General features: G+C 33.8%; 1 non-coding gene across 1 annotated transcript; it reads right to left on the reverse strand.

Moving 5' to 3' along the window:
- Positions 1–55,407: 55,407 nt before the first annotated feature.
- On the reverse strand, positions 55,408–55,514 carry LOC139903598 (small nucleolar RNA R71). The gene has a single exon (XR_011778408.1). It is a non-coding gene; the product is annotated as a small nucleolar RNA R71 (small nucleolar RNA).
- Positions 55,515–72,089: the final 16,575 nt, after the last annotated feature.

The following is a 72,089-nucleotide window of genomic DNA, read 5'->3' on the forward strand; positions in this document are numbered from 1 at the left end:
AATTTAAAAATATGGGAATTTTCTGAACACTTTTTATCCGCCACTGTTTCACAACGGGATACGAAATAGGAGTCCGTAGAAACTGTCGGTATACAGGGACGAAATAAGAGGCTGCTTTACAGTTCACTATGCCTAATTGATTGAAATAGATAACTATATTCCTTACATGTGATTTATTAATATTATTATATTATTATTATTATCCGTAAATTTATGAAGTTAACATTGAGATTACTGTGCATTTTGAGTGATGAATACTATTTGATTTTCTTTCATAAAAGAAGTGGTTATGATTGTTTCCAGTTTAACACTTGTACATATTATATATATGCATGTATATATGTGGACAATTACTTCCACTCAAAAACAATTACACACCACACACATAACACATATACGTTTCATTATTTTTGCTATTCAATTCCCAATTATTTTGCTAAGATTCCATCACCAAGAACCCACGATAACTCACCATTGAACACCACCATACACACCATAACCTATTACTAAAAGCTGCTGATATATACTCTTGCTATTCGAATCACCTTCACTTTTGTGATTGTTAACTGAACACCATCACCAAACCAGAAACTGTCTGTTACTCGTTGTTGTTGATCAACCAGAGGTACAACCATGACCATCATTTTTTTTACTTGTCGATCCCACCTGCCCGTTTTCTATTCATCAACATCAGAATACACTTCGGCTTCCTGTTTATCGAAGAGTATTAACCCACGAAAGATAGCCGTTGTTTCGGTTCAATATACGTATGTAACTTTGAGTTCTGGGTTTGCTACTATCTGATCATTCTCTATTGAAACTAAAAACCCACTTCACTTTATTACTCAATTCATCCACCACTTGTCCACCGTACAACCACCACCACAGGCCATATGATTCTATTTATGTTTGAGTACAATCACCACTCGAAACCACCACCTAAAACCTACAAAATTCACTTGTTTCTGTCCAGGAATTCGACTGCAGGCTGCTGCCCAAGTCGTCTGTTTTCTATTTTAAAACCGAACCCATAAACCACCTTTTTAGTTCCTATTTCTGCTACTCCTGTTCGTTCCCTTATTTTTCTATTATATGGACTTATGCATATATGAGAACACCAACACAAACACACACATATTAGTTAAGTGATACTATCACTGTACTGGGTCGATTCAAACACCAAAGATATCCTCACCAAAAATGCAGCTGCTTTCGTGACCATCATTAAGAAACACCACAAACCATTTAAACCGTCACCCTCACCGACAGGTTATTACCATTGCTACAATTTTTTTTCTGTTCTTATACAGTCCGAAACCAACACCCATTTTCTTCTCTATTTCTTCTGCTAGTCGATATATTTGCTGCAAGAACTCCTGTTTATACTTTGGTTATATTTTTTTTTCTCGAACAAAAACTGCAAACTCAGGCTTTCTGCTACTCGTTGCGGTTGCTTCGTTACTTACTTCTATCTCTCATGTTTTGACAAAAGCACTACACCATCACCTTTGTTGTTTTAATGTACTCAAAACCCATTACGACATCACCATATTATTTTTTTTATTCTTTGACGAGAATGATGGAAGAAAAATAGAAACAATTATGATGATGGCATGCTCCTTTTAATTGTTTTGGCTGACTTTTTTTTTAAAGCAAAGCTCACCACTTGGTATTATATTAGGAATAAAAACTCTTTATAAAATTGTGTAACTAGCAAATTGGAAAATGCAATTTGGAAAGTAACGTTTATTTTTTTTTTTTAATTAGTATGATTAGGAGTAAACATGGTGACAAATGGTAGTGGATGCCAAGAATGAAAGGGAAAAAGGTGAAAGAGACATTATGAATCAATTACTTAATTTCTAGAACCGTCGCTTGATATTTTTTTTATTTCTTACGGATCACTAGATTTGTCCGAGAGCTTGTATTGGCCACTATGTTCGGTTTCTAATATTGGACCGAACCCAATTTTAATTCGGATCGATGATGATGGTTAAGATATTGGATGATAATGATGTCGTGATATTATGGTGGCATGACTATGATGTTATTGATATTAGGATAATGATAATGATATAGATGATGGTACGACGAAGAAAGACATAAATATTATGGGTTAATTATAATTAAAATGGGATATTACTGGGGGAAAAAAACGGAAATGGTCGAATTACTGAAAGTGTTAGCGGGTTAGCGGGACGTCGCGGGTTCAAACTCGGACTTGGGCATTTTTAAGGGCTACTCCTTTGAGGTAGTTACTTATCTATTCATTTAATTATTAATATTATTATCATTATTACAAAAAGTATCACTATTTTTAAATTTATCTTTTTATTAAGGTTATTATTATTTTTATCATTATTATTATTATAATTAATATTACTAACTATAACTTTAGTTTTTAAATATGTTATGTATATAAAATATAACTACATTTTTATGATTTTAAACTAAAAAGTTAGATATTATAAATTAGATACAAATATTAGATATATAGAAGTATATAACAAGTATACTACTTTTACTAACAAAATACTATTGTTCATTTACGTTTTAATATAACTCGAATTCATTAAAAATGTTATCATATTAAAAAATTATGAGTATTTAAAAATATTAATACTAAGTACTTATTTAAAATATTCTAATAAAGTATACAATATATTATCATGATAATTTAATAGAATATATATAAAATAAATATATTTACGTAATTATTAATATTAAATTTTATATCACGAGTATATTACTAATATCAAAACATATATTTATTTGAATATTATTATATGTGTTAATATACATAATTGATATAGGTTCGTGAATCCGAGGCCAACCCTACATTTGTTCAATATCGTCATATATATTTTTACTACAAAATACAGTATGGTGAGTTCATTTGATTCCCTTTTACTCTTTACATTTTTGAGACTGAGAATACATGCGCTACTTTTACAACTGCTTTATTAAATGTTTTTGAAATACATTTTTGAACTGTGAATACATGAAATGCTTTTATAAATGTTTGACGAGATAGACACAAGCAAAACATTCCTCGAATGAATTATGTGGACGTGATAATTGCCACCACTGAATTATGTGGACGTGATAATTGCCACAATTGATATGAATATTTTTCCCCTAATTATTATTGCCTGATAACCTAAGAATTAGGGAACATCACTAATTTTGAGAATTAGTGCATGCCTAATTGACGCGAATCCTAAAGGTAGCTACCGGGTTTAACACCCCCACCCAGAATGTTCACTAGACGGAAGGGCTAGTGGGCGTGGTGTTTAGTACTTCGAAGTTTATATGATTATTATACAGACGAGATGTTCTGTTTTGGGGATATTATTATGCGCATTATATGTTAAGGTCGATTACCAAGCCAAGCTATGAAAGCAATGAAAAGTGAATGTTATGTATCGAGTGAATGATTTTATACACAGGTTATGTGTATGTTATTTTTGTGCACAAGATATGTGTACGGTTACTAAGATTTATGAAAGATGATTTCGTACACGAGAAAGGTGTACTGTATTTAAAAGATATCGCATGTACATTACAGGTGGGTATAGGATTCGGGCCCATTTGTACCATGCAGCATTTAAATCTTGTGGTCTATCAAAATTACAGAATTTTATTGTTTTATGATAAACTTATGAACTCACCAACCTTTTGGTTGACACTTTAAAGCATGTTTATTCTCAGGTTTGAAAGAAATCTTCTGCTGTGCATTTGCTCATATTACATAGAGTCGTTCATGGCATATAGAGGTCAGAACCTCGCAATGGGACTAACTATTGAAGACTACGTCCAGATGGATTAGGACGGGTCACTACACCGTAGACCTCACACTTTATCGCGCTATGACCATTTCTTTTACACCTGTTGCAAAATGTCGTGCAAAACCCCTGATGATTTTCTTCACACCTATGACATGGCTGTTTTTGGTTTTTGTTACCGTTGTTGTTATTGAGGTTGTTGTTAGGATTGTTATTGTTGTTGAAACGGTTGTTGTAGTTGTTGTTGTTGTTGGGATTATTGTTGTAGTTATTTTTAGGATTGCGGTTATTGTTGCGATTGTTGTTGCGGTTGTTGGGATAGTTGTTGCGATTGTGGTTGTTGTGATGACCCGGGAATTTCTGACCAAATTTAAACTTTAATCTTTATATGTTTCCGACACGATAAGCAAAATCTGTAATATTGAGTCTCGAAAACTTTGGAACTATGTTCATATGTTTAATTACCCTTCGACTATTCCCGACAATTCACGAACAATTGTGTATACATAAAATGAAAATAGATATATATATAAATATTATTATCAACATTAATATAATTATATTTATTGTGACTTATTATTATTATTACTCTGATGATTATCGTTATTTGTAGTAGTATTATAAATGTTATTGATATGCTATTAATATTACCTATTAGTATTGTTGTATTACTAGATAGTGTCGATATTATTAATAACATGATCATTAAAATTTATTATTCTTAAGATAGTTATATTATTGTCTTTGTCTTTGTTACAAATTTTATTTATTCATTATTATTATAAGTATCACTATAAAAACTATAAATTATATTGTTATTACTAATATTGGCAATAATAAATTATGATTTTAGTTAATTATCATTAGTATTATTTGATATTATTATCATTAATTAATTGTATTATTATTATTACTAACTCACTAACAAAAATTTAATTATTTATAAATATGTATATATATATATATATATATATATATATATATATATATATATATATATATATATATATAATTAATTACTAATATTAATTAAGTTTAATTTAAAAGAATCAAATACAGGGATTGAGTTTGTTACATATCCCCATCTAAACTTTATTCGTTTTGTCTTTGTCTCCAAATGGCTAGTTGTCACCTACAGTAAATAGTACTAATCAATTGGAAAGTAGATATCTGTTTATTATTTTTCTTCCTGATCGTACCAATCAGGCCCCAATTTTGTTATGAGTCCAAATCAAGTTTTAATACAAACAATTAGGTTACTACATCAAATAATTGGTTTCTAACTATATATAATTATATCATTTCAATACAATTGGGATTAAAACTGAAAATTTAAAGAAATTAAACGTCGACCTCTATTCATAACATTTCCTGTCAAACCTCGACCACAAGCATCCACCAACATCGAGTTTTCAACATTACTTTCATTCAAGTTTTGAGATACCATCATTCACCATCTTTCTTATATTTTTCTTTCTTTCGTGAATTCATAGAACCATTATCCTAAATATCATCATCTCTCTCTAAATCTCACCATGAACAAAACCGCTACTTTTATTTGCCATCTTTACACCGTAAACCACCTACTTGTCTGCCAACCATGATCACCACTTTCCTTCTGACATCTATTTAATACCCAACGACAAACAATCACCATAACACCATCTGTTTTCTACTTTTATTTTGCTTTGGTGAATTCGAAGGCCATCACAACCAAACCCTATATCCTCCTGCTACCGATACAGCGACCACTACACTACCATCTATCAAAATCCATTTCATTTCTTGCTGCTACTTTTCTGTTTCTAGCTCACGTTTACATAAAAACCATTGCTGTATATTCCTGTTCAGGTTCGAAAGATTCATCAACTCTTTTATTCAGTCATCACTTAGAAAATATGTGATCTTCTTCTTCTTCGGTTATAAACCATAAAGATTGTTACCTAAATCACCACCGCCACTCTATTTTCTATTTCTATGAACGAGCAAAGTAATAAACTTTGATATTGAATGATAAAAGATGAAAATTTGTGGCTTCTTTATATTCCTAATTGGAAACCAAACCCCACAAGGACTTTAACTTTCTAGCTGTACATGCGTGATACCTCTCCTCTTTTCTTTAATTCAGCCGACACCAATCTAAACCCCACAATCCACTCAAATTGCTTTTAATTGATACAAGTGAAAGTATGAGGAGTAATGGGACTTTCTGTATTTATATTGATAATGGAAAAAAAAATGACATGGGGTGGGACAAACATGCAAGTGAAGGGTTCCTTTTCTTTTCCCATTTACGAAACCTGATTCCTTTTCTATCGAACCGAATGCCACTTTCTGATTGGGCCGTGTCTTTTTCTGTTGGGTCACGTTTCTACTAGTTGGGTTGAGATGTGATCCAGCCTCCGTTTTCTTTCTTGTTGGTTTGAACAAACGGCAATAAAGAATAAAGTGATGTCGATGATGATAATTATACGTGATGTATGATTAAGATGATGGTGACTACGAATGATAGATGATGAATGAGACGGTTGTAAGGAGTGATGATCGATGATTGTGAATTGATGATGATGATGATGAAAACCCGTTAAGATAATGATGATAATGTATAGTTAAGATGATGATGATTTTTTTTATCACGATGAGATTATGATTATGAAAATGGTTTAGACAACGGTTAGGATTGTGGTTTGATTATGATGCATATAAAAACGATAAACATGAAATAATGGGATAGAATGATGTCGAGGTTAATGATAGGAAGGAGATGATAAACAGTTTAATATAGTTTACATAATTTAGCGTACGAATCATTTCAGAAAAGTTCAAACAGCTTCAATGGTTTATATGAGTGTTCGTGAAGAGAAGGATCCTGAGTTCGAACCTAGTTTGCTGCAGATATTTTGTTTTTATTGCACAAGTTGGGCCAGACTAGTGGAAGGGATATATAAACTTCAATTCATGTTAAATCAGAATAATGGATTAGCTCAAATGGTTGGGTGTGTGTCAGGGAATTGAGAGGTCGCGGGTTCGAGCTCAGCTTTGGGCATTTTTTTTAGAAGGCTTATAAGGTAGTCTTTAATTGTTATATTTATTAATATGATTATTACGATTATTATTGTTATTATAAATTGTTATTTTTATTGTTATTTTTATTATTGTTATTATTATTAGTATTAGCATTAAGGTTTTAGTATTACTAATATGATTGAAAACTATCATTATTTTTAGTAACATTATTAGTAGGAAATTGATTAATAAGATTATTGCCATTATAAACCTTTGTATTAATATTAACATTTTTATATTATCATTAACATTAGTATTATTATTATAAGTAGCATTAATTATATTATCATTATTATTAAAATGATTATTATATTTAGAATTGTAATTATTAAAAATTCGTATTTTTACAACTATATTATGAGAATCATTTTAAGAAAACTATCATTTTTTTGTATCATTATCTTTACTTTAGTAATATTATAATTATTAATTTTACAAACAAAAGAGAATTATATATCAAAAGTATATTACATACTATATTTCTATATGAAATATTATTAACTATAACAATAACTAAATTACATATAGTGCATAATAATATTTTAATGTATTATAGGTAATAATGTAAACACAATATATAAATATAAATATTAATTTTAATATATTATATATACATAATAATAAGTTACCATTTAACAATATATTATAATAAGTATATATATACAACCTTGTTCGATTACAATTATATGTATTAATATATATACAAATGATATAGGTTCGTGAATCCGAGGCCAACCCTTCTTTTGTTCAATGACGTCAGATGTATTTTTACTACAAAATACAGTATAGTGAGTTTCATTAATCCCTTTTTAAATGCTTTTGCATTATATATTTTTGGGACTGAGAATACATGCGCTGTTTTTATAAATGCTTTACTAAATAGACACAAGTGATCGAAACTACATTCTATGGTTGGATTATTGTAGTGACCCGAACTTTTCCATGTTTATATATATTAATTGAGATTGATATTTACATGATTAAATGTTTCCAACATGTTAAGCAATCAAACTTGTTAAGACTTGATTAATTGAAATATGTTTCATATAGACAATTGACCACCCAAGTTGACCGGTGATTCATGAACGTTAAAACTTGTAAAAACTATACAATGACATATATATGGTTATATATATAGTTAACATGTTTTTATTATAAGTATGTATCTCATTAGGTATTTTAACAATGAGTTATATACATAAAAATGAGACTATTAATTTAAGAAACTCGAAAACGATATATATAACGATTATCGTTATAACGTCTTACTAGGTACATATGAATCATATTAAGATATTGATACACTTGGTTAATTATGTTAAATTATAAGTAAATATATTATTAAGTGTATTAACAATGAAATACATATGTAAAAATAAGACTACTAACTTAATGATTTCGAAACGAGACATATATGTAACGATTATCGTTGTAACGACATTTAACTGTATATACATCATACTAAGATATATTATATATCATAATATCATGATAATATAATAATTTAACATCTCATTTTTTATAATAAACAATGGGTTAACAACATTCAACAAGATCGTTAACCTAAAGGTTTCAAAACAACATTTACATGTAACGACTAACGATGACTTAACGACTCAGTTAAAATGTATATACATGTAGTGTTTTAATATGTATTCATACACTTTTGAAAGACTTCAAGACACTTATCAAAATACTTCTACTTAACAAAAATGCTTACAATTACATCCTCATTCAGTTTCATCAACAATTCTACTCGTATGCACCCGTATTCGTACTCGTACAATACACAGCTTTTAGATGTATGTACTATTGGTATATACACTCCAATGATCAGCTCTTATCAGCCCATGTGAGTCACCTAACACATGTGGGAACCATCATTTGGCAACTAGCATGAAATATCTCATAAAATTACAAAAATATGAGTAATCATTCATGACTTATTTACATGAAAACAAAATTACATATCCTTTATATCTAATCCATACACCAACGACCAAAAACACCTACAAACACTTTCATTCTTCAATTTTCTTCATCTAATTGATCTCTCTCAAGTTCTATCTTCAAGTTCTAAGTGTTCTTCATAAATTCCAAAAGTTCTAGTTTCATAAAATCAAGAATACTTTCAAGGTTGCTAGCTCACTTCCAATCTTGTAAGGTGATCATCCAACCTCAAGAAATCTTTGTTTCTTACAGTAGGTTATCATTCTAATACAAGGTAATAATCATATTCAAACTTTGGTTCAATTTCTATAACTATAACAATCTTATTTCAAGTGATGATCTTACTTGAACTTGTTTTCGTGTCATGATTTTGCTTCAAGAACTTTGAGCCATCCAAGGATCCATTGAAGCTAGATCCATTTTTCTCTTTTCCAGTAGGTTCATCCAAGGAACTTAAGGTAGTAATGATGTTCATAACATCATTTGATTCATACATATAAAGCTATCTTATTCGAAGGTTTAAACTTGTAATCACTAGAACATAGTTTAGTTAATTCTAAACTTGTTCGCAAACAAAAGTTAATCCTTCTAACTTGACTTTTAAAATCAACTAAACACATGTTCTATATCTATATGATATGCTAACTTAATGATTTAAAACCTGGAAACACGAAAAACACCGTAAAACCGGATTTACGCCGTCGTAGTAACACCGCGGGCTGTTTTGGGTTAGTTAATTAAAAACTATGATAAACTTTGATTTAAAAGTTGTTATTCTGAGAAAATGATTTTTATTATGAACATGAAACTATATCCAAAAATTATGGTTAAACTCAAAGTGGAAGTATGTTTTCTAAAATGGTCATCTGGACGTCGTTCTTTCGACTGAAATGATTACCTTTACAAAAACGACTTGTAACTTATTTTTCCGACTATAAACCTATACTTTTTCTGTTTAGATTCATAAAATAGAGTTCAATATGAAACCATAGCAATTTGATTCACTCAAAACGGATTTAAAATGAAGAAGTTATGGGTAAAACAAGATTGGATAATTTTTCTCATTTTAGCTACGTGAAAATTGGTAACAAATCTATTTCAACCATAACTTAATCAACTTGTATTATATATTATGTAATCTTGAGATACCATAGACACGTATACAATGTTTCGACCTATCATGTCGACACATCTATATATATTTCGGAACAACCATAGACACTCTATATGTGAATGTTGGAGTTAGCTATACAGGGTTGAGGTTGATTCCAAAATATATATAGTTTGAGTTGTGAGCAATACTGAGATACGTATACACTGGGTCGTGGATTGATTCAAGATAATATTTATCGATTTATTTCTGTACATCTAACTGTGGACAACTAGTTGTAGGTTACTAACGAGGACAGCTGACTTAATAAACTTAAAACATCAAAATATATTAAAAGTGTTGTAAATATATTTTGAACATACTTTGATATATATGTATATATTGTTATAGGTTCGTGAATCAACCAGTGGCCAAGTCTTACTTCCCGACGAAGTAAAAATCTGTGAAAGTGAGTTATAGTCCCACTTTTAAAATCTAATATTTTTGGGATGAGAATACATACAGGTTTTATAAATGATTTACAAAATAGACACAAGTACGTGAAACTACATTCTATGGTTGAATTATCGAAATCGAATATGCCCCTTTTTATTAAGTCTGGTAATCTAAGAATTAGGGAACAGACACCCTAATTGACGCGAATCCTAAAGATAGATCTATTGGGCCTAACAAACCCCATCCAAAGTATCGGATGCTTTAGTACTTCAAAATTTATATCATATCCGAAGGGTGTCCCGGAATGATGGGGATATTCTTATATATATATGCATCTTGTTAATGTCGGTTACCAGGTGTTCACCATATGAATGATTTTTATCTCTATGTATGGGATGTGTATTGAAATATGAAATCTTGTGGTCTATTGTTACGATTTGATATATATAGGTTAAACGTATAACTCACCAACATTTTTGTTGACGTTTAAAGCATGTTTATTCTCAGGTGAATACTAAGAGCTTCCGCTGTCGCATACTTAAATAAGGACGAGATTTGGAGTCCATGCTTGTATGATATTGTGTAAAAACTGCATTCAAGAAACTTATTTTGTTGTAACATATTTGTATTGTAAACCATTATGTAATGGTCGTGTGTAAGCAGGATATTTTAGATTATCATTATTTGATAATCTACGTAAAGCTTTTTAAACCTTTATTGATGAAATAAAGGTTATGGTTTGTTTTAAAAATGAATGCAGTCTTTGAAAAACGTCTCATATAGAGGTCAAAACCTCGCAACGAAATCAATTAATATGGAACGTTTTTAATCAATAAGAACGGGACATTTCAGTTGGTATCCGAGCGTTGGTCTTAGAGAACCAGAAAATTTGCATTAGTGTGTCTTATCGAGTTTGTTAGGATGCATTAGTGATTCTGGACTTCGACCGTGTTTTCTTTAAAAATGATTGCTTAACATTTTTGTTGGAAACTATATATTTTTAACATATGAATATTATGTGATATATTAATCTCTTAACGTGTTTGATATTATGTGATAGATGTCTACCTCTAGAACAAGTCCCATTGACTCACCTAATAATAATGAAGAGTCAAATGTAAATTGGAATTATTCGTGGACTGATTCACAAGTTCCCGAAGAGGAACCGGAAGAAGAGTCGGAACCGGAAGAAGAATCGGAACCGGACGAAGAATCGGAACCGGAAGAAGAATCGGAACCGGTGGGGGAAATAATAAAACGGTTAAGTAAAAGAGAATCCTCAACCAACCGACCAAGGGTAATTATGGTCAATGGTGTTTCCGCCAAGGAAGCAAAATATTGGGAGGATTACCAATTCTCCGATGAATCGGATTCCGACGAGAATTCCAATGATGTTATAGAAATTACCCCAACTGAATTTAAAAAGGCAAAAGAAAATAATAAGGGAAAGGGCATAAAAATAGAGAAATCTAATTCCAACCCCGATGAACTTTATATGTATCGTCAACCCCCGAAGTTCTTAAGTTGTAACAATGACCCGGGAACCTCTAAACCACCAGGTTTTTCTAAACCAATGTGGACAACGACGGCTCGTATTAGGGGAACATCATATATCCCTAGAAACTTGGCAAAACGAACCAAAACCGAAGAAGAAGAAACGACCGAGTCGAAATAAGATAGTTGTATTCGTGTGGTGTAATATATGTAATATAGTGTTCTTATGCTTTATGATATATGTAAAAATTGCTTGTATTAATAAGTATTTTTTTATGAATCTAACTCTTGTCTATTTTACAGTTTAAAAACACAAAATGGATAGACAACCCAATATTTTAAGAGACCTACCCGGAGACATGATTGATGAAATCTTGTCTAGAGTCGGCCAGAATTCCTCGGCACAACTATTTAAGGCGAGATCAGTTTGTAAGACATTCGAAGAACGTTCCAATAATGTCTTGGTTTATAAGAGACTTTTATTTGAAAGATGGGGGATATCACATTGGGAAACCCATAAGTTACGATGTGTTTACTTTGACGCATATATTGCGGGGAACCCAAATGCTATTTTACGCAACGGGTTAAGAAATTATTTTGACTCAATATATCCGAATATTGGACTTCGTGATTTAGAAAAAGCGGCTAACATGCAACATAAAGAAGCATGTTATGCTTACGGATTAGTAATGTTCGCTTCTCACCAAAGTGAAAACAAGAACATCGGGCTACAACTATTAAACAAAACGTTTCCACAAGTGACGGAGTCGGTAATTGGGGTAAGAAATGAGGTTTTTAGATTATTACGGGACTGTTGGACATTACGTAACCCTTGTCCCTTTGACGACGTTACAACACGCTGTCTTATCAACGGCCATAACGGTTATGTTGCACAAGACCAAGGATGGGAAGTAGTCCTAGTAAAACCAGAATGCATGACTTGTTTCTGGACGTATGAATTACGTGTCTTTATTGCCTTTGCTGAACGACTTGTGTACTAGCTAGAATTATCTTCACAACTATCTTGTATCAAAGTTATTGTGTGCTATATTTCATGCTTTATGTAAAATAAGCGGTATTGTAAGTTTGTAAAATATTGTATAAAAGTTTGAACGCGAAATATTATTATAATCAGTTTTTCATATAGAATTGTAGTAGTTGAATTGTATATTAGCTACTAAGTATGAACTTAACGGGTAGGTACTACCCGAATTTAAACTTATAAAACGCTAATATGAAGAAAAAGCTTTTATAAATGAGTTCATATTATGCTACGAAATACTATTAACTACTCTTAATATTCTGTATGATTAACTTGTTCCATTTGACTATTTTGAAGGAAATGGCACCGACTACTCGACACACAGTGAATATGAATGAAGAGGAATTCCGTACTTTTCTAGCTTCAAACATAGCCGCAGTACAGGCTGTGCTACATACCAACAATAACCTTGGATCTAGCAGTACAGGAAATCATGTAGGATGCACCTACAAAGAATTCACTGCCTGCAAACCTTTGGAATTTGATGGAACCGAAGGACCGATCGGATTGAAACGGTGGACCGAGAAGGTCGAATCGGTGTTTACCATAAGTAAGTGTACTGAAAAGGACAAAGTGAAGTACGCTACGCATACCTTCACAGGTTCTGCGTTAACATGGTGGAATACCTATCTAGAGCAAGTGGGACAAGATGATGCGTACGCACTACCGTGGTCAGCATTCAAGCACTTGATGAACGAGAAGTACCGTCCCAGAACCGAGGTCAATAAGCTGAAGACAGAACTAAGAGGGTTACGAACCCAAGGATTTGATATTACCACGTATGAAAGACGATTCACAGAATTGTGCCTATTGTGTCCGGGAGCGTTCGAAGATGAGGAAGAGAAGATCGACGCGTTTGTGAAAGGATTACCGGAAAGAATCCAAGAAGATATAAGTTCACACGAGCCCGCCTCCATACAACAGGCATGTAGAATGGCTTACAAACTAGTGAACCAGATTGAAGAAAGAATTAAAGAACAGACTGCTGAAGAGGCCAATGTGAAGCAAGTCAAAAGAAAGTGGGAGAAAAACGGTGATAAGAATCACCAATACAACAACAACAGCAATTACAACAATAATCGCAACAATTATCCCAACAATCGCAACATCAATCGCAACTACAACAAACGGCCCAACAACAACAACAACAACAACAACAACAACAACAGCAACTACAACAATCATCCCAACAACAATAATAACCGCAACAACAACAACAATCAGAAGCAGCTATGCCAAAGGTGTGAAAAGAATCACTCAGGGTTCTGCACCAAATTTTGCAACAAGTGTAAAAGAAATGGTCATAGCGCGGCGAAGTGTGAGGTCTACGGACCAGGGGTTAATAGAACGAAAGGAACAAATGGTGTCGGAACGAGTAATGGCGGAGCAAGTAGTGTCGGAGCAAGTTATGCCAATGTAGTTTGTTATAAATGTGGAAAACCGGGCCACATTATTAGAAATTGCCCGAACCAGGAGAACACGAATGGACAAGGCCGCGGAAGAGTTTTCAATATTAATGCGGCAGAGGCATAAGAAGACCCAGAGCTTGTTACGGGTACATTTCTTATTGACAATAAATCTGCTTACGTTTTATTTGATTCGGGTGCGGATAGAAGCTATATGAGTAGGGATTTTTGTGCTAAATTAAGTTGTCCATTGACGCCTTTGGATAGTAAATTTTTACTCGAATTAGCAAATGGTAAATTAATTTCAGCAGATAATATATGTCGGAATCGAGAAATTAAACTGGTTAGCGAAACATTTAAGATTGATTTGATACCAGTAGAGTTAGGGAGTTTTGATGTGATAATCGGTATGGACTGGTTGAAAGAAGTGAAAGCAGAGATCGTTTGTTATAAAAATGCAATTCGCATTATACGAGAAAAAGGAAAACCCTTAATGGTGTACGGAGAAAAGGGCAACACGAAGCTACATCTTATTAGTAATTTGAAGGCACAAAAACTAATAAGAAAAGGTTGCTATGCTGTTCTAGCACACGTCGAGAAAGTACAAACTGAAGAAAAGAGCATCAATGATGTTCCCATTGCAAAAGAATTTCCCGATGTATTTCCGAAAGAATTACCGGGATTACCCCCACATCGATCCGTTGAATTTCAAATAGATCTTGTACCAGGAGCTGCACCAATAGCTCGTGCTCCTTACAGACTCGCACCCAGCGAGATGAAAGAACTGCAAAGCCAATTACAAGAACTTTTAGAGCGTGGTTTCATTCGACCAAGCACATCACCGTGGGGAGCTCCTGTTTTGTTTGTCAAGAAGAAAGATGGTACATTCAGGTTGTGTATCGACTACCGAGAGTTGAACAAACTTACCATCAAGAACCGCTACCCACTACCGAGAATCGACGACTTATTTGATCAACTACAAGGCTCGTCTGTTTATTCAAAGATTGACTTACGTTCCGGGTATCATCAAATGCGGGTGAAAGAAGATGATATTCCAAAGACTGCTTTCAGAACACGTTACGGTCATTACGAGTTTATGGTCATGCCGTTTGGTTTAACTAATGCACCAGCTGTGTTCATGGACCTTATGAACCGAGTGTGTGGACCATACCTTGACAAGTTTGTCATTGTTTTCATTGATGACATACTTATTTACTCAAAGAATGACCAAGAACACGGTGAACATTTGAGAAAGGTGTTAGAAGTATTGAGGAAAGAAGAATTGTACGCTAAGTTTTCAAAGTGTGCATTTTGGTTGGAAGAAGTTCAATTCCTCGGTCACATAGTGAACAAAGAAGGTATTAAGGTGGATCCGGCAAAGATAGAAACTGTTGAAAAGTGGGAAACCCCGAAAACTCCGAAACACATACGCCAGTTTTTAGGACTAGCTGGTTACTACAGAAGGTTCATCCAAGACTTTTCCAGAATAGCAAAACCCTTGACTGCATTAACGCATAAAGGGAAGAAATTTGAATGGAATGATGAACAAGAGAAAGCGTTTCGGTTATTGAAGAAAAAGCTAACTACGGCACCTATATTGTCATTGCCTGAAGGGAATGATGATTTTGTGATTTATTGTGATGCATCAAAGCAAGGTCTCGGATGTGTATTAATGCAACGAACGAAGGTGATTGCTTATGCGTCTAGACAATTGAAGATTCACGAACAAAATTATACGACGCATGATTTGGAATTAGGCGCAGTTGTTTTTGCATTAAAGACTTGGAGGCACTACTTATATGGGGTTAAAAGTATTATATATACCGACCACAAAAGTCTTCAACACATATTTAATCAGAAACAACTGAATATGAGGCAGCGTAGGTGGATTGAATTATTGAATGATTACGACTTTGAGATTCGTTACCACCCGGGGAAGGCAAATGTGGTAGCCGATGCCTTGAGCAGGAAGGATAGAGAACCCATTCGAGTAAAATCTATGAATATAATGATTCATAATAACCTTACTACTCAAATAAAGGAGGCGCAACAAGGAGTTTTAAAAAAGGGAAATTTAAAGGATGAAATACCCAAAGGATCGGAGAAGCATCTTAATATTCGGGAAGACGGAACCCGGTATAGGGCTGAAAGGATTTGGGTACCAAAATTTGGAGATATGAGAGAAATGGTACTTAGAGAAGCTTATAAAACCAGATACTCAATACATCCTGGAACGGGGAAGATGTACAAGGATCTCAAGAAACATTTTTGGTGGCCGGGTATGAAAGCCGATGTTGCTAAATACGTAGGAGAATGTTTGACGTGTTCTAAGGTCAAAGCTGAGCACCAGAAACCATCAGGTCTACTTCAACAACCCGAAATCCCGGAATGGAAATGGGAAAACATTACCATGGATTTCATCACTAAATTGCCAAGGACTGCAAATGGTTTTGATAGTATTTGGGTAATAGTTGATCGTCTCACCAAATCAGCACACTTCCTACCAATAAGAGAAGATGACAAGATGGAGAAGTTAGCACGACTGTATTTGAAGGAAGTCATCTCCAGACATGGAATACCAATCTCTATTATCTCTGATAGGGATGGCAGATTTATTTCAAGATTCTGGCAGACATTACAGCAAGCATTAGGAACTCGTCTAGACATGAGTACTGCCTATCATCCACAAACTGATGGCAGAGCAAAAGGACGATACAAACGCTTGAAGACATGCTACGAGCATGTGTTATTGATTTCGGAAACAGTTGGGATCGACATCTACCGTTAGCAGAATTTTCCTACAACAACAGCTACCATTCAAGCATTGAGATGGCGCCGTTTGAAGCACTTTATGGTAGAAAGTGCAGGTCTCCGATTTGTTGGAGTGAGGTGGGGGATAGACAGATTACGGGTCCGGAGATTATACAAGAAACTACCGAGAAGATCATCCAAATTCAACAACGGTTGAAAACTGCCCAAAGTCGACAAAAGAGCTACGCTGACATTAAAAGAAAAGATATAGAATTTGAAATTGGAGAGATGGTCATGCTTAAAGTTGTACCTTGGAAAGGCGTTGTTCGATTTGGTAAACGAGGGAAATTAAATCCAAGGTATATTGGACCATTCAAGATTATTGATCCTGTCGGACCAGTAGCTTACCGACTTGAGTTACCTCAACAACTCACGGCTGTACATAACACTTTCCACGTCTCGAATTTGAAGAAATGTTTTGCTAAAGAAGATCTCACTATTCCGTTAGATGAAATCCAAATCAACGAAAAACTTCAATTCATCGAAGAACCCGTCGAAATAATGGATCGTGAGGTTAAAAGACTTAAGTAAAACAAGATACCAATTGTTAAGGTTCGATGGAATGCTCGTAGAGGACCCGAGTTCACCTGGGAGCGTGAAGATCAGATGAAGAAGAAATACCCGCATCTATTTCCAGAAGATTCGTCAACACCTTCAACAGCTTAAAATTTCGGGACGAAATTTATTTAACGGGTAGGTACTGTAGTGACCCGAAATTTTCCATGTTTATATATATTAATTGAGATTGATATTTACATGATTAAATGTTTCCAACATGTTAAGCAATCAAACTTGTTAAGACTTGATTAATTGAAATATGTTTCATATAGACAATTGACCACCCAAGTTGACCGGTGATTCATGAACGTTAAAACTTGTAAAAACTATACAATGACATATATATGGTTATATATATAGTTAACATGTTTTTATTATAAGTATGTATCTCATTAGGTATTTTAACAATGAGTTATATACATAAAAATGAGACTATTAATTTAAGAAACTCGAAAACGATATATATAAAGATTATCGTTATAACAACGTCTTACTAGGTACATATGAATCATATTAAGATATTGATACACTTGGTTAATTATGTTAAATTATAAGTAAATATATTATTAAGTGTATTAACAATGAAATACATATGTAAAAATAAGACTACTAACTTAATGATTTCGAAACGAGACATATATGTAACGATTATCGTTGTAACGACATTTAACTGTATATACATCATACTAAGATATATTATATATCATAATATCATGATAATATAATAATTTAACATCTCATTTTTTATAATAAACAATGGGTTAACAACATTCAACAAGATCGTTAACCTAAAGGTTTCAAAACAACATTTACATGTAACGACTAACGATGACTTAACGACTCAGTTAAAATGTATATACATGTAGTGTTTTAATATGTATTCATACACTTTTGAAAGACTTCAAGACACTTATCAAAATACTTCTACTTAACAAAAATGCTTACAATTACATCCTCGTTCAGTTTCATCAACAATTCTACTCGTATGCACCCGTATTCGTACTCGTACAATACACAGCTTTTAGATGTATGTACTATTGGTATATACACTCCAATGATCAGCTCTTAGCAGCCCATGTGAGTCACCTAACACATGTGGGAACCATCATTTGGCAACTAGCATGAAATATCTCATAAAATTACAAAAATATGAGTAATCATTCATGACTTATTTACATGAAAACAAAATTACATATCCTTTATATCTAATCCATACACCAACGACCAAAAACACCTACAAACACTTTCATTCTTCAATTTTCTTCATCTAATTGATCTCTCTCAAGTTCTATCTTCAAGTTCTAAGTGTTCTTCATAAATTCCAAAAGTTCTAGTTTCATAAAATCAAGAATACTTTCAAGGTTGCTAGCTCACGTCCAATCTTGTAAGGTGATCATTCAACCTCAAGAAATCTTTGTTTCTTACAGTAGGTTATCATTCTAATACAAGGTAATAATCATATTCAAACTTTGGTTCAATTTCTATAACTATAACAATCTTATTTCAAGTGATGATCTTACTTGAACTTGTTTTCTTGTCATGATTTTGCTTCAAGAACTTTGAGCCATCCAAGGATCCATTGAAGCTAGATCCATTTTTCTCTTTTCCAGTAGGTTCATCCAAGGAACTTAAGGTAGTAATGATGTTCATAACATCATTCGATTCATACATATAAAGCTATCTTATTCGAAGGTTTAAACTTGTAATCACTAGAACATAGTTTAGTTAATTCTAAACTTGTTCGCAAACAAAAGTTAATCCTTCTAACTTGACTTTTAAAATCAACTAAACACATGTTCTATATCTATATGATATGCTAACTTAATGATTTAAAACCTGGAAACACGAAAAACACCGTAAAACCGGATTTACGCCGCCGTAGTAACACCGCGGGCTGTTTTGGGTTAGTTAATTAAAAACTGTGATAAACTTTGATTTAAAAGTTGTTATTCTGAGAAAATGATTTTTATTATGAACATGAAACTATATCCAAAAATTATGGTTAAACTCAAAGTGGAAGTATGTTTTCTAAAATGGTCATCTAGACGTCGTTCTTTCGACTGAAATGACTACCTTTACAAAAACGACTTGTAACTTATTTTTCTGACTATAAACCTATACTTTTTCTGTTTAGATTCATAAAATAGAGTTCAATATGAAACCATAGCAATTTGATTCACTCAAAACGGATTTAAAATGAAGAAGTTATGGGTAAAACAAGATTGGATAATTTTTCTCATTTTAGCTACGTGAAAATTGGTAACAAATCTATTTCAACCATAACTTAATCAACTTGTATTATATATTATGTAATCTTGAGATACCATAGACACGTATACAATGTTTCGACCTATCATGTCGACACATCTATATATATTTCGGAACAACCATAGACACTCTATATGTGAATGTTGGAGTTAGCTATACAGGGTTGAGGTTGATTCCAAAATATATATAGTTTGAGTTGTGATCAATACTGAGATACGTATACACTGGGTCGTGGATTGATTCAAGATAATATTTATCGATTTATTTCTGTACATCTAACTGTGGACAACTAGTTGTAGGTTACTAACGAGGACAGCTGACTTAATAAACTTAAAACATCAAAATATATTAAAAGTGTTGTAAATATATTTTGAACATACTTTGATATATATGTATATATTTTTATAGGTTCGTGAATCAACCAGTGGCCAAGTCTTACTTCCCGACGAAGTAAAAATCTGTGAAAGTGAGTTATAGTCCCACTTTTAAAATCTAATATTTTTGGGATGAGAATACATGCAGGTTTTATAAATGATTTACAAAATAGACACAAGTACGTGAAACTACATTCTATGGTTGAATTATCGAAATCGAATATGCCCCTTTTTATTAAGTCTGGTAATCTAAGAATTAGGGAACAGACACCCTAATTGACGCGAATCCTAAAGATAGATCTATTGGGCCTAACAAACCCCATCCAAAGTATCGGATGCTTTAGTACTTCGAAATTTATATCATATCCGAAGGGCGTCCCGGAATGATGGGGATATTCTTATATATATATATGCATCTTGTTAATGTCGGTTACCAGGTGTTCACCATATGAATGATTTTTATCTCTATGTATGGGATGTGTATTGAAATATGAAATCTTGTGGTCTATTGTTACGATTTGATATATATAGGTTAAACCTATAACTCACCAACATTTTTGTTGACGTTTAAAGCATGATTATTCTCAGGTGAATACTAAGAGCTTCCGCTGTCGCATACTTAAATAAGGACGAGATTTGGAGTCCATGCTTGTATGATATTGTGTAAAAACTGCATTCAAGAAACTTATTTTGTTGTAACATATTTGTATTGTAAACCATTATGTAATGGTCGTGTGTAAACAGGATATTTTAGATTATCATTATTTGATAATCTACGTAAAGCTTTTTAAACCTTTATTGATGAAATAAAGGTTATGGTTTGTTTTAAAAATGAATGCAGTCTTTGAAAAACGTCTCATATAGAGGTCAAAACCTCGCAACGAAATCAATTAATATGGAACGTTTTTAATCAATAAGAACGGGACATTTCAATTATCTTATCGAATATGCCCTTTTTATATAGTCTGGTAATCTAAGAATTAGGGAACAGACACCCTAATTGACGCGAACTCTAAAGATAGATCTATCAGGCCCAACAAGCCCCATCCAAAGTACCGGATGCTTTAGTACTTCGAAATTTATATCATGTCCGAAGGAGGATCCCGGAATGATGGGGATATTCTTTTATGCATATTGTGAATGTCGGTTACCAGGTGTTCAATCCATATGAATGATATTTTTGTCTCTATGTATGGGACGTATGTTTATGAGAAATGGAAATATGAAATCTTGTGGTCTATTAAAATTATGAAATGATTATTTATGTTAAACTAATGAACTCACCAACCTTTTGGTTGACACTTTAAAGCATGTTCATTCTCAGGTATGAATGAAATCTTCCGCTGTGCATCTGCTCATCTTAGAGATATTATTTGGAGTCATTCATGACATATTTCAAAAGACGTTGCATTCGAGTAGTTGAGTTTATCAAGATTATTATTAAGTTAATTATAGTTAGATATATTATGAAATGGTATGCATGCCGTCAACTTTTGATGTAATGAAAGTTTGTCTTTTCAAAAACGAATGCAATGTTTGTAAAATGTATTATATAGAGGTCAAGTACCTCGCGATGTAGTCAACTGTTGTGAATCGTTTATAATCGATATGGACTTCGTCCGGATGGATTAGGATGGGTCCTTTCAGTTGGTATCAGAGCGGTGGTCTTAGCGAACCGGGTCTTGCATTAGTGTGTCTGACTGATAGTTGTTTAGATGCATTAGTGAGTCTGGACTTCGACCGTGTCTGCATGTCAAAAGTTTTGCTTATCATTTCTTGTCGTAAATTACCTGCGTATCATTCTTAGTCTAGACGTGGCTTACTGCCTCTATTGCATAGACAGTGTATGGAAAAAAATTCATATTTTAGCGTATCTGTTATTGTTACCTTTGCCTGACAGCTTCCGTCGATTCCTCCGTAACTTATGGGATTTTAGTATTATATATACATATGTAAATTATGTATTTCAGGGTACTAATCTACATCCTATAATCTATTTCTTATCGAAAATCCTTCATCTGGTTGTACGAGATGAATCCCTCAACCAGTTCGAGTCCTTCAAATTCTGATAGCTATTCCGATAGTTATTCCGACAGCTATTTCGACATAGATGTCCACCTAAGCTCCGAAAGTAGCATCACAGGCATGAATCAACCAATCAGCCATTATCAATTCATCTGATGGGTTCGTAGTTGACTTAATCAATGGAGATGCGCAGAAGGCAATCCCTTCCACCAACCGAATTCACCTCTTGACAATGAACCTGAAGCGTTTACCGGTGAACCGGTTCGAGACACCATTTTCAAGCTTATTTCCAGGGTAACTCGGCAAGATTATATTATATCCACAATTCTGAACCTTATTCATCCGCTCATTCCGACCGACAATCATCCTGGAGTAATAAGTCAACGAACTTCGCGCTTGAATAATCAATTCGGAGAATATGGTGCAAAATGTACCAGCTTCAGCAACATCACCGGTACCAACAGTACCATCAATAACAGCACCAGTACCATCAACAATCTATGCCTCAACATCTCATTCTGTACCTCAAGTATAATCGTTGTTCTACGTATCGTTCTACATCAATTATCTTCGTTCGACATGGCGATTATGTAATCACTAATGTTTTAGAGATTATATATATTCCTGTTCTAACGACAAATTAAATGAGATTAATATCGCATTAACTCATTAAATCCATGATTATATCTGAAGAAAATATATATGTATATATATTTTCATAAAGATTGTAATTAAAAATTCTTTCGTACAAACTGTTAACAGTGAAAATATTTTAACGGGTAGGTAATACCCGAGGAATATTTAGATTTCACATTAATAAGTTACACTGTACATTCTTCGAATCTGATTCAACCGTCATTTACTATCCTACTTACATTCACAGATAAACGAATCCGTTCACCACAGAATAACCATTTTCATTCAATTTCATATTTGGATTTTGACTTATCAGAATCAAACAAGTGGCATAATGAAGAAAACATTGGACAAAAATAAAATTTGTTAGAAACAAACAAATTAACTATGAGAAGTTTGGTTAAGAATCCGCGCTAACAAAGTCCTAGCTAACTGTTCCTAGCTAACTGTTAATTCCTTATTACATTTTATTTATCGCAATTTAATTATCGCAATATACATCCTTGCAATTTTATTTATCGTCATTTAATTTCTGTTATTTACTTTATGCACTTTATTTATCATTATTTAATTTCTGTTATTTATTTTACGCACTTTAAATATCGAGACACGTATACAAGGTTTTGACATGTCATATCGACGCATCTATATATATTATTTGGAATAACCACAGACACTCTATATGCAGTAATGATCGAGTTCTCTATACAGGGTTGAGGTTGATTCTACAATAATATATATAGTTTGAGTTGTGATCGAGTCTGAGACGTATACGGGTCACGACATGTATTAATTAATTCGAATATTATATATTAAACTATATATGAATTATTGGACTGTCAACTGTGGACTATCGACTGTGGACTAATAACATTGGGCAATTAAAATGAATTAAAATATTGATTATAACATATGAAACTAAACAATTCTTCAAGTTGCCACTTGATTTCGTCTTAAACATCATTTGTATCTTCACGATTACATTCTACGTTCAAACCTTTCATAATTCTTGAAAACACCTCAATCGAGAGGATGAATCAACCGCACTTCAGCTATGAAAGGAAAGATTAATGCATATTGTTATGCACCTGAAAACTCTCGAAAATTGAGTAAACGTTTAACGCGTAGCTGTGCTAATTCCTTTAGCATTATTATTATCAAAAATAACTTTGCAATCTTTTTCCAAATTAGTCAATTTTGTCACAGCTCCAACAAGTCAACTTTGACTTTTCGTTCGAAACAACCTTATTATAACCTTGATATATATATGTGCTCTTTTATTGTTACCGGGAAACTTTTCATATTTTACCATATTACCAGCAGACGTACCAGCAACCTCGTTGCTTCTTGGTTTAAATCTCTCTGATAAATCATTATATTTATTCATTGAAACCCTGTCATATACTCATCCACATCTTGTAACGAGAACTGCCATACCAATTACCGGGAATCAGCTATCAGTACTTTGAAAACTCACAGCATATCTACATCAACAGTTATATGTATCCATATAACAATTATCTCTTAGAATTATGATCTTTCATTCTAAAATTTTGAAAAGCACCCAGCCTACAAATCAATACATTGAACTTTAAAAAAGCTGAATGAACCAGCAGAAACTGTGGGCAACTGTAAACAACCTGAATCATCGGAAGTTTGATGATAAAGAATAGTATGTTGGAAAAGCTCAGAAAAGTTGGAACTGAAAAACTGATTGAGCAAACTATTGATGTCAAAGCGAGGTGTATATAAAATAGTTTATATTTTACTAGGAAATACTATTAAATACGATACAATTTTACACAAGATATTTATTTATTTATAGAATGGATATACTTAAACCTTGCTACAACACTTATAGGCAGTGTACCTAATCGTACAGTAGTGTAGTTTTTAGTAAGTCCGGTTCGTTCCACAAGGAAATCTTTAAACAAAGCTCAACGCTATATTAGTTTACTTTTATAAAAATACAAATATATATATAAGTAATATTATTATTATAAAGGAGGGTTTTTACCGTTTAATGACCGGTTTGTCGATTTTAAGATTTTAGTCACAGTTAAAACCTAATGTAAAATATAAAATAAATACAAGACTTAAATTAAAGCGTAAAGTAAATAACGATAATGAAATTGCAAATAATAAAAAAATGCGATAAAATAAACTTGCGATAATTAAAAAGTACGATAATTAAAAGTGCGATTAAATAACAATAAATAAAAATGCGATAATTAGAAGTGCAATTAAATATAAAATAAAGGAAATTAAATATGAAATAAAAGAATTATGCTTATTTAAACTTCCGTAATCATGATGTTTGACGTGTTGATTTTAGTTTTATGCCCATGGGTTAATTGTCCTTTGTCCTGGATTATTTAATATGTCCGTCTGGTTTTTGTCCATAACAGTCCATCAGTCATAAATATAAAGTGCGAGTGTCCTTGTCAAATTATTATTATTCCCGAAGTTAAATATTCCAACTAATTGGGGATTCGAATTGTAACAAGGTTTTAATACTTTGTTTAATGAATACACCAGGTTATCGACTGCGTGTAAACCAAGGTTTTACTACTTTGTTAACAATTACACCAATTACCCTTGAATGTAATTTCACCCCTGTTTTAATTATTCTAGTGGCTATTAATCCATTCCCGTGTCCGGTTAAATGAACGATTATTCGTACATATAAATACCCCGCCCATCGTGTCCGATCGAGTGTATATGGTAATTTATAGGGACGCCCAATTGTAAATCTTTATATTAACATTAACAAACTTTCATTTAGTTAAACAAATATAAAGCCCATTAATAGCCCATAGTCTAATTTCCACAAGTGTCGTTCTTTTGTCCAAACCCCAATTATGGTACAAAGCCCAATTACCCAATTTTAGTAATTAGCCCAACATCATGATTACTTCGTTTTAAATAAGCATAATAATAACTTAGCTACGAGACATTAATATAAAAAGGTTGAACATAACTTACAATGATTAAAAATAGCGTAGCGTTACACGGACAGAATTTCGACTTACACCCTTACAACATTCGCTAACATACCCTTATTATTAGAATTATAATTAAAATTAAAATATAAATTATAAATATAAATATAAATTTTACGTATGAAGAGGAAGAAAAAAGATGATTGAAATTTGATCAGAATTCGGTTTGCTTTATAGCCAGGGTTGAAAATTGGGGCTCCGCGACTCGCGGCAAAATGCCCTTCAAACTCCGCGAGTCGTGGAGATAGAAATTACAGCTCAGTCCTTGGAGTTTTCTCTGCCGACGGTTTTTAATATATATATATAATATATATATAATTAATATAATTAATTATATATTATATTATATTTATATATATAGTTAACTTATAATTTTTAGTCCGTTGCGTCGAGCGTTAAGAGTTGACTCTGGTCCCGGTTCCGGATTTTCGAACGTCCTTGCGTACAATTTTATATTTTGTACTTTGCGTTTTGAATCTTGTACTCTTGTAATTTCGAGACGTTTCTTATCAATAATTGGAACCTTTTTGATTGTCTTTTGTACTTTTGAGCTTTTTGGTCGTTTGCGTCTTCAATTCGTCGAATCTGTCTTTTGTCTTCACCTTTTATTATTTAAACGAATATCTCTTGTAAATAGAACAATTGCAACTAAAAGCTTGTCTTTCTTGAGGAATAATGCTATGAAATATATGTTCGTTTTTAGCATTATCAAATATTCCCACACTTGAGCGTTGCTTGTCCTCAAGCAATATTGTCTTGAAATACTAGAATCACTTCTTTATTCTTCACACTTTGTACATCAGTGATTTCTATACGGCGGTATAAACAATGGTAGTAACGATATGGTTTATAGTCCCACATGACTATAAAAATTTAGATCCATTAAGGAAATTGGATCTTTATGAAAACATTTGATCTTTTGAAAATTAAATCTAGTTTTTACCCTAGATAAGTTTTCCGGGATAACCCTTTACCGGTGTTTGCAAAATATTTTTGTGGGTTTGGTGGGTTTCAGATTTGAAAATTTTAGCTCAAAACTTGCGGTTTTGTGTCACCCACTTGCTAACCTTGTATTTGGAGAGCAACACGTCCAGTTTACTTGTCCCGTATATTACCTTTCGGTAAACTACCGTCCGGTTGAAAGGAAAGCGTTGAACAAGCAACTGTTAAGGCAATGTCCCGTGACATGCTTTTGATTATGGTCTATAACGTGTCGGACGCAATTACTATCCTTGGTAGGAGCAATAGTAAAGCTCACCCTTATAATTTGTTGGTTTGGCACAAAGTCCTGTCTTTGACCATGCTATGCAACCACCGTTCTTACGGTTGACACCCGATTTAGTTCAGGTGACCTAATGAATTCCAGGTGAATTCCTAGGATTTTACGTTCAATGGTAATGAACGCATTGAAAATAGGGTTTTCAGAAAACAAATCGGTTTGTAATTTTTATCAAAATATTTTCTCGTTTAAGCTCGAGTTTAGATATCATTGAATTCCATGAGTTTGAATTCTCAATCTTTAAGGTCAATCTCTAGGATTGAGTAATATCAGTCTTAAAAGCTGATTTTTAATCTTTAAGGAGATTATCCTTTCTGGGGATCTGATTCATTAGTCTTATCCAGCTAATTTGCATGGTGCCCCCCCATTGTACGAGATAAATCCTTCTCATGGTTAGGATAAATCTGACCACTTGGCGACCCTGTTTAATGCTGAGGTCCGTGGATTTCCTGCTGATTTTAGTGATGACTTTTCTAGATTTTTCGTCAACCTACAGCTGGTCTGGACGACAACTTCATGACCTAAATCAAGAAGCGCGTTTCTTTTTCGGAAGACTTTACTTCATTTTAATGATGGAATTGATTCATCGTGTAGATCCATCTCTTCTTTTCTTTCATCGGGTAAAACAGTTAATTTTAGTCCAAAGCAAAAGTATTTTCAATTATTTGTTACAGATATATGTGACATATGTTTAAAATAACTTGGTAAATTTTCCCACACTTGGCTTTTATTTTCCTTTTTATCGTCCTCTATTCCATTTTAAATGAATTTTAACATTGTAGTTTGTTTCTCAATTTATGTCCTTTCCGAGGTAACAATAATTTCGGTGTTAAAACCTAGTTTTATCGTTCATAAATATGTATAAACATGATTTGAATTCATTTAATTGAAAAATTTTACTAGAATTGGGTAGTCAGTATATAAGACTAGGGCTGTTCTTTATTATCAGAGAGCACTAGATTCTAATACAACTACTGCTTTACTAGTATTTTTAATGGTAACCAAGTGTTTAATATAAAAAATTTTAAAATCCGAAAGAATTTAACCCCTTCCCACACTTAAGATCTTGCAATGCCCTCATTTGCAAGAAATCAGTAACAATTTAAATTATTGAGGGTGATTTGTGTGAAAATGATTAAATTTTTACCAAAGTTTCCAAATATATTGGCGTTTGTTTGCTGAATGATAAATGGTGCACATCATTTGTTCATTCCGTCTTGTTGTTATTTCACATATATTTTGCATCTTGTCGTCAAAATTAGTTGCTTTTGCTGAACTTAATGCCAGTCTTTGAAAATGCGTTGTTTTACCCTGTTGTGTACATAAGATAAACTGCAAACATATATACATATTTTTGAAGTTTGGTTTATTACCCCACATTCAAAAATTATTAAAATCTAAGAATAAAAGTTAGATAATTATAAAAATGATTACAATATTAACAAAAATATTAAATGTATCAATAATTACAAATTACAAAATAATAAAAAAAAAATAAGTAAACTAAGGATGATATTGGTACCAATAGGGGTTCCAGGCATAACCATAAGTGCTATAGAATGCTTCGGCAGGGTCATACGTAGGATATGGTGGCTGCATCTCTATCGACCAAGGAGGGAAGACGGGTTTCGGTGTAGGAATATAGTTTCTACCTATATGTTGGCAATGCGCTATGATCTGGTTCTGATGAACTTGCCAATCTTCAAATGCTCTCTGTCTAGCATTTTCGTATTCCTGAGAAGCTATAAACCTATGCATTTCTTGCATCTCATTCCCCCCTCCTACATTACCTTGTTCCTGGTTTCTCTCCACCTGTAGATGTCTACCATGGTATCGTACTGCGGCGTTATTTCGCCGCTTCAAAACTTTCGCACCATGGTATACATTTAAACCTATAGTGTCGCGGGGTTCCGGCTCTTCTAGTAATAATCCCCCCCGACTTATATCCACACCGAGATATTCACCAATCAAAGTAATAAAAATACCACCTCCTATTATGCTATGTGGACGCATCCCCCGAACCATAGCTGATAAATAATAACCCACACAATATGGTATACTTACAGCGCTCTGTGGGTCTCGAATACACATATGGTAAAACAAATCTTGTTCATTTACCTTTTCATTGTTTTTACCCCTTTGTGTAATCGAATTAGCTAAAAACCTATGTATTACTCTTAATTCGGCTCTATCTATATCCAAATAAGAGTAGTTTCCCCCTTTGAAACGGTGATGGCTTGTCATTTGACTCCACACACCGTGTGTATCAAAATTCTCATCTATCTTTCTACCGTTTAGTATCAATCCTCTACAATCGGCAGACGCTAATTCCTCAGGCGTATATATACGTAAAGCCTGAGCCATGTCCAGTAAAGACATGTGGCGCATCGAACCGCCTAACAAAAATCTAATAAAAGAACGATCGGTTAAACTAGCTACCCGATCATTCAACTCTATACTACATAACAACTCTTCACACCATACTTTATATACAGGTCTGCGTATGGTGAATAAACATATCCAGTCATTAAAAGAAGAATTACCATACCTCTGTACAAGTAATTCCCTAATTGGCCCGGCCAATTCTACAGCTTCTAAGGGTCCCCATTCTATGACCCTCGGTACCTCAACAACCTTAGAGTGAAGAGTATGCAAACCCCGTTGATATTTTGGATAATCTATCCAAAGTCTGTCAAATCTCAGGTTCGGGTGCAACTGTTCCAAGTGCATATCTGAAAAGGTCATGACTGGATGAGGTACATCCTGCTTGTAGTAGTTATCTACCTCCTGTTGTTCCAAGTTCTCAGCAGGAGCATGGCGGGCTTGGGATGAAGATTCACCCCTTTCATTCTGCAAAACACATCAAACACAAATTTTGTGCATCCAAATATGCATTAGTGTCAGCAAAATCATCAATCAAAATAATTACAATGACATTATCAATTTATATCAAACTTAAGCTTATTTTCACATTTTTATCAAATCTACACTTTTTCAAATAAGCATATACGAAAATTTTCGCCAAGTTCATAAGCATTCAACTCAAATAACATGTCAAAATAATCATTACTAGCAAATAAACAAGTCTCAAATGGCATTATCTTTCAAAAATCAAGTTCATGAATTTTGGACTTGAAAAAGTCCACTTTAATTCTTAAAATCATGTTTAGGCTCAAAGTTTGGATCATTTAACTACCTAGACATGTTACACTACTCAATTTAGCAACAATTCATGACAAAAATCGGCCATAACCTGTTTATATCAAAAAGCCCCAAATTGCTCAAGAACACAAACCCTAGATTATTCAAAATTTGAAGTTTAAGGCTTCTAATCATGTTAAACAGTATCAATCTAGGTTATACAAGCATAATACATAAACAATTTAAGTCTAATTACACTAAAAAGCATCAAAATCAAATTGGGGAAAAAATAGCTCAAGAACACCTAATTTCGAATTAAATGGTGTTTAGGTGTAGAAATTTACCGTTTTTCTTGAGAAATTCTTAGATAGCATCCTTCTCAACATGATTTTAGCAAAAAATTTGGTGATTAACGGTTAAAAATTGAGATTTTGGGGGTGATTTTCGGGTTTTTCGGGGTTTTTTCGAGCTGTATTTTTGCAGTTTTGTGTGTGGGAGCTGATCAGTTTTTGCGTTTTATTTTTTTTCTGAGTTTTGGTCCCTCTGCGAGTCGCGGAGGTTTTGTACTTCAAACTCCGCGAGTCGCGGAGTTTGCTCTCTTTTTTTTTTTTTTTTTTTTTTTTTTTTTTTTTTAATCTTTAACTTATAAAACAATTAAGAAATTAATTTTAAAATTTTGTTTCCCTTGTTATTTAGGACGAGGTCGTTTCGGATCGATGTCCTAGTCCGTCCCTCGACAAAATTTTAAAATTTGTCTTTTTGTAGCGATTGTTTTAAAAGCTAAGATTTTTTGGGTTTTTTAATGTTTTTGGCATACTTTAAATCAATAAGATTAAAAATAATGATAATAAAAGTTCTCGTCCCTCCCTCGGGTAAAGCAATTTCGGTTCAAAGACCTAGTCTTCAACTTACGACGAATTTTAAAAATCATATTCTTAACTTAATGAGATAAAGTAAATTTTTGTTTTTAAATTCACACAACTTAAATATAAAATTCAAAATTAAAAATTAAAAATTCACACCAAACTCAAAATTTAAAATGCATAAAATTAAAATTTCATATTTTAAAAATTAAAAATTCACACCAAACTTAATTTAAAATTTCATAAATTCATACCAAACTTATATTAATTTTTCAAATATTTACAATTTTAAATATATTGTTTTTACAAAGTTTACAATATTAATTTAAGATTTAAATATTAATTTTAAAAACATGGTAAAAAAAAAAAAAAATTAAAAATCTTTTTGTCTTTTTATCCCACTTTAATCAATCAAATATTATCAAAAATATGCGCCCCTCTTTTCGGTAAAGTAATTTCGGTTCCAAGACCTAATTTAACTCATGACGAATTTTTGAAATATTTTGGGTTGATTGATTAAAGATATTTATACCTTAAGAATAAACGTTAAATTTCGCAGTGATGTAATAAATTTTTGAATGATATCAATAATTTCGGTCGCCAAACCTAATTTTATTCAATACCAATTTAATACTTTTTAGCGAACAAATTAGCGTTTATTTTCAAAAGGTTAAAAATAAAAATAAAAACTAAAAACTGTACAGACATACCTGTGAAATAGATTTCTTAGTTATATGATCTATTATATTCATAAGATAGTCGGTTTAATTGGTTTTCCATGGCTCCAAAGGCGTAACCTCGAGCATTCATTGTCTTTTCTTCTAAACATATGAACGGTCCGTCTCTGCATAAAGTAACAAATTCGGTATTTGAATAGGTTTGATTATTTGAACATTTACCTCCATGTGACCATTTTTCGCATTTGTGACATCGTTCTAGGTGTCGTGCTCTTCTTTTCGCTGCGGATTTTGATTTTCCTTTACCAAATTGTAACTTATTATCTTCGCATCTGGATCCTTTTCTAACTCCGTCCATTCTTTCTCTGATTACTGATACTAATTCACTCGGTAGTATGTCATTATTACGTTTAGTGATCAAAGCGTGTAGCATTAGACCATGGTTTAGTTCACAGGTAGTCTTCATTTTGTAAAAACCTAAAAAAAATAAAAATTCAGAATGGGGGGAGAAGACTAGTTCTTTAGGGTCTGCTAGGGAAAGACCATACGTGTTCCATTTTCGAGAACTACACGAAAACAGACAATCTAACTCTAACAGAAATACATATTATCCTTTAAAGACTTGATTCTCCCCACACTTAGTTAGCTGTGGTATCGAAATTGTGATTAACTTCGTTGTTGACTTCCATCGGACCATGTATGTAATGTTTAACTCTGTGACCATTAACTTTAAATTCAATCCCATTTGAATTTATTAATTCTATCGTTCCGTATGGGAAAACTCTTTTGACTATGAATGGTCCAGACCATCTTGATTTCAATTTTCCAGGAAATAGCTTGAATCGTGAATTGAAAAGAAGAACTCTGTCTCCTTCTTTAAATTCTTTTGAACTTCTGATTCTTTTATCATGCCATTTCTTCGTTCTTTCTTTATAGATTAACGAATTTTCGTATGCTTCATGTCTTAATTCTTCTAATTCGTTTAGTTGACTTAATCGTAGACGTCCGGCTTCATGTAAATCAAGATTACATGTCTTCAAAGCCCAAAATGCTTTGTGTTCAATTTCTACTGGAAGATGACATGCTTTTCCATAAACAAGTCTAAAAGGTGTGGTTCCAATTGGAGTTTTGTAGGATGTTCTAAAAGCCCAGAGTGCATCCTCCAATTTAATGGACCATTCCTTCGGATTTGTTCCTACGGTTTTCTCTAGAATACGTTTTAAAGCTCGGTTGGTATTTTCAACTTGTCCACTTGTTTGTGGATGATATGCGGTGGAGATTTTATGAGTTACTCCATATCTTTTAAGAACTTTCTCAAGTTGATTATTACAGAAATGAGTACCCCGATCACTTATTAAAGCTTTCGGTGTTCCAAACCTTGCAAAAAGACGTTTTAAAAAGTTGACTACAACTCGTGCATCGTCAGTTGGGAGAGCTTGTGCTTCCGCCCATTTAGATACATAATCAATGGCTACGAGTATATATAAATTATTATGAGATTTTGGAAATGGACCCATAAAGTCAATACCCCAAATGTCAAATACTTCACATACTTGAATGACATTTTGTGGCATTTCATCACGTTGACTTATTTTTCCGGCCCTTTGACATGCATCACAGGATTTGCAAAGAAGGTGTGCGTCTTTGTAAATTGTAGGCCAATAGAATCCAGCTTCATAAACTTTTCTTGCTGTTAGTTGAGGCCCATAATGCCCTCCTGTTGGTCCTGTGTGACAATGGTTTAAAATTTTACTAGCTTCATCTCCAAATACACATCGGCGTATTATTCCATCGGGACAACTTTTAAACAGATGTGGATCTTCCCAGAAATAGTGTTTTATATCACTGAAGAATTTCTTTCGTCTTTGGTACGATAATCCTTTTTCAAGGAATCCACAAACTAAGTAGTTTGCATAGTCTGCAAACCATGGGATTTCTTTATAATCTATCTTCAATAGATATTCATCAGGAAAGTTGTCTTGTATGGCCGATTCATTCAGAACTTCTAATTCGGGATTTTCAAGACGAGAAAGATGATCAGCGGCGAGATTTTCTGCTCCTTTTTTATCTCGGATTTCAATATCAAACTCTTGTAAGAGTAAGATCCAACGGATTAATCTTGGTTTAGCATCTTGTTTTGAAAATAGGTATCTAAGAGCAGAATGGTCGGTATAGACCACCGTTTTTGCTAGAACGAGATATGATCGAAATTTGTCAAAAGCAAAGACAATAGCAAGGAGTTATTTTTCCGTAGTTGTATAGTTCGTTTGTGCTCCTTGTAATGTCTTACTAGCATAATATATAGGTTGAAATCGTTTTTCAATCCTTTGTCCTAAAACGGCTCCCATTGCAAAATCACTTGCATCGCACATTAGTTCAAATGGTAGATTCTAATTTGGTGTTATCATGATCGGTGCATTAGTGAGTTTTTCTTTGAGAATATTAAAGGATTTGATACACTCATCTGAAAAGATGAATGGCGCATCCTTTTCTAGGAGTTTATTCATAGGAGTGGCAATTTTAGAAAAATCTTTTATAAAACGTCGGTAAAAACCGGCATGCCCTAGAAAACTCCTAACTCCTCTAACATTTGTGGGATGTGGAAGTTTAGCAATTACATCTACTTTAGCTCTATCCACTTCAATTCCTTCTTTTGAAATTTTATGTCCAAGAACGATGCCTTCTTTAACCATGAAATGGCATTTCTCCCAATTAAGTACTAGATTTGATTTTTCGCATCTAATTAGCATTCGTTCCAGATTAACTAGACATGATTTAAATGTATCACCGAAGACTGAAAAGTCATCCATGAATACTTCCATGCATTCTTCTATCATGTCGTGAAAAATCGCCATCATACACCTTTGAAAGGTTGCAGGGGAGTTGCAAAGTCCAAATGGCATGCGTTTGTAAGCAAAAGTACCATAAGGGCACGTGAATGTGGTTTTCTCTTGGTCCTCGGGTGCTATTGGAATTTGAAAATATCCGGAAAATCCATCTAGAAAACAATAGTAACTATTTCCGGCTAATCTTTCCAACATTTGATCTATGAAAGGTAAGGGAAAGTGATCTTTTCTGGTGGCGTCATTTAATTTTCTATAATCAATACATACACGCCATCCTGTTACAGTCCTAGTAGGAATAAGCTCATTTTTCTCATTTGTAATGACAGTCATGCCACCCTTCTTAGGCACGCATTGAACTGGGCTTACCCATGGACTATCAGAGATTGGATATATCAAACCCGCATCTAGCAGTTTAATAATCTCTTTCTTAACTACATCTTGCATATTAGGATTTAGTCTTCGTTGGCGTTGCACATACGTTTTATGACCTTCTTCCATAAGGATTTTATGTGTGCAATACGAAGGACTTATTCCTTTAATATCATGAATCTTCCATGCAATGGCTGGTTTATGAGCTTTCAACACAGAAATGAGTTGTGATTTCTCATTTTCAGTAAGAGAAGACGATATTATTACAGGTAATTCAGATTCACCATGTAAATAAGCGTATTCCAAATGGTTTGGAAGTGGCTTTAACTCTAATTTCGGAGGTTCTTCTATCGATGATTTATATCGATATCTGTCTTCTTCTTTTAGCATTTGAATTTCTTCTGTTGTTGGTTCATATCCATTAGCTATAAGTGTAGCTAACATTTCAGCTTCATCAATTGGTTCATTACCTTCTCCTAAAGAACATTCTCCTGTTCCTTGTAATTCTGGAAATTCTTCTAATAATTCTGCATGTGCATCTATAGTTTGAATATAATAACATGTATCATCTGCAGATTGTGGTTGTTGCATTGCTCTATCCACTGAAAAGGTAACACTCTCATCCTCTATACTTAGGGTCAGTTTCTTACCGAACACGTCTATCATTGCTTTAGCCGTGTTTAAGAATGGTCTTCCTAATATGAGAGGAACTTGAGAATCTTCTTCCATGTCCAAAACAACAAAATCTACTGGAAATACTAAAGTACCAACTTTAACTAGCATGTTCTCCATTATCCCTCTAGGATATTTTATTGATCTATCGGCTAGTTGTATGCTTATTCTGGTAGGTTTCAATTCTCCAAGGTCTAGTTTAGCGTATAGTGAATACGGCATTAGATTTATACTAGCACCTAAGTCTGCCAATGCTTCTATTGAACTAAGACTACCCAGAAAACATGGTATTGTGAAACTTCCTGGATCAGATAGTTTTTCTGGTATCTTATTCAACAGCACTGCTGAACAATTAGCATTCATAATAACAGCCGAGAGTTCTTCCATTTTCTTTCTATTCGTGATCAGATCTTTCAAGAATTTAGCATATCTAGGCATTCCTGAAATCACATCAATGAAAGGAAGATTTACATTTATCTGTTTAAACATATCCAAGAATTTGGATTGCTCGGCTTCAAGTTTTTCCTTCTTCATTTTACTCGGGTAAGGAAGTGGTGGTTGGTATGGTTTAACATAAGGTTTATCCTTAACTGTGTTATCTTCTTTAACCTTCTCAACTACCGGTTCTTTTTCCTTATCTTGATCAGGTTGTGGTTCTTGTGGAGTAGGAATAGTTTCATCAGAAGTTACAGGTATTTCAGGTGATTTAAGTGTTGTACCACTTCTTGTGGTAATAGCTTTAGCTGTTTCATTCCGGGGGTTAGCATTTGTATCGCTAGGTAGACTTCCCGGTTTTCTTTCACCTATTAACCTTGCTAGGTTACTTACTTCTTGTTCCAGATTTTGAATAGAAGCTTGTTGATTTCTAAATGATTGAGCATTTTGTTCATTTGTTTGTTTCTGAGATGTGAAAAACTGCGTTTGAGTTTCAACTAGCTTCGTCATCATATCTTCTAAATTCGGCTTTTTATCATCGGTTTGTTGTGGTGGTTTGTTTTGAAAATTCGGTCTTTGCTGATTGTAAGTATTATTGGATACTTGTTGATTGCTAGGACCTTGTTGGTTGTTGTATGGAATATTTCGGTTATAATTCTGGTTTTGAGTGTAAATTGATCTTGGCGGTTGATAATTATTCTGATAATTATTTCCAGGCCTTTGGTTTATGTATGAAATATTCTCTCTTTGTTCCATTGTTAATTCAATACTGAGACAATCTTTTGTCAAATGTGGTCCTCCACACTGCTCACAACTAATTCGTATTGAGTGAATATCTTTAGTCATCTTTTCCATTCGTCTCTCGAAAGCATCTATCTTTGCGGAAATGGAATCTAAGTCATGGCTAGAATCGGCTCTAGCTGCTTTAGATGATCTAATGATATCTTTTTCTTGGTGCCACTCATGTGAGTGGGAAGCAGTGTTATCAATAATTTTGTAAGCATCAGTTTCGGTTTTCTTCATAATAGAACCACCAGCTGCTATATCTATGTCTTTTCTTGTAGTAATGTCGCATCCTCGGTAGAATATTTGTACTATTTGACAGGTGTCTAAACCATGTTGCGGACATCCTCTTAATAACTTTCCATACCTAGTCCACGCCTCATATAGAGTTTCATTTGGCTTCTGTGTGAACGTAACAATTTCTGCTTGAAGTCTTACGGCTTTAGATGCAGGAAAAAATTGTTTAAGAAATTTGTCAATTAAAACGTCCCATGTATCGATCGCCCCTTCAGGTAACGATTCCAACCAATCTTTGGCTTCTCCCTTTAAAGTCCAGGGAAATAACATGAGATATATCTGTTCATCCTCCACTTCTCGGATTTTAAATAGTGTGCAGATCCTATTAAAGGTACGTAGATGTTCATTTGGATCTTCCTTCGGCGCACCACTAAATTGGCATTGATTAGTCACCATGTGTAGAATTTGTCCTTTGATTTCATAATCTGGCGCATTAATGTCTGGATGAGTAATTGCGTGACCTTGGCCAGTGCGTTTAGCTCTCATTCGGTCTTCCATACTTAAAGGTTCCAGATTCTCCATAATTGAATTTGTTGAATCGGTATCACTAGATGATTCTGTTTTAATGGTTCGTTCCTCAACAATCTCTGTTTGAATGATTGGTGGTTCCGGAGGAAAGTTTAATGGTTTAGGATCTACGAACCGTTCCTGAATATTCTCTGGATTCTCAATTGTGAGGTTGGGTTCAAAAAATGGATTATCGGAAATTTGAACTGAAGTACTTGGTCGACTGGATGACGATTCTAAAGAAAAATCAACGGCGGTTATATTTGTTAAACGATGTCTTGATCGAGTTACAGGTGGTGAACGTACAAAAGGTGATGAACGTCTTGCTCGGTGCATTCACTGAATATCCTATTAGTTTTTAAAAGGAAAGAAAAATTATAATAAGTTATCCAATCAATAGACTTTTCTGATTTTGCCCACGTTTTGAATAGCCAAAAGATGCAGCAGAGGGGCAGGATTCGTTTGGTCTCAATATAATTGAGGACTGTTTGGCTCCAATAACCCGGTCCACGTACAAATCCAACTATTACTACGAACCAGAAAATTTTGATGTCTATTAATTTAACCACTTAAAATAAATTTTCGTAATTTTGAGAAATTTAGATAAGAAGTAGAATAAAAATCTATGTCCTAAAAACTAGAATGGCGAGAAATAAGAGAGAAAAAGAGTTCGTCGCAAAAGGTCGAAAAAGAAAAAAATGGTTGAAAAATAAAAGGTGACGGAAAAATAAAAGAAACTTATAAAAACTTAAAAATACTTTAACTAACCTAACCTTATTACAACAACTAACTTAAAATTATAATCGCAAATTGAAATTACTAATTGGAATGATAATTGGTACATAGTAAAAGGTGTCTAAAAATATTAAAGCTTACAGGAAAAACTAAATCCCAAATGGAAATAACTTAAAAAGAAACTAAAACTTAAAAAGGCGTCGCAAAATTCTAAAGCACCTAAATCTTAGTCTAAAGAAAAAGCACTTAAGGAATTCTATGGCAAAGCCTAAAAATCTAGGAGTAAAAATAACTATAGCAAAAACTAAGTTTAAAATTAAATATGAGCTAAAAAATACAAATTTTACGCTACAACGATTAAAAAGGTACAAAATATAAAAATATACAAAAAGTTGTAAAAAGTACAATTTTTATAAAAATATTATTTTTATATTATTTTTTTTTAATAAAACTACTAATTTTACAATTTAATTAAAACTAATTTAAACTTAAATACATAAATTAAATAAAAAGTAAAAATAAAAATAAAACTAATAATAATAATAATAATTAGGTTTAAATAATAATAATAATTAATATTAACCCGTAATTAATGCTGGTTTAGGGCTTCCTGTCGCCTGTCAGAAACCCTCCGCGAGTCGCGGCAATTAAAGCGTCGAACCCCGCGAGTCGCGGGGATCCAGAATTCAGTTGACAGGTTTCAATTTTTTACGCGTTTTTCTTTATTTATTTTTTTTTTTTTTATGTTTTCTGTTTTTTTTAAATAAATAAAAGATTTTAAAATAAAACTTATATTTTTATAAACTAAAATAGAAATAAAGAAACTTATAAAACTTAAATATTTACAAAATCTTAAAAATACATATATTTTTGTTTTTCTTTTTATATTTTTGAATAATTAAAACGTATTTCTACAAAAGCGAATTTTTAATAAAAGTAACTAAAAATCTTTTTTTTTTTTTTATATTAGCATTGCGCTTCCGGCTTTTAAGAGTTTTCCCCGGCAGCGGCGCCAAAAATACTTGATGTCAAAGCGAGGTGTATATAAAATAGTTTATATTTTACTAGGAAATACTATTAAATACGATACAATTTTACACAAGATATTTATTTATTTATAGAATGTATATACTTAAACCTTGCTACAACACTTATAGGCAGTGTACCTAATCGTACAGTAGTGTAGTTTTTAGTAAGTCCGGTTCGTTCCACAGGGAAATCTTTAAACAAAGCTCAACGCTATATTAGTTTACTTTTATAAAAATACAAATATATATATAAGTAATATTATTATTATAAAGGGGGGTTTTTACCGTTTAATGACCGGTTTGTCGATTTTAAGATTTTAGTCACAGTTAAAATCTAATGTAAAATATAAAATAAATACAAGACTTAAATTAAAGCGTAAAGTAAATAACGATAATGAAATTGCAAATAATAAAAAAATGCGATAAAATAAACTTGCGATAATTAAAAAGTACGATAATTAAAAGTGCGATTAAATAACAATAAATAAAAATGCGATAATTAGAAGTGCAATTAAATATAAAATAAAGGAAATTAAATATGAAATAAAAGAATTATGCTTATTTAAACTTCCGTAATCATGATGTTTGACGTGTTGATTTTAGTTTTATGCCCATGGGTTAATTGTCCTTTGTCCTGGATTATTTAATATGTCCGTCTGGTTTTTGTCCATAACAGTCCATCAGTCATAAATATAAAGTGCGAGTGTCCTTGTCAAATTATTATTATTCCCGAAGTTAAATATTCCAACTAATTGGGGATTCGAATTGTAACAAGGTTTTAATACTTTGTTTAATGAATACACCAGGTTATCGACTGCGTGTAAACCAAGGTTTTACTACTTTGTTAACAATTACACCAATTACCCTTGAATGTAATTTCACCCCTGTTTTAATTATTCTAGTGGCTATTAATCCATTCCCGTGTCCGGTTAAATGAACGATTATTCGTACATATAAATACCCCGCCCATCGTGTCCGATCGAGTGTATATGGTAATTTATAGGGACGCCCAATTGTAAATCTTTATATTAACATTAACAAACTTTCATTTAGTTAAACAAATATAAAGCCCATTAATAGCCCATAGTCTAATTTCCACAAGTGTCGTTCTTTTGTCCAAACCCCAATTATGGTACAAAGCCCAATTACCCAATTTTAGTAATTAGCCCAACATCATGATTACTTCGTTTTAAATAAGCATAATAATAACTTAGCTACGAGACATTAATATAAAAAGGTTGAACATAACTTACAATGATTAAAAATAGCGTAGCGTTACACGGACAGAATTTCGACTTACACCCTTACAACATTCGCTAACATACCCTTATTATTAGAATTATAATTAAAATTAAAATATAAATTATAAATATAAATATAAATTTTACGTATGAAGAGGAAGAAAAAAGATGATTGAAATTTGATCAGAATTCGGTTTGCTTTATAGCCAGGGTTGAAAATTGGGGCTCCGCGACTCGCGGCAAAATGCCCTTCAAACTCCGCGAGTCGCGGAGATAGAAATTACAGCTCAGTCCTTGGAGTTTTCTCTGCCGACGGTTTTTAATATATATATATATAATATATATATAATTAATATAATTAATTATATATTATATTATATTTATATATATAGTTAACTTATAATTTTTAGTCCGTTGCGTCGAGCGTTAAGAGTTGACTCTGGTCCCGGTTCCGGATTTTCGAACGTCCTTGCGTACAATTTTATATTTTGTACTTTGCGTTTTGAATCTTGTACTCTTATAATTTCGAGACGTTTCTTATCAATAATTGGAACCTTTTTGATTGTCTTTTGTACTTTTGAGCTTTTTGGTCGTTTGCGTCTTCAATTCGTCGAATCTGTCTTTTGTCTTCACCTTTTATTATTTAAACGAATATCTCTTGTAAATAGAACAATTGCAACTAAAAGCTTGTCTTTCTTGAGGAATAATGCTATGAAATATATGTTCGTTTTTAGCATTATCAACTATGAAAGAAGTTGTGGACAAATCACAAAGAATAAGTTTGACTTCAAAGAATCTAAATGATTCAGTACCTGCAGAAGTCATTAACAAATACCTTGTTTTTGACTCCAAACTCTTGCGGACACAATTTTCTTCACCGTCCTTCGATATTAAAAATTCCAAGATATCATCGTTTCTTTCATTATAAATATCCTCCATATTTTTGAAGATATGTTTTCATAACTATTCTTATCTGAAATCATTAATCTCTTCCTGATATCAGTGTTACGTCATATAGAAACTGTTAGTTTCTATATTCTGTAAACTTTCGAGTTTAAAATATGAATATTATTGAAGTAATGTGAGAACTGATGCATGAGTTAGTATAATATAATGACACTTGATCAACGTGATTATATTACAGTAAGTCATGCTGAGTTTCTAAATGGAACATGATGATTCACAGATTTTAACGTCATCATATGCCATGTTACATAACTCTTTCATTCTGCTTAACTTCTGAACATATCAAGAAAATATATTCTTGATAGTTCTATTCTCAGTGATTCAGGTAATTTGACAAAACAAATCGTGTTACTACCTTTCCTCTCTACCTTGTATATTATGATAATTCGAAACTCCATACCTATAAATTCTGGACCGTTACTTGCAAAAAGTAAACAAAAGCATGAAGCTCCTAAATAGGAAGGGGGTATAAAGCAGCAAATAAAAGAGCGCATAACTGTGGATGACAATAATTATAGGAGACAGAAGCTGGGACATTGAAATATAAGGGAAGATATAAAACCCAATAACAACACAGAAGATACAAACCGTGGATATTAATACGAATAGCAATATAAAGACACGGTATAATTAAGAATAGTATCCCCCCAAGGTAATAGTAGAAGTAAACAGATACTTCTGGTGGAAGATTGAAAAGAAGAATGACAGAAATGATAATTAGAAAAATATCAAGGATTAGAACTGGATTAAGCATTTTCACAATCTTTTGGATGTATGAACTATGAAAGGAAGTATAAGAATGGTGAGAGTAATGGAACGGAAGAGTTTAATTTATAATGGAAATACCATACAAAGAAATCAAGGCAGATTTTCGCATTAATTATAGAGATCTTAATTTCCTTACTCGCCGAAGAATCAAATCTTTTAGATATCGAAAATTTTCTTAAAATCCCTTGAATTCCGGAATTCAACCAAGACAACATCAAAAGCTAAGACGCACCTTATTTTCTAATTTCCACCATAACCACGTCAAAAGTTGAATCTCTATCTCAATCTGTTATGACAACTTCATTCGTACACCTCATATAATCGAATCGTTTTATCTATATTAATCAATAATGATAAAACTCAATTTATCAGCTCATATTCGTCAGGAAAACATTTTTATTATTAGCCATGACCACTTCACTCAAATTTCGGGACGAAATTTCTTTAACGGGTAGATACTGTGATGACCCGGGAATTTCTGACCAAATTTAAACTTTAATCTTTATATGTTTCCGACACGATAAGCAAAATCTGTAATATTGAGTCTCGAAAACTTTGGAACTATGTTCATATGTTTAATTACCCTTCGACTATTCCCGACGATTCACGAACAATTGTGTATACATAAAATGAAAATAGATATATATATATATAAATATTATTATCAACATTAATATAATTATATTTATTATGACTTATTATTATTATTACTCTGATGATTATCGTTATTTGTAGTAGTATTATAAATGTTATTGATATGCTATTAATATTACCTATTAGTATTGTTGTATTACTAGATAGTGTCGATATTATTAATAACATGATCATTAAAAATTATTATTCTTAAGATAGTTATATTATTATCATTGTCTTTGTTACAAATTTTATTTATTCATTATTATTATAAGTATCACTATAAAAACTATAAATTATATTGTTATTACTAGTATTGGCAATAATAAATTATGATTTTAGTTAATTATCATTAGTATTATTTGATATTATTATCATTAATTAATTGTATTATAATTATTACTGACTCACTAACAAAAATTATAATTATTTATATATATGTATATATATATATATATATATATATATATATATATATATATATATATATATATATATATATATATATATATAATTAATTACTAATATTAATTAAGTTTAATTTAAAAGAATCAGATACAGGGATTGAGTTTGTTACATATCCCCATCTAAACTTTATTCGTTTTGTCTTTGTCTCCAAATGGCTAGTTGTCACCTACAGTAAATAGTACTAATCAATAGGAAAGTAGATATCTGTTTATTATTTTTCTTCCTGATCGTACCAATCAGGCCCCAATTTTGTTATGAGTCCAAATCAAGTTTTAATACAAACAATTAGGTTACTACATCAAATAATTGGTTTCTAACTATATATAATTATATCATTTCAATACAATTGGGATTAAAACTGAAAATTTAAAGAAATTAAACGTCGACCTCTGTTCATAACATTTCCTGTCAAACCTCGACCACAAGCATCCACCAACATCGAGTTTTCAACATTACTTTCATTCAAGTTTTGAGATACCATCATTCACCATCTTTCTTATATTTTTCTTTCTTTCGTGAATTCATAGAACCATTATCCTAAATATCATCATCTCTCTCTAAATCTCACCATGAACAAAACCGCTACTTTTATTTGCCATCTTTACACCGTAAACCACCTACTTGTCTGCCAACCACGATCACCACTTTCCTTCTGACATCTATTTAATACCCAACGACAAACAATCACCATAACACCATCTGTTTTCTACTTTTATTTTGCTTTGGTGAATTCGAAGGCCATCACAACCAAACCCTATATCCTCCTGCTACCGATACAGCGACCACTACACTACCATCTATCAAAATCCATTTCATTTCTTGCTGCTACTTTTCTGTTTCTAGCTCACGTTTACATAAAAACCATTGCTGTATATTCCTGTTCAGGTTCGAAAGATTCATCAACTCTTTTATTCAGTCATCACTTAGAAAATATGTGATCTTCTTCTTCTTCGGTTATAAACCATAAAGATTGTTACCCAAATCACCACCGCCACTCTATTTTCTGTTTCTATGAACGAGCAAAGTAATAAACTTTGATATTGAATGATAAAAGATGAAAATTTATGGCTTCTTTATATTCCTAATTGGAAACCAAACCCCAGAAGGACTTTAACTTTCTAGCTGTACATGCGTGATACCTCTCCTCTTTTCTTTAATTCAGCCGACACCAATCTAAACGTCACAATCCACTCAAATTTCTTTTAATTGATACAAGTGAAAGTATGAGGAGTAATGGGACTTTCTGTATTTATATTGATAATGGAAAAAAAATGACATGGGGTGGGACAAACATGCAAGTGAAGGGTTCCTTTTCTTTTCCCATTTACGAAACCTGATTCCTTTTCTATCGAACCGAATGCCACTTTCTGATTGGGCCGTGTCTTTTTCTGTTGGGTCACGTTTCTGCTAGTTGGGTTGAGATGTGATCCAGCCTCCGTTTTCTTTCTTGTTGGTTTGAACAAACGGCAATAAAGAATAAAGTGATGTCGATGATGATAATTATACGTGATGTATGATTAAGATGATGGCGACTACGAATGATAGATGATGAACGAGACGGTTGTAAGGAGTGATGATCGATGATTGTGAATTAATGATGATGATGATGAAAACCCGTTAAGATAATGATGATAATGTATAGTTAAGATGATGATGATTTTTTTTATCACGATGGGATTATGATTATGAAAATGGTTTAGACAACGGTTAGGATTGTGGTTTGATTATGATGCATATAGAAACAATAAACATGAAATAATGGGATAGAATGATGTCGAGGTTAATGATAGGAAGGAGATGATAAACAGTTTAATATAGTTTACATAATTTAGCGTACGAATCATTTCAGAAAAGTTCAAACAGCTTCAATGGTTTATATAAGTGTTCGTGAAGAGAAGGATCCTGAGTTCGAACCTAGTTTGCTGCAGATATTTTGTTTTTATTGCACAAGTTGGGCCAGACTAGTGGAAGGGATATATAAACTTCAATTCAGGTTAAATCAGAATAATGGATTAGCTCAAATGGTTGGGTGTGTGTCAGGGAATCGAGAGGTCGCGGGTTCGAGCTCGGCTTTGGGCATTTTTTTTTAGAAGGCTTATAAGGTAGTCTTTAATTGTTATATTTATTAATATGATTATTACGATTATTATTGTTATTATAAATTGTTATTTTTATTGTTATTTTTATTATTGTTATTATTATTAGTATTAGTATTAAGGTTTTAGTATTACTAATATGATTGAAAACTATCATTATTTTTAGTAGCATTATTAGTAGGAAATTGATTAATAAGATTATTTCCATTATAAACCTTCGTATTAATATTAACATTTTTATTATTATCATTAACATTAGTATTATTATTATAAGTAGTATTAATTATATTATCATTATTATTAAAATGATTATTATATTTAGAATTGTAATTATTAAAAATTCGTATTTTTACAACTATATTATGAGAATCATTTTAAGAAAACTATCATTTTTTTTGTATCATTATCTTTACTTTAGTAATATTATAATTATTAATTTTACAAACAAAAGAGAATTATATATCAAAAGTATATTACATACTATATTTCTATATGAAATATTATTAACTATAACAATAACTAAATTACATATAGTGCATAATAATATTTTAATGTATTATAGGTAATAATGTAAACATAATATATAAATATAAATATTAATTTTAATATATTATATATACATAATAATAAGTTACCATTTAACAATATATTATAATAAGTATATATATACAACCTTGTTCGATTACAATTATATGTATTAATATATATACAAATGATATAGGTTCGAGAATCCGAGGCCAACCCTTCTTTTGTTCAATGACGTCAGATGTATTTTTACTACAAAATACAGTATAGTGAGTTTCATTAATCCCTTTTTAAATGCATTTGCAATATATATTTTTGGGACTGAGAATACATGCGCTGTTTTTTTAAATGCTTTACGAAATAGACACAAGTGATCGAAACTACATTCTATGGTTGGATTATCTAATCGAATATGCCCTTTTTATATAGTCTGGTAATCTAAGAATTAGGGAATAGACACCCTAATTGACGCGAACTCTAAAGATAGATCTATCGGGCCCAACAAGCCCCATCCAAAGTACCGGATGCTTTAGTACTTTGAAATTTATATCATGTCCGAAGGAGGATCCTGGAATGATGGGGATATTCTTTTATGCATATTGTGAATGTCGGTTACCAGGTGTTCAATCCATATGAATGATATTTTTGTCTCTATGTATGGGACGTATGTTTATGAAAAATGGAAATATGAAATCTTGTGGTCTATTAAAATTATGAAATGATTATTTATGTTAAACTAATGAACTCACCAACCTTTTGGTTGACACTTTAAAGCATGTTCATTCTCAGGTATGAATGAAATCTTCCGCTGTGCATCTGCTCATCTTAGAGATATTATTTGGAGTCATTCATGATATATTTCAAAAGACGTTGCATTCGAGTAGTTGAGTTTATCAAGATTATTATTAAGTCAATTATAATTAGATATATTATGAAATGGTATGCATGCCGTTAACTTTTGATGTAATGAAAGTTTGTCTTTTCAAAAACGAATGCAATGTTTGTAAAATGTATCATATAGAGGTCAAGTACCTCGCGATGTAGTCAACTGTTGTGAATCGTTTATAATCGATATGGACTTTGTCCAGATGGATTAGGATGGGTCCTTTCAGTTGTAATTGTTGTTGTTGTTGTACTGGTGACTCTTGTCACCATTTTCCTCCCACTTCCTCTTGAGTTGTTTCGTGTTGGCTTCTTCGACTGCCTGCTCTTTAATTCTTCCCTCAATCTGATTTATGAGTTTATGAGCCATTCGACTTGCCTTATGTATAGAAGCGGGCTCGTGTGAACTCACATCTTCTTGAATCCTTACTGGTAACCCTTTTACAAATGCGTCGATTTTCTCTTCTTCATCTTCGAATGCTCCCGGACACAATAGGCACAACTCTGTAAATTGTCGTTCATATATGGTAACGTCGAACCCTTGTGTTCGTAACTCTCTAAGTTCTGCCTTGAGTTTATTGACTTCGTTTCTAGGACGGTACTGCTCGTTCATCAATTGCTTGAATGCCGACCACGGTAGTGCGTAAGCAGCATTTTGTCCTACCTGTTCAAGATAGGTGTTCCACCACGTTAACGCAGTACCTGTGAAGGTATGCGTAGCGTCCTTAACTTTGTCCTCTTCAGTACACTTACTTATGGCAAACACCGATTCGACTTTCTCGGTCCACCGTTTCAATCCAATTGGTCCTTCGGTTCCATCAAATTCCAAAGGTTTGCAGGCATTGAATTCTTTGTAGGAGCATCCTACACGATTTCTTGCGCCGTTAGCTGCATTGCTAGATTCAGAGTTATTGTTGGTATGTAGCGCAACCTTTACTGCGGCTATGTTTGCAGCAAGAAAGGTACGAATTTCCTCTTCGCTCATATTCATGGTGTGTTGAGTATTCGGTGCCATTTCCTTCAAAATAGCCAACTGAATCGAGTTAATCATACAGAATATTAAGAGTATTCAATAGTATTTCGTAGCATAATATGAACTCATTTATAAAAGCTTTTTCTTAATATTAGCGTTTTATAAGTTTAAATTCGGGTACTACCTACCCGTTAAGTTCATACTTAGTAGCTAATATACAATTCAACTACTACAATTCCATATGAAAAACTGATTATAATAATATATCACATACAAATATTCTTCAAACTTACAACTTCACTATATTACATATAACATGAAATATAGCACACTATGATACAGGACAGTTTTGAAGATGAATCTAGTTAATACGCAAGTTGTTCAGCAAAGAAAATAAAGACACGTAATTCATAAGTCCAGAAACAAGTCATGCATTCTGGTTTTACTAAGACAACTTCCCATCCTTGGTCTTGTGAAAAATAACCGTTATGACCATTGGCTAGGCAGCATGTTGTAATATCATCAAAAGGAAGAGGGTTTCGTAATGTCCAACAGCCCCGTAATAATCTAAAATCCTTGTTTCTCACCCCAACTACTGAATTCGTCACTTGTGGGAAGGTTTTATTTAAAAGTTGCAATTCAATGTTCTTTTTCTCACTTTGGTAAGAAGCGAACATCACTAACCTATAAGCATACCATGCTTCTTTATGTTGCATGTTAGAAGCTCTTTCTAATTCACGAAATCCTATGTTGGGATATGTTGAGTCAAAATAGGTTCTTAACCCGTAGCTTAAAATTGCATTTAGGTTCCCCGCATTTAACGCTTTAAAGAAAACACGGCGTAACTTACGGTCTCCCCAATGTGATATACCCCACCTATCAAAGGAAAACCTTTTATAAACTAAGGCATTTATAGAAAGTCTTTCAAATGTTTGACAAGTTAATTTCGCCATAACTAAATGTGCTGATGAATTCTGACCGACTCTAGACAAGATTTCCTCAATCATATCCTCTAGTAGGTCTTCTAAAATATTCGGTTGTCTACCCTTAACGTCCATTTTATTTTTATACTGTAACATAGACAAGGATTAGATTCGTAATAACAAACAATACAGGCAATTTTTACATAGAACATAAAAGTACAAGCACACTACAATACATATAATACACAACATGATTACAACCTTCTAATCTGAATCACTAGTTTCTTCTTCTTCGAACTTGGTTCGTTTTCCTAATTTTCTAGGAATATATGGTGTTCCTCTAATACGAGCCGTCGTTTTTCACAATGGTTTAGAAAAACCCGGTGGTTTAGAGGTTCCCGGGTCATTGTTACATTTTAGGAAATACGGATGTTGCCGATACATATAAAGTTCATCGGGATTGGAATCGGGTTTCTCTATTTTTATACCTTTTCCCTTATTATTTTCTTTCGATTTATTAAATTGGGTTGAGGTAATTTCTATAACATCAACGGAATCCTCATCAGGATCCGATTCATCAGAAAATTGGTAATCTTCCCAATATTTTGCTTCCTCGGCGGAAACACCATTGACCATTATTAACTTTGGTCCGTTGGTTGAGGATTTTCTTTTATTTAATCGATTTACTATTGGTATCAATATTTCTTCCTCCGGAACCTCTTCTTCTTCTGGTTCCTCCTCTTCTGATTCATCCTCTTCTGGTTCCTCTTCTTCCGTTTCATCCTCTTCTGGTTCCTCCTCTTCCGGTTCCTCTTCGGAAATTTGTGAATCTTCCCAAAATATATTCGACTCTTCATTATTATTAGGTGAATCAATGGGATTTGTACTAGAGGTAGACATCTATCACACAATATCAAACACGTTAAGAGATTAATATATCACATAATATTTACATGTTAATAATATATAGTTTCCAAAAAAAAATGTTAAGCAATCGTTTTTGAAGAAAAACACGGTCGAAGTCCAGACTCACTAATGCATCCTAACAAACTCGGTAAGACACACTAATGCAATTTTCTAGTTCTCTAAGACCAACGCTCGGATACCAACTGAAATGTCCCGTTCATATTGATTATAAACGTTCCATATTAATTGATTTCGTTGCGAGGTTTTGACCTCTATATGAGACATTTTTCAAAGACTGCATTCATCTTTAAAACAACCATAACCTTTATTTTATTGATAAAGGTTTAAAAATCATTACGCAGATTATCAAATAATGTTAATCTAAAATATACCGTTTACACACGACCATTACATAATGGTTTACAATAAGAATATATTACATCAAAAATAAGTTTCTTGAATGCAGTTTTTACATAATATCATACAAGCATTGACTCCAAATCTTGTCCTTATTTTAGTATGCAACAGCGGAAGCTCTTAATAATCACCTGAGAATAAACATGCTTAAAACGTCAACAAAAATGTTGGTGAGTTATAGGTTTAACCTAGATATTATCAAATCATAATAATAGACCACAAGATTTCATATTTCAATATACATCCCATACATAGAGATAAAAATCATTCATATGGTGAATACCTGGTAACCGACATTAACAAGATGCATATAAGAATATCCCCTATCATTTTGGGAAATCCTTTGGACATGATAAAAACGAATTCGAAGTACTAAAGCATCCGGTACTTTGGATGGGGTTCGTTAGGCCCAATAGATCTATCTTTAGGATTCGTGTCAATTAGTAGATCGGTTTACTAATTCTTAGGCTACCAAGCAAAATGGGCATATTCGGCTTCGATCATTCACCCATAAAATGTAGTTTCATTTACTTATGTCTATTTCGTAAAACATGTATAAAACTACATGTATTCTCATCCCAAAATATTAGATTTTAAAAGTGGGACTATAACTCACTTTCGCAGATTTTTACTTCGTCGGGAAGTAAGACTTGGCCACTGGTCGATTCACGAACCTATAACAAATATGTACATATATATCAAAGTATGTTCAAAATATATTTACAACATTTTTAATACGTTTTAATGTTTTAAGTTTATTAAGTCAGTTGTCCTCGTTAGTAACCTACGACTAGTTGTCCACAATTAGATATACATAAATAAATCGATATATATTATCTTGAATCAATCCACGACCCAGTGTATACACATCTCAGGCTAGATCACAACTCAAAGTATATATATATTTTTGGAATCAATCTCAACCCTTTATAGCTAACTCCAACATTACTGCATATAGAGTGTCTATGGTTGTTCCAAATAATATATATAGATGGGTCTATATGATATGTCAAAACATTTGCATACATGTCTATGGTATCCCAAGATTACATAATATATTAGAATACATGTATAATACAATATAAGTTAGCTAGGATATGATTAATATAAATTTGTTACCAATTTTCACGTAGCTACAACAAGCAAAAATATCCAATCTTGTTTTACCCATAACTTCTTCGTTTTAAATCCGTTTTGAGTGTTTCAAGTTGATATGGTTTCATATTGAACTTAAGTTTATGAATCTAAACAGAAAAAGTATAATTTTATAGTTGGAAATACAGGTTACAAGTCATTTTTGTAAGGGTAGTCATTTCAGTCGAAAGAACGACGTCTAGATGACCATTTTAGAAAACATACTTCCACTTTGAGTTTAACCATGCTTTTTGGATATAGTTTCATGTTCATAAGAAAGATCATTTTACCAGAAGAACAACTTTTAAATCAAAGTTTATCATAGTTTTTAATTAACTAACCCAAAACAGCCCGTGGTGTTACTACGACGGCGTATATCCAGTTTTACGGTGTTTTTCGTGTTTTCCGATTTTAAATCATTAAGTTAGCATATCATATAGATATATAACATGTGTTTAGTTGATTTTAAAAGTCAAGTTCGAAGGATTAACTTTTGTTTGCGAACAAGTTTAGAATTAACTAAACTATGTTCTAGTGATTACATGTTCAAATCTTTGAATAAAATAGTTTTATATGTATGAATCGAATGATGTTATGAACATCATTACTACCTCAAGTTTAGTAGGTAAATGATAAGGCTAAAAAGGAACATATATTTCATAGCAAAATCCCCCAAGAAAGACAAGATTTTAGTTGCAATTGTTCCATTTTCGAGTAATATTCGTTTATTTTAAATAAGTGCGAAGACAAAAGGCGAAAACGAAGATTTGAAGATGCAAAGGTCCAAAAAGCTCAAAAGTACAAGATACAATCAAAAAGGTTCAAATTATTGATGAAGAACGTCTAAAAATGACAAGAGTACAAGTTACAAAACACAAAGTACACGATATAAAATTGTACGAAAGGGCGTTCGAAAATCCGGAACCGAAGCATGAACCAACTTTCAGCGCTCGACGCAACGGTGTAAAAATTATGAGTCAACTATGCACAAGAATAAAATATAATATTTAAATAATTCATAATAAGAATAATATTAAATAATAAAAAGTTGTTAATTGAGCATAGTTCAGGGGTCGTAAATGAAAATTTCAATTCTAATTTCGCTATAAAAGCGATGATTTACGATCAATTTGAAGAGACTTTTTTTCGATCATTTTTTCTATCTTTTTCTTATTTTTCTATCTATCAATATCAATATCTATAATTTATATCTATAATTCTCTATCATAATGTTAATGTAATCAGATATAACAATAATCTTAATTTTAATTTTAAATTATGATAATAATAAGATTTATGATAGAGATCGTTTGAGTGTGTAAGTCAAAATTCTGTCCGTGTAACGCTACGCTCTTTTTAATCATTGTAAGTTATGTTCAATTTTTTTACATTAATGTCTCGTAGCTAAGTTATTATTATGCTTATTTAAAACGAAGTAATCATGATGTTGGGCTAATTACTAAAATTGAGTAATTGGGCTTTGTACCATAATTAAGGTTTGGGCAAAAGACCGACACTTGTGGAAATTGAACTATTGACTATTAATAGATGGGGGATATTGTCTAATTGAGTGACAACTCATTGGAGTCTGTCGAACCTATCTTCAAATTAATTAACCTAATAATTAATAATGATTATGGTTGTCCTATTTAGTGATGTTCATATGGAATCTGTTATAATCATTTAATTAATCAATTGGGTTGGGTAATTGATTATTCATTCTGATCAAGTGGATGAATTAATATTCATAAACTAATTAAAACAGGGGTGGATTACATACAGTGATAACTGGTGTAATTGTTGACAGAAGTGATAACTGCGTCACAGTTTAAATCCTTAATCAGTTGGAATATTTGACTTCGGGTATGAGGGTAATTTGACGAGGATACTCGCACTTTATATTTATGACCGATGGACTATTATAGACAAAAACCAGATAGACGTATCAAATAAACCAGGACAAAGGACAATTAACCCATGGTAATAAATTAAAATCAACACGTCAAACATCATGATTACGGAAGTTTAAATAAGCATAATTCTTTTATTATATTTCTCATCGTATCTTTATTTACTGTCATTTTATTACTCGCAATTTTATTTACTGTCATTTTATTTATTGTCATTATTTTACGCACTTTAATTATCGTCATTTATCTTTACGCTTAAAATATAGAATCGACAAACCGGTCATTAAACGGTAAAACCTCCCTTTTATAATAATATTACTACTTATATAATTATATATATTTTGTATAAATATAGTTAAAAATATAGTAAGTATCACCAGCTCCCTGTGGAACGAACCGGACTTACTAAAAACTACACTACTCTACGATTAGGTACACTGCCTATAGTGTTGTAGCAAGGTTTAGGTATATCCCATCCGTAAATTAATAAAACTTGTGTCATATTTTGTAGTATTTTGTATTAAAAATAATACTATTTCGTACCCTCACGCTACATCATCAAGTTTTTGGCGCCGCTGCCGGGGAGCACTAAAACGCTATATTTTTAATTTATATTTGCCAAAAAAAAAAAAAAAAAAAAAAAAAACGTAAAAAAAAAACCGTAAAAAAAAAAATTATTAAAAAAAATATATATTTTTTCTATAAAAAAAAATGTTTTTTTAGTTTTATTACCTTTAGATTTTTAGACTATAGTCGCAACTTTTAGTATTAAGTTTAGTTTTGCCATAGTTATTTTCTTATTTTTATTTTTCGACGCCTTTTACCTATGTATCAATTACAATTCCAATTAGTGATCTCTATTTGTAGTTTTAATTTTAAGATAGTGATAGTTATAAGGTTGGATTAACCGCGTGTTTACAAACCACTCTTCGTCTTTTTCATTTTTCGACACTTTTCGACGCGCACTCTTTTTCTCTCTTATTTCTCGCCATTCTAGTTTTTAGGACTTAGATTTTTTTTCTACTTCTTCTCTAAATTTCTTAAAATTACGAAAATTTATTTTAAGTGGTTAAATTGATAGACATCAAAATTTTCTGGTTCGTAGTAATAGTTGGATTTGTACGTGGACCGGGTTATTGGAGCCAAACAGTCCTCAATTATATTGAGACCAAACGAATCCTGCCCCTCTGCTGCATCTTTTGGCTATTCGAAACGTGGGCAAAATCAGAAAAGTCTATTGATTGGATAACTTATATAATTTTTCTTTCCTTTTTAAAAACTAATAGGATATTCAGTGAATGCACCGAGCAAGACGTTCACCGCCGGTCATACGTTCACCACCTATAACTCGATCAAGACATCTAGCCAATATTGTCGCCGTTGATTTTTCTTTAGAATCATCATCCAGTCGACCAAGAACTCCAACTCAAATTTCCGATAATCCATCTTTTGAACCCGACCTCACAATTGAGAATCCGGAGAATATTCAGGGACAATTCCAAGATCCAGAACCACTAATCATTCCTCCTGAACCACAAACCATTAAATCAGAATCTTCTAGTGATTCGTATTCAACAAATTCAATTATGGAAAATCTGGAACCTCTAAGTATGGAAGATCGAATGAGAGCCACACGCACGGGCCAAGGTCACGCCATTATTAAGCCAGAAGTTAATGCGCCAGATTATGAAATCAAAGGACAAATTCTACACATGGTAACTAACCAATGCCAATTCAGTGGTGCACCGAATGAAGATCCTAACGAACACCTTCGTACGTTTAAAAGAATTTGTACACTATTCAAAATCCGAGAAGTGGAAGATGAGCAGATCTATCTCATGTTGTTTCCCTGGACTTTAAAGGGAGAAGCCAAAGATTGGTTAGAATCGTTACCTGAAGGGGCGATTGACACATGGGATGTTTTAGTTGAAAAATTTCTTAAACAATTCTTTCCGGCATCTAAAGCCGTGAGACTTCAAGGAGAAATTGTTACGTTCGCGCAAAAGCCAAATGAAACATTATATGAGGCGTGGACAAGATTCAGAAGGATGTTGAGAGGATGTCCTCAACACGGTTTAGACACTTACCAAATAGTACAAATATTCTACCAAGGTGTCAACGTTGCTACACGAAAAGACATCGACATAACAGCTGGTGGTTCCATTATGAAGAAAACCGCAACTGAAGCTTACAAAATTATTGATAACACAGCCTCCCACTCTCATGAGTGGCACCAAGAGAAAGATATATATCGTTCATCTAAAGCGGCTAGAGCCGATTCTAGCCATAACTTTGATTCCGTTTCCGCAAAAATAGATGCTTTCGAGAGACAAATGGAAAAGATGAATAAAGATATTCACGCAATACGAATTAGTTGTGAGCAATGCGGTGGACCACACTTAATGAAAGACTGTCACATTGAACAAACGATGGAACAACGTGAGAATGTTGTCTACATGAACCAAAGGCTGGAAAATAGTTATCAGAATAATTATCAACCGCCAAGGCCAAACTTTAATCGAAATCAAAACATTCTTTACAATCCAAAAGGACCCGAAAATAACTGGTATAACCAACAAGGTCCGAATAACCAACCGACTCAAAACAACACTTTCAATCAACAAAGACCTAGCTTGTATAAACCACCACAACAACCCGAAGAGAAAAAGCCAAATCTAGAAGAAATGATGGCAAAGCTGATTGAATCTCAAACACAATTCATTACATCTCAAACCCAAACGAACGAGAGGTTTGATCAGTCATTAAGAACTCAACAAGCTTCCATTTTGAATCTAGAAAAACACGTAGGTACTCTTGCTAGCATGATGAGTGAGAGGGAACAAAGAAAGCTACCGAGTAATACTGAAGTAAATCCTCGGAATGAGAATGTTAATATGGTTTCAACGAATTCTGAAAAACCAGCACCAGAAGATGGGAAGGTTTTAGATGAGAGTAACAATGAAGAAGTTACACCACCACCCCCCGAGTATGTAAAGCTAATGGTGGCACCATACAAACCACCCATCCCGTTTCCAAGAAAAGGAGTTGAGTATGAGCAAGTGATAGGTAATAAAGATTGTGATACCTCTGGAAAGAAAAAGAAGAAAAAGAATAAGAAAGTGCAAGAAACAAAAACCGTAGAAGTAAACCCGGTGAAGACAGTTCCACCAAAACCTCCACCTAGGGTAGGTGATCCGGGTGAATTTATTGTTCCTTGTCTACTTAGTGATTGTGTCATGTATGATGCACTAGCAGATTTAGGTGCAAGTGTGAGTGTTATGCCTCTTTCCTTATATAAGAGATTAGGTGTAGGTGAGTTAACTCCAACGGATATGAGTGTTCGACTCTTTGATCAAACCATTAAGTACCCAGTTGGAATTGCCGACAACCTACCCGTTCAAGTAGGTAATTTAACCTTTCTAGTCGAATTCATTGTCATTGACATAGAAGAGGACCCAAACATTCCTCTAATTTTAGGTCGACCATTCTTAGCGTCCACCAAGGCGTTATTTGATGTAGGAAATGGAAGAATGACACTTAAAAGTGGTGACAAATCGATCACCTTTATGATTCGAAAGTCTAAATCTCCACCAACCAAAACCGTTGAACCAGCAAAAACGATTGGTAAGAACCATGTGGTTTTACCAACTCCAACGGTAATACTTAGCAATAATAAAACGCCTAAGTGTGGGGAAGATGAAGTAACACCTAATGATGACATGATAACAAAGAACCCCGTTGTTGATACGAAATTAAATGACCCCGTTATTAATAGTTCAATGAAGAAACTTATTAAACGGATTCGCGATGCTATAACCAAGAGGAACTTTAAGTTATGTAACCGGTTAGTATCCAATCTATCGCCTAAAGAAAAGGTGAAGCTAGTTGAAATTGTGGATATTACACAGGAATCCGACCAATGGCTTAAAGAGAAAGTCACAGATATGCAAGTTGATTATGGACCAAGAGAAATTGATGATGAAGTTAATCACAATTTTGACACCACAGCTACCTAAGTGTGGGGAGATTCAAGTGTTCTAAAAAGAAAATGCTATCTAGAGTTAGTTGTTCTGTTCTCGTGTAGTTCCGAGAATGGAATCCGAGTGGTCTTTTCCACTAGCAGACACTAAAGAACTAGTTTTCTCCCTCCATTCTGAATTTTTGTTTTGTAGGTTTTATATAAAATTAATATGTTTTTTTTTTTAAATTTAAGTTTTGTGTGAATTTTAAAAACAAAATTTACTTTAATTCATTAAGTTGAAAAAAATGATTTCTAAAATTCGTCGTGAGTTGAAGACTAGGTCATTAAGCCGAAATTACTTTACCCGAGGGCGGGGCGACAAATTTTGTTATCATTATTTTTAATTTTATTGATTTAAAGTATGCCAAAAATATTATACTTTATAAATTTTTGAAAGTAGGGTAATATACCAAACTTCAAAAACATGTATATGTATGTTTGTATTTTATTATGTACAAAACAGGGTAAAACAGCGCACTTTCAAAGACTGTCATGAAGTTCACCAAAAGCTACTGATTTTGACAAGACGCAAAAAATCAAATGTGAAATAACAATATGTTTGCAAACTCGGTATTTTTAATCACTTTTCTACGCTAATCACCCTCATGAATTTAAATTATAGTCTGATTTCATGCAAATGAGGGCATTGCATGATCTTAAGTGTGGGGAAGGGTTTTAAATTCTCTCAGGTTTATACTTGGTTTATTTGCCAAATTTTGTGAAAATTTGAAAAATTTTCAACTAAATGAACTCAAAATCATGTTTATACATATTTATGAACGATGAAAACTAGGTGTTAATACCGAAATTATCGTTACCTCGAAAAGGACATAAATTGAGAAACAACTTAAAACGCTTGAATTCATTTAAAATGGAATAAAGGAGAATAAAAAGGCAAAGAAAGAAACTAAGTGTGGGGAGAATGTACCAAGTTATTCAATTAAAAACTATCTATCACATATTTTTGTACAAACAATTGAAAATACTTTTGTTTTGAACGATAATCAACTGTTTTATCCGATGAAAGAAAAGAAGAGATGGATCTACAAGATGAATCAATTCCATCATTTGAAGGAAGTAAAGTCTTCCGAAAAAGACACGCGCTTCTTGATTTAGGTCATGAAGTTGTCGTCCAGACCAGCTGTAGGTTGACGAAAAATCTAGAAAAGTCATCTCTAAAATCAGCAGGAAATCCACGGACCTCAGCATCAAACAGGGTCGCCATGTGGTCAGATTTATCCTAACCATGAGAAGGATTTATCTCGTACAATGGGGGGCACCGTGCAAATTAGCTTGATAAGACTAATGAATCAGATCCCCAGAAAGGATAATCTCCTTAAAGATTAAAAATCAGCTTTTAAGACTGATATTACTCAATCCTAGAGATTGACCTTAAAGATTGAGAATTCAAACTCATGGAATTCAATGATATCTAAACTCGATCTTGAACGAGAAAATATTTTGATCAAAATTAAAACCGATTTGTTTTCTAAAAACCCATTTTCAATGCGTTCATTACCATTGAACGTAAAATCCTAGGAATTCACCTAGAATTCATTAGGTCACCTGAACCAAATCGGGTGTCAACCGTAAGAACGGTGGTTGCATAGCATGGTTGGAGACAGGACCTTGTGCCAGACCGAAAAATCATAGGATGATCTTTACTATTGCTCTTACCAAGGATAGTACTAGCATCCGACACGTTAAAAGACCATAACCAAAAGCATGTCATTAGACATTGCCTTAACAGTTTCTTGTTCATCGCTTTCCTTTACAACCGGACGGTAGTTTGCCGAAAGGTAATATACGGAACAAGTAAACTGGATGTGTGCTTTCCGATACCGGGATAGCAGTGGATTACACGAACCTAAATGTTTTTAGCCAAAATATTGATCCACAAATATATTTTGCAACACCAATGGTGGATCAAATCAGAAAACTTATCTAGGGTAAAAGCTAGATTGAATTTTCAAAAGATCAAATGTTTTCATAAAGATCCTATTTCCTAAAGGATCTAAATTTTTATAGTCATGTGGGACTGTAAACCGCCTTTCAAATGTGTACTTTGCTTTGGAAACCGAAAGTAAATCGGCTATTTGATTGCAAGTGTCGTTGACCTAAACCCAAGGCAACTGTGGATGACACACCCACCTTTAACCATGGTTCTATTGTTAATATCATTGTTTATACCGCTCTATCAAAATCACTGATGTACAAAGTGTGAAGAATAAAGAAGTGATTCGTGTGATGTATTATATTATTTCAAGACTGTATTGCTTGAGGACAAGCAACGCTCAAGTGTGGGGATATTGATAAGGCTAAAAAGGAACATATATTTCATAGCAAAATCCCCCAAGAAAGACAAGATTTTAGTTGCAATTGTTCCATTTTCGAGTAATATTCGTTTATTTTAAATAAGTGCGAAGACAAAAGGCGAAAACGAAGATTTGAAGACGCAAAGGTCCAAAAAGCTCAAAAGTACAAGATACAATCAAAAAGGTTCAAATTATTGATGAAGAACGTCTAAAAATGACAAGAGTACAAGTTACAAAACACAAAGTACACGATATAAAATTGTACGAAAGGGCGTTCGAAAATCCGGAACCGAGGCATGAACCAACTTTCAGCGCTCGACGCAACGGTGTAAAAATTACGAGTCAACTATGCACAAGAATAAAATATAATATTTAAATAATTCATAATAAGAATAATATTAAATAATAAAAAGTTGTTAATTGAGCATAGTTCAGGGGTCGTAAATGAAAATTTCAATTCTAATTTCGCTATAAAAGCGATGATTTACGATCAATTTGAAGAGACTTTTTTTCGATCATTTTTTCTATCTTTTTCTTATTTTTCTATCTATCAATATCAATATCTATAATTTATATCTATAATTCTCTATCATAATGTTAATGTAATCAGATATAACAATAATCTTAATTTTAATTTTAAATTATGATAATAATAAGATTTATGATAGAGATCGTTTGAGTGTGTAAGTCGAAATTCTGTCCGTGTAACGCTACGCTATTTTTAATCATTGTAAGTTATGTTCAACCTTTTTACATTAATGTCTCGTAGCTAAGTTATTATTATGCTTATTTAAAACGAAGTAATCATGATGTTGGGCTAATTACTAAAATTGGGTAATTGGGCTTTGTACCATAATTAAGGTTTGGGCAAAAGACCGACACTTGTGGAAATTGAACTATTGACTATTAATAGATGGGGGATATTGTCTAATTGAGTGACAACTCATTGGAGTCTGTCGAACCTATCTTCAAATTAATTAACCTAATAATTAATAATGATTATGGTTGTCCTATTTAGTGATGTTCATATGGAATCTGTTATAATCATTTAATTAATCAATTGGGTTGGGTAATTGATTATTCATTCTGATCAAGTGGATGAATTAATATTCATAAACTAATTAAAACAGGGGTGGATTACATACAGTGATAACTGGTGTAATTGTTGACAGAAGTGATAACTGCGTCACAGTTTAAATCCTTAATCAGTTGGAATATTTGACTTCGGGTATAAGGGTAATTTGACGAGGATACTCGCACTTTATATTTATGACCGATGGACTATTATGGACAAAAACCAGATAGACGTATCAAATAAACCAGGACAAAGGACAATTAACCCATGGTAATAAATTAAAATCAACACGTCAAACATCATGATTACGGAAGTTTAAATAAGCATAATTCTTTTATTATATTTCTCATCGTATCTTTATTTACTGTCATTTTATTACTCGCAATTTTATTTACTGTCATTTTATTTATTGTCATTATTTTACGCACTTTAATTATCGTCATTTATCTTTACGCTTAAAATATAGAATCGACAAACCGGTCATTAAACGGTAAAACCCCCCTTTTATAATAATATTACTACTTATATAATTATATATATTTTGTATAAATATAGTTAAAAATATAGTAAGTATCACCAGCTCCCTGTGGAACGAACCGGACTTACTAAAAACTACACTACTCTACGATTAGGTACACTGCCTATAGTGTTGTAGCAAGGTTTAGGTATATCCCATCCGTAAATTAATAAAACTTGTGTCATATTTTGTAGTATTTTGTATTAAAAATAATACTATTTCGTACCCTCACGCTACATCATCAGTAAACCTACTGGAAGTGACAAGAAATAACTAGCTTCAAAGGATCTTGGATAGCTTGAAAGTTCTTGAAGTAGAATCATGACACAAAAACAAGTTCAAGTAACACTACAACAAAAGTGCACTTATAGGACCTTTTTTCCTAGGACCTAGTAAAATAAGGTCGTAAAAGCTAGTTAGATAGGACCAGACGATATTTATGGTCCCATTATGATATACTCTTTTAGAGTGGGCTCCTAAAGAGCTCTTTTCTGGGACACATTATTTTTTGTGTCCTATTATCAAATATTTTCATAGGACACTTAGAAAGTGGATCCTAATAGAGGAGCTTATAAGACCTTTATTCATTAGTGTCTCATTATGTGTTTATGTAATAGGACACTTATTATGAACGTCATATGAAATATACGGTTAGAGGCCATTTATTTTCGAGAGTCTTATTATATTGTAGCATAATAGGATATTTTGTACATATGTCCTATAAATGTATGTTATTAGGACGAATTAGTTTTTGGGGTCCTAATTATCATAATAGTTAATATGATATAATAGGACATTTAAATTGTGTATCATATAAAGAGACTTTATATGACATTTAAATGTGTGTGTTTTATTATTTAGTAGAGTAATAGGACACATGATATGACGATCATATGAAAGTTACTCTTTATAAGATATTTATTTGTGTGAGTCGTATTATAGTAGATATAATAGGACACTTAAATTATTTAATAGGACATTTTTAGTTTTTGAGGTCATAATTATCATGTGATTTCATATGACACTTTAATTGTGAATTATAAAATGTTCCGTTATAAGACATTTAACGGTTTAGTGTCGCATTATGTGTTAATTCAATAAGACACTTTATATAAAATTCGTATGAAATAAACTATCATAGGGCATTTATTTGTCCCAATCGCATTATATATTTAGCTAATAGGACATGTAATACTTATGTCGTATCATTGTCAATTTTTAGGACACTTTTAGTTTTTAGGGTCATAATTATCATATGATTTCATAGGACACTTTAATTGTGAATCAAAAAATGGTACTTTATAAGACATTTAACGGTTTAGTGTTGCATTATGTGTTATTTTAATAGGACACTTTATATTAAAGTCATATGACATAAACTATAATAGGACATTTATTTGTTCTGGTCATATTATATATTTAGCTAATAGGACATGTAATACTTATGTCGTATCATTGTCAATTTTTAGGACACTTTTAGTTTTTGGGTCATAATTATCATATGATTTGATAGGACACTTTAATTGTGAATCATAAAATGGTACTTTATTTAACAGTTTAGTGTCACATTATGTGTTAATTTGATAGAAAACCTTATATAAAAGCCGTATTAAATATAGTATCATATGATATTTATTTGTCCTAGTCGTAGTGCATTAGAAGCTAATAGGACAAGTGATAGTTATGTCCTATCATTGTAAATTTTTTAGGACATTTTGATTTTTTAATATGACGGATGAGTTTTTAGGGTCCTAATGATCATATCATTTCATAGGACTTTTAAATTATGGTTGCTAAAAAGGTACTGTAACAACCCTGGAATTTCCAACGTTTATTTATTAATAATTATTATTATTAATACGTGTGATTAAACGAATGTATGTTATTACATTTACATGTTACCATGATTGCCCGAACTTGACTTTAATTGCCCGAAACGTCTTTGTGACACCCGGAACTTACACGAATAATATTTTCACATATTATTTACATTCATGAATAGTTTTATTAATCATTTTAATTAACTAAGGTTGTTGGTTAATTACTTGGGCTTTAATTGGATTTATTTGTTAAATACTTGAACTTGGGCTTGACTAGTGTAATGGACTCATGACTTTTGGCTTATAAGCCCACCCTACACCTTACATGGATTATTAAGCCCATTTTTATGTGTAAGTATTACTTTCATATGTAACTAGTTAGTTTATACACTTGGAATCTAGTTTGTCCATAATCCCCATGAACTAACACTTATTATCCAACTTTTATGAGCTTTACCATGCATGGACTAGTGAATTTCTTTCTTCCCCCTCCCCCACTCCAAAACCGTCAACTAGTATGGCTAGGAGGAGCTTTTGTTTCATTTTTTTTATTACTTCTACTCACTTGTTCCATTCTCTCATTTACACACACACTTTACTTGTAATTTCTCTCAAACTTTCTCTCTTTTCTCTTCATACTTGTAAGTATTATGAAGTTCTTTTCTCTTCTTCTTTTCTTTACAAAACCAAACCTAAAGCACTCTTAATCATCATCATCATTTGTTGTTGTTTGATACTTGTCTTGTTAGTTACTTATTAGTTGTTATTAATTACTTACTTTGTAGTTACTTGTTACTTAATTACTAGCTTTCAAGAATCAAACTTACTAGTTTGATTCTTCATAATATCTTGTATTTTCAAGAACATACAAGAACAAACTACCTAGTTATGTTCTACATACATTATGTCAAAAGATTTAAAGTTCTTGTGTTGTAACTTATACTTGAAGTACATGAAGTGAACTTAATGTTTACTTTCTAAATCTTTAAAGTTTGAAACTCATGAACTTGTTTACTTGATTATTTAGTTTTACTTGCACTTTAATTTTATGATTTTGGTTGTTGTTGGTCAAGTACTACAAGTTAGTCTTGATCTCATATCTCTTGGAACTTAAAGTTAACTTAAAAGTTCAAGAACATGTAAATGAGTTTTCTTTAAAAATAACTTTGTATACTTATGCTTGATCTAGACTTTTGGGTCTTGGATCTTCAAGATCTAACTAAAGAACTATGTTCTACATCTTAAGATCTTGATTAGTTAGTTTACTTTCAAGTTTGTAACTAGTTATTAGCTTTAAAGTTCATGTATGTGTTAGATCTAAGACCTTGATGTAACTTTGGTTCATCAAACTTCATGCAACTCTTAAGTGAGTTGTGCTTCATGTCTTAGACTTGCACTAGGGTTATGATGGTCAAGACTTGGTTAAGATGATGTAGATACATCAATGAGTTGTACACTTGAAGCTATATGCATCAAGGATGAGAACCATGATGAACATCAAGCACCAAGACCACCGGAACCCTTTTAAACTTACTGTTTCTGTCCAAAACCTACTGACCTGCTGTTTCTGTAACAGACCAGCAGACCTGGGCTGTTCTAACCATGATTTTTAGATAGAACTTTTTGAGTAGATAACTTTTCATATAGGACTCGTCTTAATCCGAGTTACATTTTAGGATTTATGGCCCTCCGATCGTTACTATGTCCTTTAACGTTGTGCAGAAATTTCTGACCTACTCGCACTTAGACCGTCACCACGGTCAAACCAAGACGAGTTTACTTCTGTAAATTTTACCACACTTAAGGGACTCATAGGCGGAGCCATGGCCACTGGTCTCACCTTAATTCAGTAAGGGTAGAGGCAGTGGGGACTGACTGAAGTCAGCCTTTGTTTTAAACTACTTTCATAAACGAAACTTACTTTACGCCTTTTGTTTGATGATGAATGATGATGACCCTTAAGACCTTAAATACATACTTTTAAACCTATTAAGACGATTTACTGACTTAGTATTATTTGCCTTAGGTTGAGGACCTTCGGACCGATTACTTGCACACCTTTTCCGAACCGACTTTACGACTACATTATCATTGTGAGTTATAGCATTCCCTTTTTACTTTAACTTATTTTAGGAACTGAGAATACATGCGGATTTTATGTTTTACATACTAGGCACGAGTACTTAAACTTATATATATGTGGGTTATATAACGGCAGAAACATTCCCTTTAGCTCGGTAACGTTTAATCATTGGTTTTTGAACCATGAACGCGAATCTTAGATATGGATCCATAGGGTTTGACATCCCCACTCGGGCTAGTAGCGCTAGCATTTAACGAGTGCTTAATACTTCGTATTCATATGCACTTTCCAAGTGTACTTTCAGGGGGTATAAACGTTAAGTTAGTTACCAAGTGCCCACGGTTAACATATACTTTATCATACTTTTGAAACGCTCGTTGTAGCACTGAAATCTCGTGGCCTACCTTACATACTGTTATACTTAAACTATAGCTCACCAACCTTTGTGTTGACGTTTTTAAGCATGTTTTTCTCAGGTGCTTGAGGTTAGCTTCCGCTGTGTACTAGTCGTGCTGTAGACACCCGCTGCTTAGAATTGTCATCGCATGAACTACTTTATTTTGCATTCAAACATTCGTACTTTTGAGCTATGACTTGTAACGACCATTGTGGTCACATACACTTATTATTTGCTTCTACTTAGTGAAGCATGCTTTTGAAATGTAAAACATTTGATGTTGGTTATGAAATCACCTTTTTATCGTGAATGCAACTTCTTTAATTACAGCATATAGTACTTAACCTTGTAATGATCCTGTTGTTGATGATTCGTACACGATGGTTTTGTACGGGGCATCACATTTGGTATCAGAGCATTGGTTGTAGGGAATTAGGTTGCATTAGTGAGTCTAAGACTGACCCGAGTAGGATTCACTAATAGGACTAATCTACAACTTGCTAGTTTACTTGTTTCCGCTGAGCTTACTACATGCTAATGCATACTTTTTCTGCTATATGCCGTATGCTACTACATGATATCACTACTGCATGATGCTACTTGCTTTTGACTGCATGCTACTTTCATACGAATTGCTGTTATTGCCATGCTAGTTACTGTTATACATGATTTAAACTGTTGGCCTATTATTTGCTTGCTTTATGACATACTGACATGAAAAATTTATTTTTCCTTGTTCAGATGTCGGATGTTCCACCTGCTGGCATTTCGGGCCGTACAGACTCAGACCCCGTCGCCCTACCTACTGCTACACCTGCTGCTGCTACTGCCGATACACCGGCCCCGACACCCACTAGTGATCCCGACGCTTCTACTTCCAGAGCTGGTACTAGTGCACCTGCCCCAGTGTCTGTTCCCGGACCCTCGAGGTCACAGCCCCGCATTGGTGGTATTGAGATCCCCGCGGAGTTCGTGGAAGGGCCGTTTCGTAACCACATGCGCATGCCTTGCCGACGCACTCCCGACGGACGTTTAGTCGTGATTCCGCCAGGAAGACACCGACAGATGTTGGCCGCCTTCGGACGCTTTGGATTACCAGCTCAGCCACCAGTGTCACCACCACACGATTCGGATGACTCATCATCCGCCGATTCTTCATCATCAGACGACTCCAGCGATGATGAGGATCCTACTGATAGACCTATTCAGGCACCCTCCACCCCGCCGAAGAAGCGGTACCGTTCCGACGACACCGTCATTCCAGGGGTGAATGGAGGTCTTGCTTTTACTGACGCTTTTGGCCATCGTCGTAGGATTACTACTCGTAAAAGAGTTGTGCCATACCCTGCCGACCCATAGATACGTAAGGTTCCCCGTTACGTATTGACTATTCCTGGAACCGTACCACCTAGATTTAGATACGGACCGCTTACATCTAGGGACGTACCGTTTACATCCGGAGCCAGACCATCTACATCAGCACCACCGGCACCACCCGCACCACCTGCCCCACCTGCACCGCCTGCCTCACCAGCTCCCTCTAACGAGGAACTGATGAGGGAGATTGAGACTCTTCGAGCTCAAGTCACTGAGCTCGAGGAGCAGTTGGCTCGAGGAGCAGTTCACCCGCCTTCACCGTAGGACTTTGTATTTAGATTTCATGATGTAATCTAGCTATAGTTTCATGTATTTCATATGTATTGTACGAACTTATTCAGATGTATGAAACTTATTATTATTAATGAATGGAACTTTGCGTTATTTAATTCTTGCACGATGTTCTATTTACATTGCTGTACGATGATTCTGTGGTATTTGTACCTAGATGCATTATTTAATGACATGTGATGTTTTGATTCCATGTTGGTTACTATGTACTATATTACTACATATCGAATGCGGGATTTTGACTTGGGTCAAAAATTTTGTTCAGAATATCATGGCTAACGGAAGATCCACACCTACCGCCGCCCAGATTGAGGACATGATCAACGAACGGGTCGCTGCAGCCCTAGCAGAAAGAAATCTCGAAGCTCCACCGCCACCACCACCACCGGTTATTCCACCCGTTCGAAATGGGTGTACATACAAGGAATTCCAGAGCTGCAAATCGCATAACTTCAGCGGCACCGAGGGACCAGTTGGTCTCACCAGATGGTTCGAAAAACTTGAATCAGTATTCCGAGTTAGCAACTGTTCGGAGGACAATAAGACCAAGTTTGCATCTTGCACACTATCAGACGGCGCGCTAACATGGTGGAACACGTTAGCTCAAGCGAAAGGTAACGATGAGGCGTATGCTACGCCATGGGAGGAATTCAAGGCGGCTATGATTGATGAGTATTGTCCGAGAACCGAAATTCAGAAGATGGAAATCGAATTTATGCAGTTAAAGGTTGTAGGGAATGACCTTAACAGTTACAACCGTAGGTTTTTGGAGTTGGCTCTTATGTGTCCGACCATGGTCACCCCCGAATTCAAGCGCATGGAGAAATACTTCTCGGGACTTCCTAAGTCCATCAAGGGTAATGTCACCTCATCCAAACCACCGAATGTTCCCGAAGCAATGCGCATGGTGCATACTCTCCTGAATCAAATCATCCTTGACGAGCCGGAGAAGGCTAAGTTTGAAGCCGGTAGTAGTGAAAAGAGGAAATGGGACAACAACCATAACAACCACAACAACCACAACAACCACAACAACAACAACAACAACAACAACAACAACAACAACAACAACAACAACAACAACAACAACAACAGGGGGAGAAACTACGATCAAACCCCCGCCAAGAGGCACAACAACGGTGGAAACCCTAATCCCAACAACAACACCAACACCAACCCGAACTACAAAGGAACCTTACCACAATGCAAGCGGTGCTACAAGCACCATACTGGATATTGCAATGTTGTTTGTGAGAAGTGCCAACGGGCTGGGCATATCGGAAAGGACTGCAAGGTCACCACTTTGAATGGGAAACCAAACACCAATGGACCGAAGAAGTGCTACGAATGTGGACAGAGGGGCCATTTCAGAAACGCGTGCCCAAACAAGCGAAAAGACGGAGGACCACCCCGAGGTAGAGCCTTCAATGTTAATGCAAGGGATGCACGCGATAACCCCGACTTGGTGACAGGTATATTCACAATCAATAATCTTTTAGCTTCTGTCTTGTTTGATACTGGTGCGGATAGAAGTTATGTATGTAGACATTTTTCCGATAAGATTAATTGGTCATTAGTCCCGTTAAAAGAGAGTATGCTTGTCGAGGTCGCCAATGGAAAACTTGAAAAGGTTGACCATATTAGTCGTGGAGCTATTATCAACATAGCTGGTGCAGATTTCGAAATTGACTTGATACCTATCAAACTGGGAAGTTTTGACGTGATCGTCGGTATGGATTGGTTGAGCAAGATAAAGGCCGATATTATCTGTGGAGATAAAGCACTTCGCATACCACAAGGAGATGGCGAACCACTGGTTATCTATGGAGAGAGATGTACCTCGAAGTTGAACCTCATTAGTTGCGTGAAAGCGCAAAAGATTATGAAGAAGGGGCGTTTTGCTGTCCTAGCACATGTGAAAGCAGTAGAAACTGAGGTGAAGAGCGTGAACGACGTTCGAATTGTGAACGAATTTTCCGATATCTTCCCAGAGGAATTGCCTGGATTACCGCCGCAGAGAGCAGTAGAGTTTCAGATTGACTTAGTGCCAGGAGCTGCACCTGTAGCTCGCGCACCTTATAGACTCGCACCTTCCGAGATGCAAGAATTACAGAGTCAACTACAAGAGCTATTAGATCGAGGGTTTATCCAACCAAGCTTCTCGCCTTGGGACGCACCTGTGTTGTTTGTGAAGAAGAAGGATGGATCCTTCCATATGTGTATCGACTACCGTGAACTCAACAAATTGACTATCAAGAATCGGTATCCTCTTCCACGAATTGATAATCTTTTTGATCAACTACAAGGATCGAGCGTTTATTCAAAGATCGATTTACGATCCGGATATCACCAGCTGAGGGTGAAGGAAAGTGATGTGATGAAAACTGCATTCAGGACTCGTTATGGTCATTATGAGTTTCTCGTGATGCCATTCGGTTTAACAAATGCACCTGCCGTGTTTATGGACCTCATGAATCGTGTCTGCAAGCCTTACTTGGATAAGTTTGTTATCATCTTCATAGATGATATCCTCATCTACTCTAGGAGCAAAGAAGAGCATGAGCAACACCTCCGGCTAGTACTTGAACTCTTAAGACAAGAGCAACTTTACGCCAAATTCTCCAAGTGTGAATTTTGGTTGAAGGAAGTACAATTTTTGGGTCATGTTGTAAGCGACCAGGGTATCAAAGTTGATCCCGCCAAGATTGAAGCCATCAGCAAGTGGGAGACCCCCACTACTCTAACGCATATTAGCCAATTCCTAGGTCTCGCCAGTTATTATCAAAGGTTTATCGAAGGATTTTCTCTGATTGCGCGTCCTTTGACCGCACTGACTCACAATGGCAAGAAGTTCATTTGGGAACCCGCACACGAATCAGCATTTCAAACTTTGAAGAAGAAGTTAACCACCGCACCTATCCTATCACTTCCTGAAGGCAGTGACGACTTTGTTGTTTATTGTGATGCATCGAAGAGTGGTTTTGGTTGTGTACTGATGCAACGATCAAAGGTTATTGCCTATGCCTCCCGCCAATTGAAGATTCACGAGCGGAACTATACTACACATGATCTTGAACTTGGAGCCGTTGTCTTTGCACTCAAATTATGGAGACACTATTTGTATGGAACTAAGAGCACTATCTTCACCGACCACAAGAGTCTCCAGCACATCTTTGATCAGAAGCAACTAAATATGAGACAGCATCGATGGATTAAGACGCTCAATGACTACGATTGTGAACTCCGTTATCACCCTGGCAAGGCCAATGTTGTAGCTGACGCTTTAAGCCGAAAGGAGAGGACGGCACCTCTTCGTGTTAGGGCTCTGAACATCACCATCCATTCGAACCTCAACAGCCAGATCAGAGTAGCCCAAGTTGAGGCTCTCAAAGAGGAGAACATATCTCATGAACATTTGAACATACTTGTCTCTCGATTCGAGGTTAGGGAGTCTGGACTCCGATGTTATGCCGGAAGAATTTGGGTACCTCTCTATGGAGATCTACGAAACCTGATACTTGATGAAGCACACAAATCGAGATATTCGATTCATCCTGGAGCGGGCAAAATGTACCACGATCTTAAAGAACAGTATTGGTGGCCGAATCTTAAGAAGGACGTTGCAACTTATGTTGGGAAGTGTTTGACTTGTTCAAACGTTAAGGCCGAACATCAGAGGCCTTCTGGGTTACTTCAATAGCCGGAAATCCCACAATGGAAGTGGGAAAGGATCATAATGGATTTCATTACTAAGCTGCCGAAGACGGTGGGCGGATGCGATACTATTTGGGTTATTGTTGACCGCCTTACCAAATCTGCACACTTTCTAGCGATGAAGGAAACTGATACAATGGAAAGACTTGCTCAATTATACATTAAGGAGGTTGTATCACGACACGGTGTACCTTTATCGATCATCTCCGATCGCGATCCCCGTTTTGCTTCTAGATTTTGGCGTTCTTTGCAAGAAGCCATGGGAACTCGTCTCGACATGAGCACTGCTTATCATCCCCAGACTGACGGGCAAAGTGAGCGAACGATTCAGACCTTGGAGGACATGCTGCGTGCATGTGTCATTGATTTTGGAAAGGCCTGGGAAAGACATTTGTCACTCGCCGAATTCTCGTACAACAACAGTTATCACTCAAGCATTAATGCTGCACCTTTTGAAGCATTGTATGGCCGTAAGTGCCGATCTCCTATTTGTTGGGCCGAAGTAGGCGAAAAGCAAATCACCGGACCCGAGGTAGTCCACGAAACCACGGAAAAGATTGCTCAGATCCAAGCTAGACTTAAGACTGCCCGTGATCGTCAAAAGAGTTATGCCGATCTTAAATGTAAAGACTTTGAATTCAACGTTGGTGATCATGTAATGTTAAAGGTTGCACCTTGGAAGGGTGTGATCCGTTTTGGAAAACGTGGAAAGTTGAACCCACGATACATTGGTCCTTTTGAAATCTTGGAACGTGTTGGACCCGTTGCTTACCGTTTGGATCTACCAGCACAATTAAGCTCAGTTCATCCTACCTTCCATGTGTCAAACTTTAAAAAGTGTCTTGCTGCACCGGAACTTATCATACCACTTGAGGAACTTACGATTGATGACAAACTTCACTTTGTGGAAGAACCTGTTGAGATTATGGATCATGAGATCAAAACTTTGAAACGTAACAAGATTCCGATCGTTCGAGTGCGATGGAATGCCAAACGAGGACCTGAGTTTACTTGGGAGCGAGAGGATCAAATGATGCGGAAG

This window comes from Rutidosis leptorrhynchoides, chromosome 3 (assembly GCF_046630445.1).
Source record: "Rutidosis leptorrhynchoides isolate AG116_Rl617_1_P2 chromosome 3, CSIRO_AGI_Rlap_v1, whole genome shotgun sequence".
Taxonomy (NCBI): domain Eukaryota; kingdom Viridiplantae; phylum Streptophyta; class Magnoliopsida; order Asterales; family Asteraceae; genus Rutidosis; species Rutidosis leptorrhynchoides.